Source organism: Macrotis lagotis, chromosome 2 (assembly GCF_037893015.1).
Source record: "Macrotis lagotis isolate mMagLag1 chromosome 2, bilby.v1.9.chrom.fasta, whole genome shotgun sequence".
Classification (NCBI taxonomy): Eukaryota; Metazoa; Chordata; class Mammalia; order Peramelemorphia; family Peramelidae; genus Macrotis; species Macrotis lagotis.
The window spans coordinates 107,711,005-107,783,093 of record NC_133659.1 but is presented as its reverse complement, the minus strand read 5'-3'; the positions used below and the strand labels follow the sequence as shown (position 1 = coordinate 107,783,093).

General features: G+C 38.5%; 3 protein-coding genes across 6 annotated transcripts in view; 1 reads left to right on the top strand and 2 right to left on the bottom strand.

Moving 5' to 3' along the window:
• The window catches only part of C4BPB (complement component 4 binding protein beta), a 15,204-nt gene extending 6,989 nt beyond the window's left edge, over positions 1-8,215 (bottom strand). The window contains exons 1-5 of one of the 2 annotated variants that reach the window (XM_074222554.1): positions 8,166-8,215; positions 7,856-7,952; positions 7,176-7,349; positions 2,754-2,936; positions 573-666 (exon numbers count right to left, since the gene is read on the bottom strand). In XM_074222554.1, coding sequence (XP_074078655.1) covers positions 573-666; positions 2,754-2,936; positions 7,176-7,349; positions 7,856-7,913 — 509 coding nt within the window. In that variant the 5' untranslated portion in view covers positions 7,914-7,952; positions 8,166-8,215. The remainder of the gene's footprint in view (positions 1-572; positions 667-2,753; positions 2,937-7,175; positions 7,350-7,855; positions 7,953-8,165) is intronic. The other variant, XM_074222555.1, reaches the window with a different exon arrangement.
• A 7,519-nt stretch (positions 8,216-15,734) lies between these two features.
• PFKFB2 (6-phosphofructo-2-kinase/fructose-2,6-biphosphatase 2) lies at positions 15,735-51,608 on the bottom strand. Of its 3 annotated transcripts, XM_074222550.1 has the most exons (16): positions 51,523-51,608; positions 50,643-50,760; positions 37,523-37,648; positions 37,023-37,119; positions 36,538-36,604; positions 36,313-36,387; positions 35,940-35,996; positions 34,911-35,035; positions 32,629-32,836; positions 32,118-32,264; positions 30,908-31,012; positions 29,417-29,546; positions 28,362-28,424; positions 28,014-28,078; positions 27,193-27,395; positions 15,735-20,388 (listed from the first exon to the last, which is right to left on the bottom strand). In XM_074222550.1, exons 2-15 carry the CDS (start codon positions 50,725-50,727, stop codon positions 27,195-27,197), a joined length of 1,551 nt encoding a protein of 516 aa, XP_074078651.1. In that variant the 5' UTR covers positions 50,728-50,760; positions 51,523-51,608; the 3' UTR covers positions 15,735-20,388; positions 27,193-27,194. The 3 variants fall into 3 exon arrangements, with proteins under 3 accessions (XP_074078651.1, XP_074078652.1, XP_074078650.1); XM_074222551.1 differs by lacking the exon at positions 27,193-27,395; XM_074222549.1 differs by lacking the exon at positions 15,735-20,388 and having other exon boundaries at positions 20,445-27,395.
• A 4,874-nt stretch (positions 51,609-56,482) lies between these two features.
• On the top strand, positions 56,483-69,649 carry YOD1 (YOD1 deubiquitinase). The gene is made up of 2 exons (XM_074222548.1): positions 56,483-56,861; positions 58,724-69,649. The coding sequence occupies exons 1-2, from the start codon at positions 56,483-56,485 to the stop codon at positions 59,428-59,430; spliced, it is 1,086 nt and encodes a 361-aa protein (XP_074078649.1). The 3' UTR covers positions 59,431-69,649.
• The last annotated feature ends 2,440 nt before the right edge of the window (positions 69,650-72,089 follow it).

Sequence of the window (72,089 nt, the reverse complement as noted above, 5' to 3'; positions counted from 1 at the left end):
TAGAGAGCTATAATGATGCCAATAGACCAGACCAGCTCCAGTGCCAGGAAAAAACAGGGAGATTGACACAGAGTAAGTAGCGGTTCATTGGAATAAAATGAGTCTAGATATGGACTTTATATATCTCCTTGGGCAATCCCTTCACAAGGTCCAGGTGGTTGAATCTTAACAGGACAGATAAATAATGCTTAGGGTGGCTGATGCTCCTATTTCCTGGAAGAAGAAGCATGGAACAGGAGAAAGCAAGTTCCTTTAGGAGGTAAGAGAAAACCTGGATCTCAGTCCTGGCTTTAACACTTAGAGTCATGTGAGAGTCATGGAACATCACTGGGGCTCAGTTTCCTCATTTGTAAAATTGGATTATGTTACCTAATCTACAAGATTATTGTGGCCACTTAACCCTGTTTGCCTTGCCAAAAAAACCTAAAAAAAAAAGATTATTGTGAAGATGGATCTCTGTAAAAGTAAACAAATAAATAAGCAAGCAACAAACTCTTAAGGTGCTACAGAAATGAAAGTTTATTAATACTATCATCAGCCATAGTGGGCTAGGATCCTGGTGTCTGACTTACCCATCTTCACAGTAGAAGGTAACCCTTGACCCTGGATTGAAGTTGCTGGCTTTAAAGTGGACATGGTTTGACCTTTGGGGAGGTTTGCATTGTTCTTGATTTAAAAAAAAAGATGCCAGAGTGAATATTACAACAAGATACAACCAGCAGTTCTGGGCACTGGGCTACCTGGCCTCATTACCCTTAACTTCCCTAAATCTTCATGTGTGAATTTCCCCTTTAATCTAAACCTCAGTTTTTCATGCATCAATGCTTCTTCCCAGAAACTCATTTTAAGAACTTGAAATTATATCCAACCTGGCTCATGTTAGCAGAAGAAAAGCAGAAATCTACTACAGAGGCAATTCATAGTTATTCATTCATTTATTTATGTATTTGCCAAACATTTATTGAACATATATATGCTTCAGAAGTAAACACTTTAGATAGGTGATAATGATAGGTGTAAGACTTTGAAAAAAAAGGAATTTTGGTAAGAACTTGGGGTGAGAGATACCCTAAAATAGGGGAAAGAATGAAAGACTGGGAATCAAGAGACATTGACTAGCTTCTAGGGCTGCCACTTGTTGACTATGTGATTTTCCCCCCTACAAAACAATGGGGTTAAGTGACTTGCCCAAGGTCACACAGCTAGGTAACTATTAAGCTTCTGAGGTTGGATTTGAACTCAGGTCCTCCTGAATTTAGGACTGGTGTTCTTTCTACTGTGCCATCTAGCTGCCCCCTTAACTATATAATTTTGAGAAAGCCTGAACCCTAGTCTCCTCATTTGTAATAGTGAAACTGGTAACAATAGGGAGAGGTGAACTTAAGATATTCAATATATTTCCAGAGTTTTAAAACTTGTGACTCTATATAATGGTCAGGATTGGAAGCTCACCCTTGATTGGAGGATAGATTGGCTAAGCAGATTGTGATTCAGAAATGTATGGATTTTTAGACTCAAAGAATTTGATTTTTTGACTTTAGGGCCATCTGGTCCAACCCATAACATGAAAGAAATCCCAAATGTAATATATACAGTAGATGGTTATCCACTTCTGCTTAAAGGAGGGTGGGATCTATCTCTTCTATTACTCTCATTTGGAAATATTTCTGTACCATAGAAAATGATTAATATAGAAAAGTATTTGAATGTTAAAATATAAAGAAAGAAGAAAGGAAAATAATATGCACAATGGATACAACCATATAAATGAAAATAACAGCAAGCTCAATCCCAAAGAAGAAAGGAAAAAATACATCTGCTTCCCTTCTTGCTTTTTTTTTTTGCAGATGTGAGAGACAGTGGGTAGATAATACTCCATGCAATGCCAGACTTAGTTGGATATATTGATTAGTTTTACTGAGCTGATTTTTTTCTCCTTTTTTCTATTCCTTTTTCTTTTAAACAGGGAGTGGCTTTCTGATTTATTGAGATGAAGGAATATGGATTGAATTAGCAAGATAAAGACATCGAATGTTCAGCTTAGAATCAGATTCTGTTGTTGACCAAGGGGTGCAGTCACTGAAGGAAAAATTTTCTTGGATGCTTTGTCTTTTCTTCAGGAGTACTCCTTTCCTATATGATTAATATGTCCAGGCAGTTTATAGAAACAAACTACTTTTTGCTACAGTGTGAGAGTATCTTCAGGTACAAATAGTAATAATTCCAAGTCCACACAATCCAATTAACTTTTACCAGGCCCAAAGAATTACAACACCTCATTCAAACTCTCAATTCTCCATTCCCTTTTTGGTCAACAACAGAATTTGATTCTAACCTGGATATTCAGGTCATTCAAGATAACTTTTCTTGAAATGATCCAAAACCTGATTTTTTTTGGTAGTAATTTCTTAACTTTTCCTATATTTGGGACTGCACATAACATTCTTAGCTAACTTTATAATCCTTTAAAAAACTTATTGTATGAAAACCTAAAAAAAAACCCTTATTGTACGTTTGATTTTTATATCTTCATTTCCAAATATATTACTTCATCTCAATAAGTCAGAAAGCTATCCCCTGTTTAAAAGAAAAAAGAATAGACAAAAGAGACTACTCTGAGACTGAATGCCTACTTAGTTCCTTACATAATATTGATCACCCTCCCAGATAGAAAAGAGTATCATGACATATCCATGTCCTTAATGAATTCCTATAATTGTGTTAGGACTTCATGTTGATTCTTTTGAACTTACCTCTTATGCAGATGGGAAGGGGAGGTGTCCAGGTATGGTCCTTTTGGCACTGGGTCCAATTACTGCCCTTCAGGATATAATTGGTGTCACATTTAAAGGTGACAATTTCCTCTTCAGAAACAGGCTCCAATTTTGAGGAATTCAGTTGACCATTGATCAACACAGGGTTAGGACAGTGACCCACTACAGGAGGAAACAGGGGCTCTGAAATTGTTACACCAAATGGAGGGAGAAAAACTAAAGTCAAGACATCTAGTGTCATTGGTTTCAAGATCAAAAGCAATAAGAAGGGGTGGCTAGGTGGCACAGTGGATAAAGCACCGGCCCTGGAGTCAGGAGTATCTGGGTTCAAATCTGGTCTCAGACACTTAATAATTACCTAGCTGTGTGGCCTTGGGCAAGCCACTTAACCCCATTTGCCTTGCAAAAACCTAAAAAAAAAAAAGCAATAGGAAATAATAATTATTCTTGTTCAGTGTGAACAAGAGTAAAAGTGTGCTTAGGGTAAAAAAACATAGAGCAAGAAGTAAAAAGAAGAAAAGTCTAGCTCAGCAAAAATGGTGGAGAAAAGGAATTGCTTAGTCTTTGTGAGCCACACAATGAATAAAATTCAGTAATTATAGTTATAATTAAAAGAAATTGAACAAAGTATTTGCTAATCCCACTGACCAAAATAGAACTGGTATATTGTTATGTCTGCATTGACATACTTTTAGAGTCCTGTTGACTGATTATGTTTTTAAAGATGATGATAATAAGAACAATAATATAGTAGTTTATAAAAGTAAAAACATTCTCTTCATAACCTTGTGAAGTTGTATAAATATGTATCTACTATATAGATAAGAAAATAATAATAGCTAAGAGTGAACAATTATATAGTGCCTACTATTTACCAGACAATTATTATTTACAATTATTACTTCATTTGGTCCTCACAACAACCTTGAGAAGTAGATGCTATTATAATTCCCCTTCTTACCAATGAGAAAACTGTGACAAATGCTAGGTGATTTGTCAAGCATTCCATGGCTTGTAGGTATAAATTGAATGTTAAGAAACTTTAGTAACTTATTTCTCTTAACCCTCTAGAATTAAGTGTTCCATGGGCACCTCAAACTCAACATGTCCAAAATAGAACATAACTGGCTCTATATTTTCTTCCACTTTGTCAGCACTCTTTCCCCAAGGCAGTTAGGTGATACAGTAGATAGAGCACAGGCCTTGGATTCAGGAGGATAGGAATTCAAATCTGACTTCAGACACTCAACACATTAGTTGTGTGACCTTGGGCAAGTCACTTAACCCTGATTGCCTCACATCCCAGGGACATCTTCAAAGGTCCCAATTCATATCTGGCCACTAGACCCAGATGGCTCTGGAGGAGAAAGTGAGACTGGTGACTTAGCACAGCTCCCCTCACTCCAATCCAATTCATGTGCTTATCATGGCATCACCTCCTTGATTTCATGGTCTTGTTGAGAATGAAGGGCAAACATTATTATTATTATTATTATTACTCTTTTCCCAATGGTTACTTCCTCTCTGGGTTTCCATTTTGGGGAAGAGCTCAGGCTAGCCATCCTTCTATCCCTCCCCAGCCCTTCTATGTACTCTCTAGACACAGACATGTTATCCTTACACAGGTAACTTCAGTCCCCCCATTTTTCTGCTCTTCTTTGTGTTTTATTTTTCTGTATTATTAGAATGTAAGTTCCTTGAAGGGAGGGACTGTCTTTTTGCTTGTATTTGTATTACCAGTGTTTAGCAAATTACCAAGCACATAGTAAATGCTTCGTAAATACTTGTTGCCTTAACCCAAAACTCTTTACCCCTTCTGTACTTTCCTATTATTGATGACCATACTCCCAGTTACTCAAGCTTACAACCTTAGAGCAATCCTCAATTCCTTGCTTACATTCCATATGTCTTACCTATTGTCAACTTTTATTGCCTCTACTTTCACATCTTGAAAATATCCACTTCCGTCCATAGCCTGGTACTTGTTCTGACCTTTATCACTTTGTGCTTGAATTAGGGCAGTGACTTGCTTCAGGTCTTCCCCTGCCTCAAGTCTTTCTCTACTCCAGGCTATTCTCCACTCTTCAGTCAAAAAGATTTTCCTAAAATGTTGATCTTACCATATCCCTTCTCAGTGAGTTCCAATGGCTCCCTTTTGCCTTCAGAATTAAATACAAAGTCCTCTTTTTGGCATTTAAAAACCTTCATAATGTGGCCTCTTTTGATTTTTTAGTTTTTTTAAAGCTGTACTCCCTTCACTCACTTTATGTTCCAGTATCACTGACATCTGTGCAGTTCCTGCAATACAACACTCTTGTCTCCTATTTGTGTACTTTCACTGACTGCTCACCATACCTAGAATATGTTTCCTCCTAAGTCCATCTTTTGAAAGAGGATTTTTCCAGGACCCTCAGCTGCTAATGCTGATTTTTCTACTCTCTCAATCTGTTATCTTTGTACCTGAACAGACATAAAATCATATGGTAAATAGACAGAGCTGGAGTCAGGAAGAACTAAGTTCCAAGTTGGCCTTTGACATTTAGTAGCTATGAGAACCTAGAGAACCTGATTGGGCTTCTACATTCTGACCTCTCACTCAACACATTCCTTTCTTTTTTGTCTTCTCTTTTGCACTTATAGTAAACAAAAAGATATAATTTAATATTTAAGCATCCTTGCTTGTCATTTACCATGCCCAGTGTGCTCTACCTCCTAAAGCCTACCTTCTGAAAAAGAATTTTTCCAGGGCCTTCAGCTTCTAATGTCTTCTCTTTTTAGATTATCTTTCATCTTCCATGTATATGTCTAACTACAAGTTGTCCTTATCAACAGAATGTAGGCTCTTTGACAGAGGGTAAAGGACTAGGTTTATTTTTTATTTTCCTTTCCATGGCCAGCATTTGGCATAGGGCTTGGAGCAAACTAATTGCTTAATAAAAGCTTTCTGAGTGATCCAAGATAATTCCAAGGGATTCATGATGGAAAATGTCATCCATATGCAGAGAAAGAATCATGGAGTCTGAATGTAGATTGACGCAGACTATTTTCAGTTGTTTTTGGGTTTTTTTGCTTTTTCTTTCTTGTGATTTTTACTTTTTGCTCTGATTCTTTTTTTCCCCAGCATGGAAGTATGCTTAATATAATTGTACACATATAGATTATATCAAAATCTTGCAAAAATAAATGTTAAAAACTATTCTTACATGTAATTAGATTAAAAAAATGCTTGTTGACCCAGCCAGTAACATGTCATGGCTAGGAGTCAAACCCAGAGCTTGTGACTCCATATTCAGTGATTTTGCTGTCCTAAGTCTCCTGCCTCCATACAATGATCAAAGAGATGTTCTTAGATGGAGGTCTGGTCAAGTCAAATACTGGTTCAACAAGATCCAGTGGCTCCTCATAGACTCTAGGATAAAATATGTGGAGGAAGATTTGCCAATGAAGGACCAGTCCTTAATGCATGTGACATATGCTCTGCCTACTTTCTGTCAACCCATATCAGCTTCCAGAAATCTGTAAAGATGTGTAATAAAATGGCCCATTTTCCTACTTAAGAGCACATACCAGTACAATTTGCCATAAAAGTCTTCTGTCTCACATTTAAAACCCATCATAATCTGCCAATAGCCTATCTTTATAAGCTAACTATATGGTACTCCTTCATCCCAGCTACATTCTAGTCAAACTGGCCCACTTTGATGTTTCTTATATACAATTATATATATATATATATATATATATATATATATATATATATATATATATATTCTATCTTTCTTCTCCATACTTTACACACCCTCCCACATAACTGGAATGTGCTCCCACCTCATTTAGAATGTGTTCCCTCCTCACTTTTTTTCCATTTCAAAAGACAATTTAAGGACTCTCTTACATGAGATCATTCTTGATTCCTCTACCTAATAGTCCTTCACCATCAAAATTGCTATTATTCATCTGGTATATACTTTGTATTACTTTACCTGGGAATACTTTGTATCTGTCCCAACCCTCCCATCCTGCACCCAATGGAATGTAAGAGCAGAAGCTATTTTTTTTACTTTGTACCTTTAAAATCCACTATTATTCTCAGCACATAGTATGTGCTTAATTAACTAGTTGGTTGATAGAAAAAGGCCCAGATTAATTTTTTTATCTCTACAATGAACCTCACCTCCCAAATAAAAGAAATGGGCTTAAATTAGAAAAACATTCAATTTTGGTTCACTGATAGTTATTGACTATCTGCTATGTGTCCAGTTACTAATTTTTTACCCCTAGAAATCTTTAAAAATAGAGACCCAGGTATAGCTTGTGTACAGTTTGATATCTTATGGTCTCTTCTAGCTAGATTAGTTTTCCATCTAAGTCCAAGTCTGGAAGCAGGGGAAGCAAACTCACAGAGACAGGTAGGTGCTGGGGAGTCCCACTCCAAGGAGGATTTATTGCAGAAAAGCTCTTTCTTCCCTATGAGGTGGTAACCTCTGATACAGTAGTAAGTTGCCAGAAACCTTTCTTCTGTAACGGTTACTACAAGAATACTAAAGTTGACTGGAGGAGGATTCAGACAAAGATCTGTGAGAGAAAGGGAAGAGTCAGTCTCTCCTGACACCAGGAGTGATGCCCTTGTTGGGCTTTTACAGTCCCCTGGAGCCTCCCTTCCCCTTTGACTGACATTTTAGATGTTGATTCATGCCTGCATCCATTCTATTTCACCCCTTACTCCCTTCTATAAATGGTTTCCGTAGTCAGGACAATCTTCTACTTTTAAGACTATCAAAAGAGTCTCAGGATTTTCACTGCACCCGGTTTCAAGATCCTTCCAACTTGACTGAAATCAATTGATCATTCAGGATCTTGGAATGTAGCTTTTAATTCCACTCCCTCAGTTCCTCCCCATCCTACCTCAGGGGAGGGGAATAAATTATCAGAAATTGCCTCTATATGATATGTACTAAACTTCTACAATGTGTAGAGATTCTAGGTGCTGTGATTTTGCAAGTAGCTTTGGGCAAGTCCTTCTAGAACTAAGTCTGATCTAAGGTGTCTCATCAATGGAACTTGAGAAGAAATCAACTTACCTCCTGAGGCAGGGAATAGCCATGCAGCCAGAATACAGGGCATGAACCAAGACTTCATCTGCTCAGTTCAGAACTGGATTCCCAGCCAAGTCACCTGCTTTCAATAGAATCAGATGTTCAGTTACTAAATGGGACCAGATCAGATCTCTGTTTTCCCCTGGGTTTACTAGAAGGGAAATCTAAGGATCATTTATGCTAAGAAAGTATCCTGTTAGGAAGAAAAATGAGCAATGCAGGAAACAAGATCTGAAGGAAAATATAGTCTTTGAAAATACATGAAAAAATAGAAAAGCAGCCAAGTCCAAATTACCTAGTTTCTGGAAATACCTTGTTTCTGGGAATACTGAACCAATGGTTGACCATCACCTTTGTACCCCAGGCTTAGTTTCATTTCACAGACATAGTCCTTGGCCCATGCTCTTGACCTCTGTCAATATTTGCCATTAGCTATGCTCTACCCCTATCTGATGAAAGGTCAGAATTAAAGAAATTGAAGTTGGCATGAGAGGGAAAAAAGGGGAAGGGTAGAAATGCAAAGTGTGTGCTGTCTCTGACTCTTTCCTGGATGGGACCCTATGTGTATTGCTTCCTGCTCTTTCCCCAGTTATAGGGGAGTTCACTTCTTGAGACCATAAGCATCAGTGCTTTCTGGAAAGACTAGATTCTTGCCCCATCTACTGGAGAGAAAGATAGCCTTTAGCTAGGGGAATGACCCAAGTTTGGTTGGAATCTGCAATCTCCCAGCAAAGGGTCATATCTCTGCATCCTGTTGATTCTTACTGGTTTTATTCCCAAAAGAGGAAGCAGGGAAGTTTAAAAAGAATGAGAGTTCCAAAATCCTACAATGAATTATTGTCCTGATTTTCCAAGATTGAACTCAGATGTATTCTTCAGCAGAACTCTTCTGTGGTCCAGTTACAGATAACAAAACCTCATTGAGAGATGATTGGAGGGAACAGCTCTAGGCTAGTTTTGAAAACATGTGAAAGTTCTGGATAGAAAAGGAAATTCTGCCAAAACTTCAGAAAGCCAGAGTGTTTTGAAAAGAGCTCTCAGTTTCTAGCAAAGTAACAGAGATTATGGGTTTTGTAAAGGGGAAAGTAGAATAAAATCTTTAAATGCAACAACTTTACATCAATAAAGCATTTATGGGCACAGTGGACAGAGCACCAGCCCTAGAGTCAGGAGGACTTAGACACTTAATACAGCCTCAGACATCTAAGGATTACCTAGCTATCTGACCGTGGGCAAGTCACTTAACCCTTGCAAAAATTGCAAAAATTGGGGGGGGGACATTTATTTATTGTCTATTAGGCACAAAGCTCTGTGCTAGAAGATGGGAACCTATGGACAAATACCAAATTAGTCATTGCCATCACAGAGTTTGCATTCTGGGAAGTGGTGATATAATATGTGCATAAGTAAAGAAGTTCAAAATAATTTTATGAGGGAGAAAGTGTCAATAATTGGGAAAATAAAGAAGGGCCTCATGTTAGAACATGGGAGCTGCCCAGAGAAAATCTAAGGATTTTAAGATAGAGATGAAAAGCAAGTATATTCTGAACATGAGGTATTGTTGATGAAACACAAGGAAATAGTAGTTGAAATGTTGTATGGAAATAAGAGCCCAATTTAACTGGAACAAAAAATGTATAAAGGGGAGAAATATAAAATATTCTTAGACATGTAAGTGGGAACTGATAGTTAAGGGTATCTAACAGAACAGAAGATCAAGTCTCTCAGGGGAAATGACATAAAAAAGAGTATCTAAGAAAGGGATCGATCACCACTAAATATCAAGTTATTCTATAAAGTAGTAAATAGCAAAACTATTTGTTACTTGGTTAAAAGAGAGAAAAATTATCAATGAAATATATTAGGTAAATAAGACATAGAAGCAATTGAGCATGGGGTACAATGAATTCAAAGAGTATAAGAAGATTAACAGAAAGACTCATTCTTTGACAACCCTAGAAACCTGAAAAGTAGTCAGACAAAAATTAGGGTTTGATTAACATCTCACACCATATATCACAAATTACTTAAAATAGATACACAACCTAAATATAAGTCAAATTATGAATAAATTAGAGTAGAAAAGAACAAGAGACATCTTTTTAAAACATGAATGGGTAAAAGGTTTTGACCAAATGGAATAAAGAGATAATTATAAATGACAGAATGGATAATTTTCATTACATTAAATTGAAAAGCTATTATACAAGCAAAATCAATGTAATCAGAATTAGAAGTGAAACTTCCTGGAAAAATCTTTACAGGAAATTTCTTTTTACAGAGTCTGATATCAAAAATATATAGATAATATATATATATATGCATCTCTTTGTGAATAAGAACCATTCTACAATAGTTTGAAAAAGATATCAAGGTGGCCACTAGGTGGCGCAGTGGATAGAGCACCAGCCCTGGAGTCAGGAGGACCTGAATTCAAATCCAACCTCAGTCACTTAATTACCTAGCTGTGTAGCCTTGGGCAAGACACTTAACCCCATTGCCTTGTACGAAAGAAAGAAAGAAAGAAAGAAAGAGAGGAAGGAAGAAAGGAAGAAAGAAAGAGAGAAAGAAAGAAAGAAATAGAAGAAAGGAAAGGAAAGGAAAGGAAAGGAAAGGAAAGGAAAGGAAAGGAAAGGAAAGGAAAGGAAAGGAAAGGAAAGGAAAGGAAAGGAAAGGAAAGGAAAGGAAAGGAAAGGAAAGGAAAGGAAAGGAAAGGAAAGGAAGGCGAGGAGGGGAAAGGAGGGAAGGAGGGAAGGAGGGAAGGAGGGGAAGGAGGGAAGGAGGGAAGGAGGGAAGGAAGGAAGGAAGGAAGGAAGGAAGGAAGGAAGGAAGGAAGGAAGGAAGGAAGGAAGGAAGGAAGGAAGGAAGATAAATAGATAGATAGATCGATAGATAGATCGATAGATAGATAGATAAGAAAACGATATCAAGAAATTGTGAGTGATTTAGCCATTCTCAGCAATACAGTGATCCAATATGATCCCAAAAGACTTATGATGGAAAAGGCTATCTGACTCCAAAGAAGGAACTGATGGCATCTGAATTTAGATTAAAGTATACTATTTTCTCCTTCCTTCTTTCCTTCCTTCTTTCTTTAAGATTTCTTCCACAAAATGACTAATATAAAAATATTTTACATGACTATACACATATAATCTATATTAGATTGCTTATTATCTCAGGGAGTGGGGAAGGAGCGAGAAACTCAAAACTTTAAAAAAAACAAGAAATATTAAAAATTATTTTTACATGTATAGGGAAATAAAACTTAAAACTTAAAATATAGAACTTAAAAATGTATTGAGGTAGATGTAAAAAAAAGAAATTTGAGCCAACAACTACCATATAAAAATGTTCCAAATCACTAATAATAAAAAATGCAAATTAAATTAAAACAACTCATGTTAGGATGGGCAAAAAAGAAGAAAAAAAGAAAAATTATAATTGTTGGGAGTACTCTAGGAGAATAGAAATAATAATGCATTGTTGGTGGAGCTGTGAATTTGTCCCAAGAACATATGTTTTAAAACTATTTTTACTAATTTCATGTAAAAGCAATTTTAAACATTTAAAAAAATTTGAGTTACAAATTCTATCCCTGCTCCCTCCCTGAGAGAGTTAGCAATCTGATATGGTTATACATGTGTACTCACATGAAACATTTCCATATTAGTCATTTTGTGCAAGAAGATTTTAGGAGGAAGAAGGAAGGAAGGGAAGGGAAGGTGGGAAGAAAGGAAGGAGGGAAGAAGGGAGGAGGGAGGAGGGAAGGGAGGAAGGAAGAAAAAGTAGCATACTTCAGTCTGTATTTAGATGCAATCAGTTCCTTTTTTTAGAGACAGTATTTTTTACCATGTGTCTTTTGAGATTGTCTTAGAAGATTGTATTTCTGAGAATAGCTAAGTCATTCAGAGGAGAACATTAAAAATTATGATTTTAAAAATTTAACAGTTACTCTAAATGTCAGAATTCCTGTAAATAGGATAAAATTGAATTATTTCTACTGGTCTTAAAATTGGACCTATGCAGAGAGGAGACTATGAGAACTTGCAAGTCCTAATAGAACTCCTTGATCTTTTGCCAAGAAGGGCTCAAAAAAGTAAACAGTTTCTTGGTCTGCCAGTGGACTGCCAGGGAAGCATACCTTATTGAGAAGATGAAGATTAATACTGATTCTTGATTCTCAACCCTATTGGAGAAGGTAAAGAGAAAGCAGGACTTTTAGAAAATATCTGTGTGTGATATTGAGTTCATAATCACTAATAATAATAGTAACAATATATAACAACTAGTAATTTTATCACACGTGTGAATAAAAATGTATTAGATTCTGATATAAATATAAGAGCTAAAGGAAAGCAATGATTTCTTTCAAACTTCAACATGCATATTCTCTTGTTCATTTTTTAAATAGCATTTTAAAAATTAATCAAAATCAAAGATTTTTAGTTATATGGTTCTTTTTATTATGTTCCATAGAGACATTAAGTATCATAAAGAGAATTTACTTTATCTGATCCTGTGTATAGGTTAGGAGTCAATTTGGAATAACCAATCAATCATTTAAAATTCCAGATACACAGGTTCAATGCAAAGGCACAAAGACACAAAGGCAGGATTTGGGCTGCAAAGTTCAGGGAACAAGAAGCAAGATGGCTTCTTCAGTAACTGATATGGTGAGATCTGAATTCTATGAAAATTATTTTAACAGCTATGAGAAGTAGTAGTTCTCAAAGTGCTATCCCTGAGGTAAAAATATTTTGCAAAAATATTTTTGTTATTCACTCATATCTGTTTTTTGTTTTTGTTTTTGTTTTACAAGGCAATGAATGGGGTTAAGTGACTTGTCCAAGATCACACAGCTAGGTAATTTTTAAGTGTCTGAGGCCATATTTTTGAACTCAGTCCTCCTGACTCCAAGGTCATTTCTGTCCACTGCACCGCCTAGCTGCCCCTCTTCTGTGTATTTTTTTAAAATGCTTCAATGTTCTGTCTTTGTTTCCTTTTTAAATAAACTATTGCTAGCTCCTTTCTCTCCTCAAAATAAAAAAAAAGACAATTATTGGAACAAAAGCATAGGCAGATAAAGCAAATCTCTAAATTAGAATTGCCTAAAATGTATCACATTCTGCATCTTGAACCCATCAGTTCTCTGACAATAGTACTTCCTCCTCAGCTCTCTGGTCTTGGTAGGAGTTAGATTTCTTAGGTTATTCAAAACTGATTTCCTTTCCAATGTTAATGATTCCACTCACTTCATTCTACATGACTTCACATAACTCTTCACAGGCTAATTTATAACTATTTCTTTTATCATTTCTTATAATGAATTAATATTCTGTTTTGCTTATATACAATGATTTGTTTAGCCATTCCTCAAGTGATGGACTTCTCTTTAGCTTCTAGTTTTCATTACACTAAAGGAACATTATAAACCCTGCCTTTGTATCTTTGTGCCTTTGCAATGAACCTGTGTATCTGGAATTTTAAATGATTGATTGGTTATTCCAAATTAACTCCTAACCTATACACAGGATCAGATAAAGTAAATTCTCTTTATGATACTTAACGTCTCTATGGAACATAATAAAAAGAACCATATAACTATATAAGCAAAAATCTTTGGTTTTGATTTTTAAATTGCTATTTAAAAAATAGACAAGAGAATATGCATGTTGAAGTTTGAAAGAAATTTTCCCTTTAAAAATATTAACTGATGGTTTGTCTTTTTATCATTTTTTTTACGTTTCTAGCTTTATTTATTCAATAGGAATTTTGATTTCAATTTTGTTGACTTCTTTATATTTTAGAATTTGTACTTTGATGCTTTAGTTTATACTTCTTAATTTGTTAGTTTTATGATTTTAAAAAGCTACACACCCAATTCCACAACTTGTTCTTTTGTTTTTTGTGGAAGAAATTATTTAGGAAATATATTTTCTGTTCAAGATTACATTGGATAAATCCTAAAAATTTTGTCATATTGTCTCAGCATTTTCTTTTATGAATTTTTTTATTCTAAGAGTAATTCTTTGAATCAGCAGTTCTTTATAATTAAGCTATTTAATATACCATTCATTTATAATCTTTTTTCAGATGTCCTTCATAGAACATAATTTTTGCATTGTGGTTGGAACAAATGTTTTTAATACTTCTTTTTTTGTATTTAGTGGGATTTTTAAAGGCTTTAATACTTGATCAATATTTGCCCAGTTTCTGAATATCTATTTTTCTATTCAAATCCAAACTATCAAAATGCATTTTCTGCAATTTCTCCTCAGATTTCTCAATCATTTCTCCGATTCCTTTTTTTAACCTTTAAGAGAGCAGCTGTGAGAGAGCTAGATATTTCTTCCCCCTGACTAGTGAGTAGTCACAGCTGCCAAATTGATTTTCCTGAAGCATAGATCTGAACTTCTATTATGTATTATTTTTGAAAAATGTTTAATAAAGTCAAAACAATAGCAACAGTACTGTCCATATTTCTGTTCCATTTTAAACTTCCTTTTGCTCTTTATGTTTCATTATTAAGGTCTTCCTTTCTTCCTTTTTTTTTGGCATTGTTATCAAGTTTATCCACTCCCTTTCTCTCTCCCTTGCATCCCATTCAACTTTTCCCTTCTGACACCCCCCCCAAAAAAATCCCTTGAAACAAATAAGTACAGTTAAGCAAAATAAATCAGTATAGTTAAGCAAAACAAATCCATGTATTTACTATTTCTAAAAACACATGTCTTGTTCTGTACTTCTATTTAGTATTGTCTTCTTAGAGGTGGCAGTCATAATTCATCATCAATTATTTGGGTAAATGCATTGAATAATTTCCCAAATTCTTTCAAAAATGTTTTCATTTGCATTGTTGTAGTCACTGTATATATTTTCTTAATTATGCTCACTTTACTCTGCATCAGTTCATATAAGTCTTCCCAGCTTTTCCCTGAAACTATCCCTTTTGCCATTTCTTATGATATAATAATATTCTACCATATTCATATATATGATACAATATTCAGTTATTCCTGATTAATATTCACTTTGATTCTAGTTCTCTGTTACCATAAAAAGAGTCACTATATTTTTGTACATAAAAACCCTTTCCTTATGTCATTAAATTTTTTAAGATATAGATAAGATATAGATCCGATAGTGGAATTAAGAATATGTAGTTTTATGACTTTTGGGGTACATTTTCAAATTATATTCCAGGAACTTGGGGCAGCTGAGTGGTAGAGTGGATAAAGCACCAGCCCTGAAGTCAGGAGGACCTGAGTTCAAATCTGATCTTAGACACTAATTACCTAGCTGTGTGACCCTGGGCAAGTCACTTAACTCCATTGCCTTACCAAAAAAAAATAATGTTCTTAATTTTCAAAAGCCATTATGTTGACCAAGAAATTATCCTGAAAGTTCATGTTTTTGCAAGACTCCATTTGATACCTCTAAGCAAAATAGCCTAACTCTTCAAAATTATCCTTTGGTCCTTTGCTAAAAATATCCTTTGTCAAAGACAGCATTGACCTTTGACAGACTTGGAGATCATGGCATTTTGGGGAAAGAAGTTTCTTTAAATAAAAGATGATCTTTAATAAAATCAGTGCAGAAACATAGATAATACATGTAATAACCTGAGAAACTTAAATATGTATCTTGTGAAACTTTTATGCTGTCCTAAACTTTTATTTTGCATATATGTATATCTCAACTACCTAATCATTTGTGAAATTCCTCAATTACAGTTTTAATTTTTTCTCATTCTTATCTGGCATAGTTAGATGGGTTAAGAAGATGCTCAATATTTGCAGAATGAATTCAAGAATTCACCCCCATATGACCACAAAGACATCAAGACAGTAAAGAATTTCTGAAAATGCTTTATTGCAAATAAGCCTCATTGCAATGGCTTGTGTGCAGTACAATCAGAAAGAAGAGATGAGTTTGCTTATATACTCTTTTTAGGTATGAAGACAAATAAGAAAATTCAAACCATTCTCTAAGAATAATATCAAACTTCTCTTGTGTAGTAATTCAAAAGATACCATTCTGCCATCCCCTCTCCACCTCAAAATAAGACATTATCAGACTCTATGACTGAAAGTGCTTTTCCTTCCTCTCTCACTCATTCCCAAATCTCAGACTATTACACAAAGACAGTTCACCTTCCTCCATCACATTCACCATACCATACTCCAGACTGGCTTCAAGGATCTAGAGTCAGTCAGAAATCACTAAGGAAAAAGAAGCAATTAATCAGTGCCATTAGTGATTTCAGGACACACATTTATAAAATAATATTTAACAAATCATAGTCAATAATGCCTTAGGAATGCCCAATTTCCTTTCCTTCTTTTGTGGGGATTTTAAAATGGCAGTGGCAAAGGAAGGGCAGCCTGGGAGGTGAAGCTTCCCTGAGGGAATTTGCTATTCTTTGGAATCTGGAAATAGATTAGATGGAGCTCTTTCAGACCTGGCCAGCACCAGATCTAGACCACTAGTCTCCTGATGGAGAAAATACAGTCTCCTAGAGACTGAACAAAGTTATTAACATCCAGCCAGTCATCTCAAGGTGCTACTTAAGTCTGACCTATGTATTTTCACTCATTACTTGAACCAAAACGAAACATAGATAAAGAAAACAAAATCATATTGCCAATTACTCTTTCATTCTTAATAATATATAAAGTGCTGCAAAGGCTGAAAGAGAAGCATTTCTTATGATTCATCTGGAAAGTGAGGTTAGGGAAGGAAGAAAAAAATCAGTAAAATAGAATGAGGAGAAAAGTTATTTGAACTTTAAAAAAAAAGAAACCTACTGGATGATGAAAACAGGAAGCTCTCTTGTTTGAACTAATATAGTCACCTTTAAAAGACCTGTTCCCTTTCTCCTTCCTTCCCTCATTTTTATCTTCCATATTATCTCCACAACAAAACAGAACATTTTACTATTTAACATTAAAATAAATGCCTCTTCTACTTAAAAAAAAAGCAGAACTCATATCAAGTGGACCACATATAACTTTTTTCCTTCATATTCCAAATAATTACAGTCTATTACCAGTCATTTCCAGCTCTTTGCACCAAAAGGATACTGGGTTAGATGATCTCTAAAAATCTTGTCCAGTTCACTAAAAAAAAAAAATCCTAGCAGAATGAAAAGCAGCACACCTAGACTACCAAATGTTTATGTTGGGAAGGGGGATGTATTTGTTGGCAAGGGCATAAAGTTGAAGACTACTACCATGAGTGAGATTTAGGTCACCCAGGGAGGATATCTGGTGAGAAAGATGCTGATCTCACTCCAAAGTCACTTGTGATCTCTTAGGATAGAATAGCTAAATGATAATGACCTTCAACTAAGACTAAAGAATGCTTTGGACCTCAAGCTTCTAACCCAGATCCTAATAAGGCTATTAGCTGTGGTCAGGAGTGGTGTTTGCAAATACAGTCCTTAAGCATTCACTTTGCAATAGGGTAGAGACTTTTATTGCAGCTCTATCAAGGATATGCTCTGCAACTCTTAGTTGGGTATGACACAGTCCTAAAGGTTTCAGTCATTCAAACTCCATGAATTCAACATTTGAGTGCCTAATTCATGCTAGGGTCTGAAATAAAAAGATAAAAAGGAAAGACACTCTTCTCTCAGAGAATGCTAAAAATTGGGAAGGAGAATGATCCATTTAGTCCTTTCTTCCTTTCTAATGTAAATGTAAAATGTAAATGTAAAAATGTAAATGTAAATGTAAAATGTAAATGTAATGTAAAAAAACTAGTAAACAAGGTGAAATTTTCATAAACTCTCAGATCATCACAATAGTTGTAATCTTGATACTGATGATAAAAACATTTCCCAATGCTTTTATACCCATGCCCCCTACAAAGTAGGAATTCACTTAACCTAACAATTCTCAATTTTATGCATTATTTGCTATATCAGAAATTCCCTTTAACAAGAAGATAAAAGTTAGATCTTTTAATTGTTTCTATTACCACATTCCATTAAAGGGTTCCAGAAACTGTTTAATGCACACAGTGGAAATTAATTTGACCAAATTGATTTTTTTGGTCTGTATCTGTGATGTCTTTGGTATTTTCTTCTACCAAGGCAAAATAGCAGCAGATTAATGTTTAGCAATCAATTTGACAAACTTAGGACCACAGATCATCAATTTGAAACTGAGGAGAATTCTAAGATTATTGGATCATCCAATTAAATCTGAAAAGGCCCTCCAATCATTTAATCCAATTCCTACATTTTAACAAATGAGAAAACAGGCCAGAAGGGTGAATTATTTCAAGATCACACAGATATAAATAACATTTTTGAAGTGCTATGATTCAAGCTAGCAACTTTTTATTAAAGTTGCTCACTATGTATGTGCCCTATTTTAGGTACTGATCCTAAATGAGTTGCTTAGACTGGAAATATAAGTATAGTCTACTAATTCATTCTTTATAAAATAGGCAGCTTTAAATGATTACTCTTTTGAACAGTACTATTAAGTATTTTGTAGCTCATTGTCTTGTCTGGAAGTTTTCATTTTCTCCTGAGGGCAGGATTTAAAGAATTTGTTACATTCTGATGCATTTAATGACATCTGGGAGCTAAAACTTTTTTCCTCAGAAAATGATTTTATAAAAGGAACTCGATGGAAGAAAAAAAAAGATTTCCAATTCAATCCCACTTTACAAAAAAAAAAAATCTTTGCTGGAAAAACTGACCCCCACGGACTATCAAAGTTATTTGGTCCACACCATACCTCAGAGCAAGGTAAAAAATATAACATAAGTGGTTTTCTTGAAGACATCTAATAAGGAGAATTTGTTATTTGGATGGCAAAACAAATCTATGAATCAAAATCAATAACAACACCAGAATGCATGCAAAAAAAAAAAAGGCAGAGAGTCTGAGAGAGTTTCAAAGTACTGGTTTCCAGTAGCCAGGTTTAAAAAAGAAAAAAAGTCACTTCTTCCAGGAAAGATTGAAGGGCTATGTGGATGCAAGGTTATATGTGTAGCCCTGAGCTCAGTTCTTCATATGTTGAGTAATTAAGAACCCTATATCTCTCATGTGATAGTAGAATCACACGGGAAAAGTTCCCTTTTAACACTTTGTCCCTCTTACCCCATGTCCCCTTTTCCCTTACCTCCATTCCCATGCTATGCTCATATCAGTGATTTTTTTCCCCTTAAACTATGAGCAAAGAAAAAAAAATTAAAGCTCATTATCCTTATAAGACCAGCCAGGTTTGCTTTAGAAATGCTGACCACCATGCGGGGCAAACTAAACCCTTTAATTTGGGTACAGTCAAATGTAAAGTCTTAGTGCAAGAGTCCTATAGCCATTAAGGGAAACTAAAGGGAGCCAGCTCCCAAGCCCTGAGTGCATCTGCCCTCCTCTCGCCCCTGGAAGCTTTGACAAAGGAATTGAAGGTACCCTCTGCCCTGGGGAACAGGTCAACTGTGGGAGGGTTGGCAGGCCAAGCTGTTGTCTTGGTGCCTTGGTGACAGCTTCCTTAGTCACAACCTCCTTGGAGACCATAAGCCCTGAGACAGACACTGCCATTGAGAGCCTGATAGTTTGAAATGCTAAGAAATTTCAGGTAAAGTTAATTCCTAAAAAACTATTTTTCATTGCCAAAAGAAAGTACATAGGTTGTTAATCTTCTTCTCAACTGGAGTCTTCTCAGGCTATGAGGCACACAGAATTAGGTAGACAAAAAAATCCAGGATTGGAAAGGGTAATAATTACAAGGGAGAAATCAGGAATAAACTCAGACTTATCTTGGAGGACTTTCAGATAATTCCACCCTTCTGAAGTCTGAAACAAAAACCTAAAATCAAGAAATGGTGGCAGCCATTCCACAAGAGGAATTGAACCTCATTCCCAGACCTCTAACCATTCTGGTTATCAAGAGCAGGGAAGTGTACTGCAAAGATGAAAGTGGGCTTTGGGCTTCAAAGCTGACTGCCTGAAAGGGATGGTGACAAGTAGCCAGGGCTGAGCTCTGATCTTTGTAGAGATCATCTCCTCACCAGGTAATGACTAAATTTAGAGTTGCCTTAGTGCTCAGAGATAAACAGTCAGCTAAAAGTACAGCAGCCACAGGTGAGGCAGGGTGTGGAATATAAAAGCCAGAATAATCCATGCAGGCTAAATCCAGTGGAGAAAGAATTAAAAACAGAGTGAAGTTTCCATTCAGAGAAGTTGGTCCAGGTCATCAAGGAACCTAGGATACACTGAGCCTTGGAGTTCCCCAGCCTGGCTGATATTCACCATATCCGCTGGAGAGAAAATGTGATTATGTTTGCCATTTGTTCTCCAGGCCTCTTCTGAATGATCCCCAAAGCTCAGCTTAGCTTCCTGCTCTAGCCCCTGCAGCGTCGAGGTCCCAAACTTGGCAGTGGGCAGTAAGTCTGGCTGTGTCTCCTGGAGAAGTCTGACCCTGGTGTCTTTATCCAGAGCCAGGTATCTTGAGGGGCTCTGGGGTGGAGTCCCTTCACATGGCCAGCCCCACTTTAGCCTAGGAGAGCCAGAGAGTAAGAGAAAAAAAGTGATTACTACAATGACAGAAGCAGCAAGGAACAAGGAAACCACCCACCTCAGTCTCCTCACACATATACATCTCTCTCTCTCTCTCTCTCTCTCTCTCTCTCTCTCTCTCTCTCTCTCATTTTTTGGAGCCAGATTCAACTCAAAATAGTCTTTTAACAAGGTAAGGGAAAGTATTTAATAAGCCTACTATGCTTAGCCCCATTTCTGATATCCTATTAATTCTCCATTCCTTTATATTGTGACACCTTCCTTAGTTTGTATGGAATGAAGTTTAGGGATCTCAGTAAAAGTGATTGACCATAGCTGTGTGGCCTTGGGCAAGCCACTTAACCCCATTTGCCTTGCAAAAAAGAAAACCTTTAAAAAAAGTGATTTGACCTTGGTAATGGAGAGGAATCCATAATGGTCAGTCAGTCAGATAACCCACTACCCATGAAGTCTGACTCCCTCTAAGACCTTATAGCAAGAATGAGGGTTCTTCTCCCAAGATGTTTTCTCTGGTTCCAGAGAGTTCTTATTACTTGCTTTCAATACATCTGACCAGTCAGCGCAGCAAAATCATCCCCCTGGCACTGCCTGCCCCAGAAGAGGTCAGTGAGACAAAAGTGAAGTCTGATGCTATTGTCCCTTATCTCTTGTGAAAGAGGCCATGTGTTGGAATGACTCCTTCTTTGACTTTACAAATAACGCTCATTATTTATAAAGTCAAAGTGGTACACATGACTACTGAATTTCAAAGTGCAATTTTGCTCAAGATCTTGATTTCCTCTCTATTCTTGTTCAATTCTATTTTGGGGTAGGAGTGTGTGGAGCAGACTGAGCACATGGAAACCCTAGGGACAGATGGGTGTTTCTGTAGAGATCCTCTGGGTGACCTTCTCATCTTCCCCAGGAGGTGGTGTGGGAGAGTTGTGTCTGACATACTGTGGACCCAGTTAAATTAATTCAATCTTGGCAGAGGACAGCAAAGTCAGAACACAAAGAAAACAGGAGCCTTCGGAGAGTTTCAAGGTACTCAATTTTATTTACCTATTCGACAAACAAAAGAACAAAATAAACATGCACATATTTCAAATACAGTTCTAAACACTTTGTGGATCTAAGTACCATATCAAGAAATCATCAGAGGAAACATCATGTTGTTTGAGGTAATGGTCCTTCTTTGCAAGAGGGCCATGCTGAGGATTCTTGAATTTGTGGTCAGACTCCAGAACCTTCCCAAGGCAGACCATTCCTGGATGGGCTTCCAATTAACTGGCCACAAATATCATCCTAACTTCTTCCACCCTCAATAGTAATGAAATCCTCACTTGCTCTGCACACCCTCTGCCCACATTTTTCCCACAGAACACAAAATTAGTGCTAATTTTTCCTAAAATAGATACCAAACAACAGGATTCTGCTAGAAAATCCTTAGAGATTGAGATCTAAGAATAGGGCAAGTGCCCATACACAGCTGCAAAACCAAAGGCACTGGGATAGGTGGCCCAGTTATCAGGTTCAACTAGTAAAATTAACAACTGAAAGTAAGATACAAAATGATTAACAAGTCAGTAACAACTGGAGCCTATGTAGTACTTTGGAAGATTCTACCATTTAAAAAAGTCTACTTGAAAAATGCAAAATCTCCTCCTACATAGGCAATTTTATTCACCAATATGACAAATTCTGAACAAGAGAATTGAATGGTTCACCATAGCTAGTTAAAAATAATGGATGATTTCTTTTTTGTGATTTAGGCTTTGGTGTGAAAATTAGGGTCAGAAATCAGTGCTGACCTGTGGTCCTACCTAAAGATAAGGAATCAGATTAGATGACCTCTTAAGGTCACTTTCTAGCCCTTAAATTTTGTTAACAACTTCAGACCCACAACAAGCAACCCCTAAAGCAAGCCTCAAAATTTCATGGTGTATGTACAAACTATACAATTGATATGTAATCTCATTTTTTAAAATGGAGGGGAATTTAGCTGCTACTGAGACCTTAAAAAAAAATCACCTTCTAGATTGTGTACAACTCTCCTCCTCCACCCCTTCAGGAAAAAAACAGAGTTCTCTGCTCTATTCGATAGGGTACATACAATATGGAAGACACATTACAACCTAGACCAAATAACAATCAGTTCAAGTCACCAGATAAGACAGGGTTGCCAGCTAGGCACAGAGATGTGATTTTTTTTTTAAATAAAGGTTGCTTTGTTGAATAGTTCTCTACTTAGAGAGTTTAGATTACATTCCTCTTGGATAAACAACTGGTGTCTAAATCACTACCCTAGAGTTGGAAGAGGGAGAGGAGAGGAAGACAGTGTAGACACTGTTTATAAGTCATGGTTTTAAGCAACATAGCTCAGTCACGTTTTTTGTTCTGTAAAAAATTTCAAATATTTAAAAATCCAAAAATGTCAAAAGATGCATTGGAAAAGCTGGTGAATTTGCTGCCATCTGGGTAACATATATAGAGGACTTGGCTTGCTACCTTTCTCTTTGTCCTGGCAACACCCCATGGAACCTATGTAACAACATAATCCAGATCTTTCTTTTTTTCTGGGCACTCCTCCCTGGGACTGGGAGACCTTTAGAGAAGGCACATTTATCTGCAAACATCTGGATCACATGACTCTTCAAAATGTCAGCATCTATAAAGTCTAAATAAGGCCAACAAATGGAGGCCCTGGAATCACAGTTAAAGTGCAAATAATTCTACTCTGGAAAGACTTAGGGAGACATTCAATGCCCAGCTCCCATTCCCAATAAAGAGACTTAGGGAATAATATTGCAACAGTAGAATATAAAATCCTACAATGAAATATAAGTTCCTTAAGGGCAGGGAACTGGTTATTTGTTTGTTTTTTGTTTGTTTTACAAAGTAAGAACCTAACACAGTGCCTTGGAAGAAGTAAGTGCTTCATGAATATAGGTTAGATTCCATGGTTTGAATCTGCTGTATGCTCCTGAAAAGTTGTTTACTGTGCTTTCTATTTCCAATAAGAATGGGGTCTAAGAGTTTAAGGCAATGTTTGAGAACTAGTTTCCAATTTGGAGAAAAGGTTAAATAAGGAAGTGCTAAGAGAGGGATATTCAGTACCCAAAAGGGGAGAAAAGGAAATTCTAACAGAACATTTCTCCGTTTTCAGTTAACACTAGATGAGAGATAAAGAAGAGAGGTGAAGATGGAGAGGGAGGGAAGGAGAGAGTGAAAAAAACAGAGAGGAGGGAGAAGTAGGGAGGAAGGGAGAGGGGAGAGAGAGAGAGAGAGAGAGAGAGAGAGAGAGAGAGAGAGAGAGAGAATTTTTTTTTAAATCCTTTCAGGCAGTATCAGCAATCATTTTTTCAGGGAAGGTCCTGTAGGTTCCCCCATCTCATTAATGCTTCTCAAGATTTTAGCACTGGGGGACAGCTAGGTGGTGCAGTGGATGAAGCACTGGCCCTGGAGTCAGGAGTGCCTGGGTTCAGGTCCGGTCTCAAACACTTGGTGATTGCCTATCTGTGTGGCCTTGGGCAGGCCACTTAGCCCCATTTGCCTTGCCAAAAAAATAAATTAGCACTGGAGTCAGAGTATTCAAAAATCTATACAGAAGAAAATGGAGGAAGAGGTAGGAAGGAAAGACTCTCAGATAGCCCTTATGGAAGAGACTGCATTATGAAGGCACTCTGGAAGAATGGAATCAAAAGTCAGCTTAACTTGGGTTCCAAGATCAAGAACTTAGATTTTCAGCTCCCTTGGTTCACTGGGCTTGCCCTTCTCTTTCTAAAAGGTTGACCTCTACAAATACAAGACATGGAACAGTCAAGTCTTGCTGATTCTCTCCTATCAAAAGGTTTATCCTCTTATATTATTAATTAACAGTTAGTTGCTTTATTCTCTTACTCCCAAAGGATTAACAGGATAAATACTTCTCCATACCAAAACTGTCAAAGTGACTAAATCTAAACCATACCTATTTGAATTAAGCCATCACAAATATGCCCCATACCCCCATTTCCCTCTTACATGAGACAAAACCCAGCTCTCCCCAGGGCACTTCTAACAATGTCAGTACCATAGCCAAGGTGGTTATCATATGTGCAGGATATGGCAGGAAAGGTTGTGGGGGGGGGATGATGGAGAGGGGGCATGTAGGATAATTCTGCACATCTTTCCATCCCCCAGAACACATGCCTGGCATTGATACTGTATTCAGATGCCCTTTGTGAGTATACAAAATTTCTTATTAGAATTGTTTAACATACCCTTGAGGAGATGGACAGGAAAAAGAGGACAACCTTCAGCTCACCATAGCACCTGGCAAACACAGCTTTGCCCTCAGCACTCACTGCTAGCTGTCTAAAGGAGCAATGCCAACTTATCTTAACTCTGTCCTGGAATGGAATGTGTTTCAAAAGGGCACAAACAAGTTTGAGTCCAGAAATTGGCTGCCATACCTACCTGGACAATAGCAACAGAGTATAATTTTGGGGAGCCCTTGCTGCCTGCTAAACTTCATCTGCCCCCCCCATTCTCCAGCACTTCTGGCATATACAAGCACCAACTATTTATCCAAGGCATCTAATACTTAAAGTTTCTTTATAATGGAATGATGAGGTCAGTGAAGTCCCTAAGAGCTACTCTGTTTTACTCTAAGTCATAAGGGCTAGAATTGGTACTACAAACCAGGTCTCCTAAATCCACTCTACCCTGCATATTTCCAGCTCTCTTCACACTTTTCTATCCAATCAAAATAACTGACACTCTAAGTCTATAATCAGTCTACCATTTTGACCCAATCAGAACAACATTTGTATATAACTCCTTGGGGGCAGACACTGGATTTTTTCCCCTTTCTTTGCATTCTCAAAATTTAGCACAATGCCTGACAAATAGCAAAAACTTAAAAAATTCAATATGGCAAATGGTCGATTGGTTAATATCTAATGAAAGGGAATCTAGACCTTCAAATGTGGCTGCTTAGGCCAAGCATTCACTGTCTAAGAAGCTGCCCATTATCACCACAGAAAAACTGAATTGACTAGTGATAATTTGCTCTAATAGTCTATTCTTAAACAAATGCCTCCTACAAAGGGAGGGAAGACTGAAGTGCTCCAAAGTTCCTGTGTGAATTTCCCAAAAGGGATCTGAGAGGTGTTGGGACTATCTCCTTACCCATCCCACAGACAGCAGTGACATTTATACAAGTCCCAGACCAAGAGATTTTCCAAATACATGAAGATTGCCTCCTCCTCAGAAAGAAAGAAAATGGAAATGGGGGGGGGGGATAAAATTGGAGTCACAGGGATTCTATATAAATTATAATCTCAGAAACTATGAAGAAAGGAAGCACAAAAGGACACACATTAGGATAAGACCAGAGCAAGCACCAAGTTGAGAAAGCAGATGTAATACAACAGTTAGAGAAGTAGCTTCCTCAGGGCTATGAGAAGTTCCAAACTCAGAAGATACTAAAGACAAAATTTGGAAACATAAAGCCCAGATACCTCTGAGCATCCCATTGGGTCCTGATGGATGTGGTTTTTAACTTGTGGATGGGTCATCCTATCCCAAGGAGAGGTAGTAAAGCCACAAAGCTATTTCAATAGGCCTTTTGTAACTTTGGGAGGAAAAAAAAGGGGTGGGAAGGAAGGAAAGAATTTTCCTAACATGTTAGGTGTATTAAAATATCCATTCCATTTGATGAATATTATTGTCTGTGTATTGTCAGTGCTCAGGATTTACTTTAGGGCAGGGGGAAGAAGTCAGATGTTGTTGTCTCAAAGAGTTGGAACATGCAGCATCCTCAAATAGTCCCAGATTCTAGCTCTGTCCTTCTAATCGGCCCAGAGAGGTCATTGGCTTTGGCAGGGCAGCTGTTGCTGTTGGAAATAAGCCCGGGAGCCAGTGGGAAAGAGAGACCTTTCCCAGTATGTGCTCCCCAGAAGAGCCTTGGGCAGAATACAGACCATCTCCCCACCCCCATTCAACACACTTTAGCAGCCCTTCTAACAACTCTTGAATTCAAAATCAAACCCAAGGAAAGGATAGACCAAAAACACAAAACCCAGCTTCTCTGCCAATGAATAAGATTTAGAGTTCATTTCTTGTGAAGGGATGTATGGGCCCCAGGGCTGGGATTAATTATGTTTCATATACTCCTACAAGAGGGGTAAGGCCAGGAAGATCACCAGGCATGGGTTACATGGAAAGAGTAAGGGAAGGGGAAAAACCCCTTCAGATTTAAGCTCCACTGTGGAGCCACCAGCAAGAAACCAATTTTCCCTCCCTCTATTCCTTCCACAGGTACCACACAATTTCCATGCATCATTATGATCAAAATTGTGATAGTCCATGAAGGGTCTTAAAGGGGAGAGAGAGGAGAGAGAAGAAAGTAGGTAAGTATATTTAGTATAATGGGACTTGGAAGGTGAAGGAAAATGGGGTATTCAGTACATGTGTCTCCCACACACCCACAAACAAAGCATGTTAATAACAGGTTGGGGAAAGAAAGAGAGGTGTTTGGATGCTGAACAGTTCCTTCCAATCTCCTTCTTGGGACTTTGTCTCTTCTCTCCCTTATAACTCATATCCAAATGCCTGTCCTACAAGACCCCAGTAGAATGTGACCAAGGTCAAAACCTTGGCAGGGCAATGTGTCACACCAGATCTGGGAATGACTGAAGTTGGCTGGTTCAAAAACAGTCTCATGCTCTGGGTTAGAATTAATTGGAGATATGGAAGGTTGAGTAAGTCCTAGGTGATTAGTAAAAAGGAAATGTGACTGGGTTTGGGTAAGAACACACACGGTTACACCACGGGAACGCTGACTTGGGTCTTCGGCGGGTCAGCCCCTTCTTGAGCATCCAGAGCACGGAGAGGGCTGAGGGGCTTGAGGGGCCGGCTCCCAACACTGTAATTTCTCGGGCGCTTTATTGTATCCGAACTGGACAGAGGCGTAAAGCTGTTCCTTCTCATCCTTACAGGGGTTTGGTTCTTGGGGAGGTTGTTCTGATTAGAAATGGAGGGACACCATAGGAATGAAAGCCAAGCCAAGAGCTCATTCACAAAGGTTTAACCACTTCCCTGATTTCTGATTTTCTGTCATCCAAAGACCTTACCACAAAACAGCATCTAAACAGTTTCTCTTACCACTGGGCATCTGAAAGGATTGTAGTCATAGCTGATAACTCATCTGGTCCTATAATCTCTTGGGCTCACAGAGGACAGATTTCTCTTAGGTTTCATCAGCTATCAGGAATAGTTCTGGGAATAAAGCTGAAACTTCCCAATTCCTTGCTCTACTGTTCTCTGAAACAACCCTGTCTGTCAAGTGGGGGACCTTCCCAGAAAAAAAGAGCCAATGTTTTCCACCTTTAACTAAAATTTCAGGACCCTATTTTTAAATGTCATGATACTATTATAGAGAATAATAACAATAATTATAATAATAACCCAGTGTCCATTCCCATCACAAAAGAATGCACTAGCCAGAAGACTAGTCTGCAACAGTGATCTTTCCAGGGAGCATCGCAGTGCCCTCCAGCACCCAGTTCTCTTGCAACCCAAGACTCAAGTCTGACAATAGAAAAAAGAAGCCTAGGAGTCCTTCAGCTGGGAAATACTTACAGTAGGCTTGTCTCGGTGAGTGTTCACAGCTTCCACATTGAGCTTTATTGTTTCCACCTTGCATCCTGATGAAGAAGGGAAGAAAGAATAGAAACATTCTTAGATAAAAAGTTAATAGAAGATTCATTGAGATCCAGTGTGGAGAAGAGTCCCAACAAGCTGACCCTCTTTCATCTGACTAAGAGAAGAACCCAAGCATCATTGAACTTGACTTTTTAAAAGTGGGCCTCAGGATCTTTCTTTGACAATGTCTGTTAACCTCTCAGCAAACTGCTAAGGAAACTCTGTACTTGGATTCTCCTCAATTTCCTCCTCACCTCCCAGTTTAGCCCCCAACTTCATAATTACCATAGGCCACAGGTGTGAGTTTGAAGATGGTATGGAGTGGGCACCTCAAGTATGGCAGCTCATCTGAAACCAGAAACATAGAAAGTAAATAGAACTGAATTTTGGCTCTTTCTGTATCCCTCCAGGGCCTAGCAGAGTATCTGACATATAAGAGGAGCTTAATAAATGTTTATTGACTGATTCATTGACTAATATTCCCCCTAGGCAATAAAGGAAAGGAGTCAGATTAGAATGGGGAGAGCTTGGAGGACTTCAGCTTTTTTTTTTTTGATGACCCCTTGCCTGCAGTGTCAGAATACCCCTGCTGCAATTTCCACCAATGGACTCCATTCTGTCCTATTGATACTGAACCCTAAGTTACAAGGTGATCGAGGTAGAAAACAGATTTGTTGCCAACATGAGCTAACTGAAGCCAAGTAAAGGAGATGGAGCTAAAGGAACTGGATGGCAGGATTTAGGTAGACCTTGGAGGAAAAAAGAATTCTATGAAGACCTCTCGTAAACCCCCATGAAGAACGCCTTCTGTGGACTAGAAAATTGTTATCAGTCTGGAAGTTAGGGAAACAAGGAGGCTCAGAGATGATACCCCTTCTTTCCTTACTTCCAACCCACAAACAACCATCCTCCTGCCTCTGCCTCCCCTATTCTTTCTCCCTTAAAAAATAGGGATCTTTCTCCCTGTGTTGTTTCATGCCTCAAACATGCAAGTTCAAAGACTAGAAGATAGCCTTTCTTAAGATGTAGGAGAACAGTAAGAAATCAGAATAATGAATAGGGAGAGGAGGCATCAAGTCTCCCAAAACTGCACACTTGACTAACTCAGTGGCCAATGAGACCTAATAAGTCAGAAAGGTACTGCAGATGAGGGTTTTTGTAGCAGCAGGGTTGGGCATGTCAGGGAGCATGTTCAATAGCCAGCCTGAAATACCTACTCTCAGGATCAGGGATAAAATGCCAAGGGATTCTGGCACCATCAATAGATGAGGCTTTCCTGCCCTCATTTCCACTCCCCCCACCCACCTCCCCTACACATAGACTCTACCCCTCCCTGGCACCTGCACTCTTGTCCAAGAAGTAGGCCAGCAGGCAGCGCATGACAGCCTGGTGGGAGATGACGAGGACGTTGCCCTGGCGCTCTAACTCCATGATGACCGGCTCCAGCCGCTGTACTAAGTCCTGGTATGACTGGAGGAGGAAGCCAGAATCAAGTTGGCAGCTGAGTTTCAGTCAAATGATTCCTCTTTTTCTTCTTCCTTCCCCAGCTGGTTTCACTCCAGCAGGCACAGAGACTCCATGTCGCCAGCTAAGTTCTCTTCTTACCCCCAACCCTGAGCCTCGTGTCTCTTAGGAATGCTCAGACCTTTCAAGAACAAGGTTCAGACTGAGAAACGCCTCAGGTCATTGAGAAAGGACTGGAACTCAATCTGGTTTCTTTTTTGTCCCAGTCAAGACCTATTGGGGCTTTTAAGAAAGCCAGATGCAATAAAAAGAGTGCTGGGCTTGGAGTCAGGAAGACATAAATTCAGATCTGATCTCACACACTTACTAGCTGTGTGATAATGCATAAGTTGCTTAACTACTCTCTACCTCAATTTCCTCATGTTTTGTAGTTCAGTCATTCCAGTTGTGTCCAACTCTTCATGACCCAATTTGGTGTTTTCTTGGCAAAGATACTAGACTGGTTTGCCATTTCCTTCTCCAGCTCACTTGACAGATGAGGAAACTGAGGCAAATGGGGTTAAGTGACTTGCCCAGAGTCACACAATTAGCAAGTGTATGAGGCAAAATTTGACCTCTGGAAGATGAGTCTTCTCTATTCACCATATCACCTAGTGACCCATATGTCAATATGGGACCATATGTCAATAATATAATCATGGCACTTCCCTCTTAGAGCTGTTATGAGTATAAAATGAGATAATTTATAAGTGTTTTAAAAATCTTTAATACTGTGTGTTAGCTATTATAAGCTATTATTTTCTTGTTAGTTAAAAATCAAGATATGATTTCCAATCTATCCTACAAAGGAGCACCTCCTTCCCAGGATTCTAATGAAGAATAAATGAAAGAATATCTGTAAAGTACATTGAAGTTGTTAAGTGCTATTAACCCTCATCTTCCAGTATAATTTGATTCTCTTGGTGTGGGGTATTCAGAAAGCATATGCTAACTTGTTTATAGGAATTCAGTTTAAAAAGACAATAAAGTTACCTTGGGTGAGCAGAAAACACATCAGACCCATTTTATATAGCCAGGGTAGGAGTAGAGGGAGGGATGAGAATAAGACTGTAGAAGTTTATTCTTTATCATTTTATTTTTATTACTAGGATGTATTAGTGCTATGTCTCCTTTCCCAAAGATCAGGACAAATAGCTCTGCACCTTCCCAATCCCCCCAACCTAAAATGCAATAAATTTGATTCAGCCTAAGTAGAAGCAGAAACATGAATCAAATGAACCCTTGAGTATTCTCCTAGACCAGAAGAATCATGATTAACTCCTCCCAAGATCTGACCTCCTCCAGTACATTATTCTACAAAGTCTTACCTCCCCTCCAGGGTAACGATACAGATACTTCTCTTGATCCCGAAGGGCAAATTCTTCTGGATATTGCTTCTCAATCTCCTCATAGGTCATCTCTTCACACACACCCTACAAAAAAGCCAAAATTTGTTGAGCATCCCAGAAGACATGGTAATAAGCCCACCCCATTCATGATTATGAAAAGTTACTTTGCCACTAGGGCAGCTAGGTGGTATAGTGTATAAAGCACCAGGCCTGGAGTCAAGAGTACTTATGTTGAAATTTGGTATCAGACACTTTCAAACCATGTGACCGAACAAGTCACTTAAACTTGGTTGCCTCAGTTTCCTCATCTGTAGAAAGAACTAGAGAAGGAAATTAAAATCTCTCCAGTATCTTTCCCAAGAAAACTCCAAATGGGGTCATGAAGAGAATATCCTTAATGTATGGGGTGAGATGAGACTTTAATTTAAATAAGAACTTTGGGAGTTAAGAGAGAATAGTATGAGGAAGATTAGGAATGAGGGAGAACTGAAGAGGTAAGAAAATATTAATAAGAAATGTTTTAAGAGGGAAAGGGAGGAGAGAGAAGAAAAGAAAAAATGACATTGGATTTCAAGGGGTTAAGAATCTAAGACTGAATAAAAAAAGAGAGTTTGAGGTATAATTAACCAACAAAAGTAGAAACTAAGGCTTCATTTACTTCCTTTTACATGACCAGGAAAAGGACACTCAAATGGAACAAAATAACTTGAGCAGACCTTTTCTAAGGTCTGCTCTAAGCCAAAGCCCAAGAATCACAGTGGTTAGATTTGAAAAAAGAAAAGTTCATAATCTGCTCTTCACAGTGCTGGGGGAGGCAGGAAGAAAGTATCTACTGGGGTTTTACTAGAGACTCCACTGTCCCACTGTTCTCTTTTGCTATAAGTAACTGCCAAAATGATGAACTCTTTGGGGTTCCTGTCCCATAAAATAAGGAAGAGGAGTACTTCTCTGCTATGTACAACTCCTTGTTTGGAATTTGGAGTTTTCTTGGCAAAGCTATTGGAATAGTTTGCCATTTCCTTCTCCAGTTCATTTTACAGATGAGGAAACTGAAGCAAACATGGTGCACTGACTAGCCCAAGGTCACACAGCTAGTAAGGGTCTCAGGTCAAATTTGAAATCAGGAAGATGAGTCTTCCTCACTGCACTGTGTCAACAGCCAACCCACCCTTAACAACTGTCTACTTACAGCATCAATCTCATTCAGGATCTTCCACTGCTCATATGTCACCCCGAGGGACTCTGCAGTCTGGATGGTTCTCTTTAGCTGGCTGGTCCATACTTTGAGGTCTACAATCTCCTGTTCCTCCAGGAACTTCCTAAGTGCTTGAGCAAACTTGGAGGAAACAAAAGAAGGCAATCATTTCAAAGTGAGAATGGCAGAGAAGATAGCCAAGATAGCTATCAACAAGGATCTAAAAAGTCATAACTCCATCCAAGAGGAAATGGACATGTTGAAAAGGGATACAACAGATGACTGACTCCAGACAGGACCAGAACTAATGAAGAAGTGAGACCTGCCCCCATCATCCTTAAATTAGGGCAGGACTATAAGATGACAGGTGAGCACCATTCCTATTCTGCAAACTACTGTAAGCAACACTAAGAATGTAAATGTGGATGCAAGAGAGGCCAGTGGGTGAGCAGGATGACACCAACAATGACCAAGATGCCTCTTGATCCACTGACTGCTTGCTTACCTGTTTTCCTCGGGATGAGAGTCCAGAGTCACCCCCAATCTTGCCCAATAGGTTGAACTCACTCTCTCCATGGCGACAAAGATAGATGGTTCGGGGCTGGATGTGAATGTTCATGAGGTAGTATACAATCTTGCTCTGGATGTAGTCCTGTACACGGTTCACTAGGAACCGCTGCCCCACATTGATCACCTTGATGAAAGACAGATCCCTGGCATAGAAGAGAAAAAAAGAGAAGAATTCCTCCTGAGGTGAGATCTTGTGTAAATAAACTGGGGGGAGAAGACTCAGAATGTGGACCCTCAATATGAATCCCAAGAGCTAGTCTCACCTCACCTCACCCCTGAACTGTATATTCATCCTGATCGGCCCATTAAAAAAAATCATTTTTGTCCAAATAAGATGAAATACAATTTACTTTTACTTGATTAAAAACACAAAGTGCCTATTCTAGGGGATACCCTGGCAGAGACATGGAAGCTGTAGTCCACGTTCTTAAAGAGATCAACTAAGCAGTGAAGTAGCTAGAGTCCAGGGTCTTGATTCAGGAAGAAATGAGCAGTTCAAAACCTCCTTCAAACATTTACTAGTTGTGTGACTCTGGGTACGTCCCTTAAGCTCTGTCTATCTTGATTGGTCAGTAAGTCAAGAAATATGTATTAAATACCTACCACATGGAGTCACATGTACTAAGCCCTAAGGATACAAATATTGGAAATTCATATTCATTCCCTGCCCTCAGAAAGCCTACAATCTAAAGGGAAAAGATAACACAAAAGGAACAGGAAAAGCAGGAGGTGGGGAGACATCCTCATGTAAAAAATGAAAATAATAACATCACTTGATTCCTAGGGTTGCTGTGAAGATGAAATAACTTATGTATAAAGTGCTTTGCAAACCTTAAAGAATTCTATAAATTTTTGTTATAATTATGGATGTTATTATTATTATTATTATTAGACCATCAAGGGGGCAGCTAGGTGGCGCAGTGAATACAGCACCGGCCTTGGAGTCAAGAGTACCTGGGTTCAAATCCAACCTCAGACACTTAATAATTACCTAGCCATGTGGCCTTGGGCAAGCCACTTAACCCCATTGCCTTGAAAAAAATCTAAAAAAAAAAAAGGCCATCAAAAGTGGCAAATTGAGATATGCTGGAGCTAGCTTATAGAAACTTGTGAGATTATTAAATTGGATGGATAGAGCACCAACCCTGGAGGCAAGAGGACATGAGTTCAAATCCAGTCTCAGACACTTAATACTTACTTAGTTGTGTGATCTTGTGCAAGCCACTTAACCCCATTGCTTTGCCAAAACCAAAAAACAAATTTCAACATGAGCATTTACATCTCAGAATTGGCAAATGCTACAAATTAGGGCTTGATTTGTTTTTGTCTTGATTGTCTAGACTTAAGAAAGTGATGGAGAAAAATTACAAGTGCTTTTTTTAAGGTAGGTTAAAGGTAAAAGTGTGTTGTGAGGACACTGATTTTGCTTCCAAAAGCTGGTTGTTAAACATTTACCAGCACATCATATCTCTGAATTTTGTAACCACAGTAATATCAACATGGAACATAAAGGAGCATCCTGGATTTAGAACTTAAAAGGACTGAGTGATCAAAGTCAAATCCAACTCTCTTATTTTACTGATGAGGAAACTGAAGTATAGAACACAAGTTGACTGTTCCAAAGACAGGTACTAGTACTTGTCAGTCAGGATTTGAATTGTACTGTCAAAGAAAGACCCTAGGTGGCACCTTGGTGCATAGAATGCTCTACATACAATCGAGATGACAAGAGTTCAAATTCAAACTCAGATACTATTAGCTGTATTACACTGGGCAAGTTGCCTAACCTCTGTTTGCCTTAACTTCTTCATTTGTATAAAGGGAATAAAATTAGCCTTACTACCTTACAGTGTGTTGTGAGAATTAAGTAACATCTGTAAAACACAATACAGCTTATATACTTTCCATTCTCCCTCTCATCCCCCACTTTCTCACTCTCAAATGGAAGCCATAATGACACAATATCTAGATATGAAGGGTTAGATACCAAAAACCCTTCAATGCTTACACCACATAAGCCTCTGAGTCTCACTATCTCTTTGCCCTTCCAAATGATATAGGTGAGAAATTATGGAATCCCAGGACCATGGGAGGTTCAAATTTGCTAAAAGAATGGAGAAGGGTATAATCCTATGTTCTCCCTACCACAATACCTTGATTCCCCACTCCCAAAACCCCCAAAACAAATTGTGTGACGGTCAAGGACTCAAGTCTCACTTGTCATAGTGGTCAGGGTCAAGAGGCCGATAGGTGACTTTGTAACACTCGATTCTCTTCAGGAAGTCCTCCATCACATTCTCCCTGTTCCTCTCTGGGTAGTCTGGGCTTGAGACCTTCACTTCCTGAAAGATAAGATTAGTTGAGTTTCAGTCATAACACAAGTTTCCTTCTGATACTTTCTCTTTGCTACCTTCCCTTTTCCCCACATGCCTTGGCTAGTGAACCTAAGTCAGTCTATTGAGGTCAATAATTTGCTTCAACTGGAAAAACCTTAATCTCTGCCTCCACCCCCAATCCATCTTCCCTAACTCTGGCAACAGGGATGAAGTGCAATAACTAGGGAGAGTCATATGATTTTCAATAGCCTAGGGGCAGGTTCAACTTTGCTAAATCTCTTCCTGAACCTCAGCAACTTTCACCTTTTCCTGGGAAAACTAAGATATGATAGGAAAAAAAGGGATGGGAGAGCTCCAGGAATTTTTTCTTACTCTTACTAACAATAATACTAATATTATTATTGCTAATGATTACATAACTAATAAATTATGATGACGATGACAATGATGTTTCATATCTATGTGACATTTGGGGGGGGGTGCAAGGCAAACAGGGTTAAGTGGCTTGCCCAAGGCCACACAGCTAGGTAATTATTAAGTGTCTGAGGCTGGATTTGAACTCAGGTACTCCTGACTCCAGGGCCAGTGCTCTATCCGCTTCCAGTCATGATTCATATCTTTGAGCCAGGATTTCAGACTGTGAAGCTGACTTGCTTTGGATTCCCCAGGTCATGTTTCTTTCCAGTTCTATATGTCAGTTTTCTTATCAGTATTTTCCCTTCTATCCAAACTTGTCCCTGATCCCCAGAAGAAGTTAGTAAGGAGGAACAGGATATACCACAAAGATGGAAACTCTTGAACAGTGATTACTTTCAGTATTAAGTTTTGGTTCCTTTCCATCATCAACCAGGAAGGCTCATGTAAGACCTTAAAGGACTGAATGTGGCCATGAGGATGGAGTATTACCCACCAGAATGTTGGCTGCAATCACATCTGGATCATCACAGACAGATTCCACAAAGAATACCTAAGGAGAAGGGAGATGGAGCAGAGTTAAGAATTGTGAAAGGGCTAAATAGCTAACAATACATTTTCTTTCCTATGCATCTCTTGGGGAAAATTAACCTTCAACCTGCCCTTCAAGAACACACACACACACACACACACACACACACACACACATTTATTTAGATGGGCTTTGAGCATATGGGCCAGGAGTCTAATAAAGGATCTGAAAAAAGGTGAGGGATTGGGATCCAACCCAAGGGAAGAGTCTAAACAGCTAATTCCCTCCTCAACTACTCCCCAGCCCCACTACCCTAGCATCATGAGCCAGACCCAACCTTGAAGGCATTTTCCTTGGCAAAGTTCAAGATCAGGTCCCTTCTTTCCCGGGTGGTATTGGTAGCATCAAATACCTGAGGATGAAAGTGCATGGTACAGATTGGAGGGGGACAGGGGATAGTAGGGAATTGGAATACCTGTTATCTGAGTGGAAACTGATGGAGCTGAAAGGAGGAAGCTGAGCAGAGAGGGGAGGAGGGTGGAAGAGGATTGGCAATGCTTACTGCAATCTGACCACATTCATCAGTGAAATATGCCTTTACATCTTCTAGGGCCACCAGGGCACATTGTCTGTAAAAAGAGAGAATGGGTGATGCAGGTGTCCTAGAAGATTATACAGTGATAAAAGGGAAATGGCAAAATTTGATCAGTTAAGACACACATATTTGCTCCCTCTGTTCCCTTACTTTTCCTGGCTGGGCCCTACCTCATATTCTTAGCTTCCCCATGGGACCTTTTGAACCCTCCCCTCTAGCAGCTTTCTTTGGAGTCAGCTATCAAAAAGGCAGGAATGATTAGGTTAGATGTTGGAGGCTTCATTAGCCTCACTCCTTTGTCCTCAGTGCCTCTGGGTGATCAGTTGAATAAATTACCTCAGGAAATCCCCAGGATCTACTGTCTAAAAGGAAAGTCAACACCTGCCCTGCCCATTCATCTCTGTGACCATGGTTTGCCCATGCCTGCCCAGGCCTCATGGAGAGGGACTTACTTTCGGATCTTCATGGCTTCTTCGTTGTCATGCCGGAAGAAGTCATAGGATTTATATGACTTGACTGCTTCACGTCGATATACTCCAAGATTAAAAACTGTGGGGAAAAACTTCTACCCTTTAGCCCCTAAGTGTCATAATAACCCCAGAGTCAATGGGGTGTCCATGGCTTAGAAATTAGTCATTCCCCAGACCTGGCTAATCTATCTGGAAAAAACCAAGACCAGAAATATTGCCCTTGCTGAGCCTGTCCCCATAACCCCCATCACTGATCTCCTTCAGTCTGTTCCAAGCCTGGGAACAGATTTTTCCACCACTACCCGCCCCCACTCATCCCAGTCAACCAATTCAGAAAAGAGCTATAAATTTGCTGAGAGGCATTGACACTGACTCCCCAAGCCCAAGCAACCTCTAAGCCCCTACTCAAAGGTGCCTCAGAGTCTAATTCCTCTCTATCCCCCCCCACAGGGTAATGTCCCTACAAACTAAACTGCACCTACCTTTGGTTGGTACCCCAATCCAGTTGAGGTATCGGGTAAGTTTTTTGGATACATAGGTCTTGCCCCGGGCTGGCAGGCCAATCATTACAATAAGTGTTGGAGAATTTGTCATATAGGAGGCCCATGCTACAAAGAGAAGGGAGGGGAGGCCAAAGGATCATATTAGGGAGGCAAGAAGGCTGAAAATCTGATGAACTTTCTTGGGATAAGGTAGATCAAATTGAGGTTAATTGACATTTTCATATACTTTATGATAATTTCATGTTAATTTATGATCACATTTAGTAAATGTCAGAGACTGGATTTGAACCCAGGTCCCCTGATTCCATAGTCAGTGCTCATTCCCCAAGACTGAGCAAGGCATTTTACATGCATAACCTCACTAGAGCCTCATGGCAACCCTATGAAACAGGGACTATAGATATTATGACCTTCATTTTGCAGATAAGGGAACTGAGATTCAGAGGGGCTAAGCAATCATTTGTCCAAGGACACAGAATCAATTAGATGCCAAAGGCAGGATATGAATACAGATCTTTCCTAACTCTCAATTTAATGTCCTTTGTACTCCACCATACCACTCCATACCCCTAAAGAGTTTGAGATTCTTTCTTTTCAAATATCTGAAGATTACTCAGTGTCAAGATAGACAGATGCAGGAGAAGAGGAAAGAAAAGAAGATGGCCAATGCTGTCTCTGAAATGCTCTGACTAGTAACCAGGATAGTGAATATGACTTCTGGTACCAAAGTGATCCTAAGAGGCAATGACCATTGGCTGCCATTCCCCAGCAATTCCCTTCCCTTCAGAATAGATTCAAATTCTGGAACTGGTCATTATACCCCTAGTTCTTAAAAAAAAATGCCTCTACCCTTTCATGATAACTCAAGGCAGGATTATCCATGCACTTTTGAGTCATAGAATACCAGCCCAAGTTACCACTGAGAACCCTAAAGGAGGCAATATATTGAAACAGGAAAAAGAAATGCTAGATTTAAAGTCTGAAGACATATATCCTAAACCTGGTTCTGCTTGTGGCAAAGTACCTGGAAATGAGAAGACCTGAGTTTAAATCCAAGCTGAAAAACTTGCTAATCATGTAACCCTAGGAAAGTCACCTAAATCTCTGTTTGCCTCAGTTTCCTTATCTGAAAATGGGAATAAAAATAGCACCTACCATCCAGGTTGCTTGCAAGGATTGGATGAAATAAACATTTAAAAAACATTTAGTATAGAGTTATATAAATATTAGCTATTGTCACTATTATTAATTTCTGGTATGGATGAATCTGATTAAATTACTTGACCTTTTAGCTTTAGTTTCCTCATTTGCAAAATTTTAAACTACTTTGTTTTTGTCTTTTTATTACTAGTGCTTAGCAAAGGACCTTATGAAGTAGGTTCAATAAACATTGAACTAAAATGTTTTATTGAGTCTATAAAATAAGAGGGATTGGACTAGATGATATCTATGATCTCTTCTAGCTTTAAAGTCTATGAATTAGCAACTGTAGTCATTAACTCTGAGTTCTCCAGTGATCTATTCTCTGTGGTAGAGTCTCCATTATCTTCTTTCTAGTCCTGAAGATGAAACATGCTATGGATAAAGGTATGATGACACCTGTAGGAACCTTAAAGGGCACTGGGGTACCACTTGGTCGATTTAATGGTTAGGATGAAAACAAACAAGACACTGGAAATAGCAACAAATTTTATCAATCACAAATAATCCCTTCTGATTTTCAAAGTATCTATAGATCTAATCTCTCATTTGTCCTCATCCCAAGACTTGAAATTCATTCATTTTGTCAAGAAATACTGATTAAGTGCCAGGTACCTTTCTAGGTTTTGGGGCAGGGATTTTAACCTGGGGTTAAATCTAAAGAACTTCCATGAATTAAAAAAGTCAATGATAACTATAATTCAATGTAATTGGCATCCTTTGTAATCCTCTATTTTATTTTATACATTTGAAAACATTATCCTAGAGTCAGAACCATAATGACAGAGTAAAGACTCACCTGAGTTTTCCCAAACTTCCCTGCAAAAAAACTTTAAAATAATATCTTAAAACAGATTCTGGAGTGGCAGAACCAACAAAAAAAAAAATGGGGTAAAACAATTTTCCAGTCCAAAACAACTTAAGAAGTTGGCAGAAAAGGTTTGACTTTATTGGGATGAAAGTAAAGCATAGTCCACAGCAAGCCTTAGGGTGACTGAATTGGCAGCAACTTCCAGAGTTCACAGCCCATAGATGGTAAGGAGATCAGACAACTGTTCAAAAGGAGATTACAGGGGTTCCTTTGCTGGCACTGGGTGCAGATCTCTGTTTCATTGACCATACATGATTCTGGATTGCAGTATCAGGGTGAGGAGGAGCACTAGTATATTTGTCATAGGTCCAAGGTGGAAAAGAGTGCTTGTGGTTACTCACAGATCAGAACACAAGCCAGGAGAGCAGTGACCACACCTCTTCCCTCATTCATACAATCTTGAAAGAACTAAAAACTTATAGGCCCCTAGAAATAACTCTGAAAACAGCAGCATGAAGATCCTGAAGCTTAGGGTGGTATCCCCTCTACCCTGGGAGCAGGACTTTTAACATCAAGTTAAAAATCAATAAATAGAATAGAGTTTTGGGAAAAGCCATCCACATCCAGAGAAAAAATTATGGAATATGAAAGCAGAGTAAAACATACTGTGTTTCCCTTTTAAAACTTCTTTTGTTTTTTTCTTTCTCCCTCATAGTCTTCCCCTTAGTTCTATTAGTTTCACTAATAAGTAAATATGATTGTATATGTACAACCTAAATCAGATTGTTCTTTGCCATGGGGAGGAGGGAAGAAAAGGAAAGTGGAATAAAATGTGAAACTCAAAAGTTTGCAAAAGGAAGAGTGTTGAAAAGTGTGGAAGAGTGTTACATGTAACTGGAAAAAATAAAAAGAATTTTTAAAAAAAATAAGCTGGAAAAAAGGACAAAGAACAACAAAAATAGCCTCATCATAGAAAGTTATTATGGTGACAAGAAAGATTAAAATACAAACTCAGAACAAGATAATGAAATCAAAACAACCATATCCAAAGCCTCAAAACAAAAAAAAAATATGAATAAGTCTCAGGCCCCAAAAGAATTGCTAGAAGAGCCCCCAAAGGTTTGTGTTTTTTTTAAATCAAATAAAAGAGGTAGGGCAATAATTGGGCAAAGAAATGAAAGTAAAGCAGGAAAACATGAAAAATGGTTAACATCTTGGTAAAGGAGGCAAAAAAAACTAAAGAAAATAGCAACTAAAGAAAACAGAATATACTAAAGAGTAAAAGAGGCACAAAAATCCACTGAAGGTAAAAACTCCTTAAAAAGCAAAATTTGTTACTTGGAAAAGTTGCTACACAAGCTCACTGAAGAAAATGGTTCCTTAAAAATTAGAATTGGGCAAATGGGAGCTAGTGTCTCCATAAGACATTAAGAAACAATGAAACAAAATCAAAACTATGAAAAAAATGTCAGAAAATGTGAAATATTTCATTGGGAAAAAAAACAACTGACCTGGAAAACAAATCCGAGAGAGATTCTTTAAGAATCATCAGATGGGGGGCAGCTAGGTCTCACAGTGGATAGAGCACCAACCCTGGAGTCAGGAGTACCTAAGTTCAAATCCGGCCTCAGACACTTAATTACCTAGCTATATGACCTTAGGCAAGTCATTTGCCTAAGGAATATGTCTGTGCCAAATGTCTGTGCTTCCAAGTTAAAATGAAAATACCAAGAGCAGACAGAAAGAAACAATTCAAATATGTTGGAGGCATAGTCAGGAAAACACAAAACTTAGCAGTTTATACCTTAAAGGATTGGAGGGCTTAGAATATGCTATTCTGGAGGACAAGGGAGCTAGGATTATCATCTACCCAACAAAACTGAGTATAATCTTTTGGGGAAATATGAATATTTAATGAAAGAGAAGACTCTCAAGCATTTCTGATGAAAAGACCAGAGTTGAAAAGAAAATTTGATTTTCAAATATAAGACTTGAAAAAAGCATAAAAAAAATCAACAAGAAAGAAAAACCATAAGGAATTCCAGTAAGGTTAAATTGTTTACATTCATACATGAGATGTTTTGTCCTTTATCCTGGGAGGTAATGCCATGACATGTGATATGGATTTGAGTGAAGGGGTACTGTGCTAACTTACCAGCCTTACTCTGTCCTTCAGAACCAACTGGGTCCAGTGGCCAGATATGAATCAGGACTACTAGAGATGGCTCTGGATGCCAGCCAATCAGGGTTAAGTGACTTGCAAAAGGTCACACAGCTAGTAAGTGTCCAGTGTCTGAGGATGAATCACCCCCATCCTCCTAACTTCAAGGCCAGTGTTCTATCCACTGTACCATCCAGCTGCCCTATAATACGTGGGAAGGTAATACTTGTAACTCCTAAGACCTTAATCATTATTAGGGGATTATTAGGACATGAGTGTAAGTTGCCTGTATTGGGATGATATCTAAAAGTATAAAATTAAAGGGTAAGAAAGGACACGCCAAGAGAAGCAAGAAGAGAAAAGTAAAATGGAGTAAATTACCTCATATAAAAGAGGTACAAAAGAAGGAATATTTCAGTTGGGTACAGAAATCTATGTTACTCTACAGTTAGGTGGTACAATGGGGAAAAAAATCAGCCCTAAAGCCAGAAGGATCTGAGTTCAAATCTACATGTGTGATACTGGGCAAGTCACATAACTATGAGAACAAAAGAAAAACAGCAACAACCTTACAGGGAAGAAAGAGGGGAAGAGGATAAGGAAAGGGAGCTGATAGAAGTGAGAGAGGATTGGGGAAGATGATGGTCAGAAGTGAAATATTTTTGAGGAGGGGAAGGGTGAAAGGGGAAAGAGAGAAGGATACACAGGGGGAAAATAGGATGGAGAAAAACACACAATAATCATAACTGTGAAAGAATTTTTATAGTATATTTCTCTGATAAAGGCTTCATTTCTCAAATATATAGAGAACTGAGTCATTTATAAGGATATAATGGGCATCTAGGTGGCGCAGTGGATAAAACACCAGCCCTGGAGTCAGGAGTACCTGGGTTCAAATCTAGTCTCAGACACTTAATAATTAACTAGCTGTGTGGCCTTGGGCAAGCCACTTAACCCCATTTGCCTTGGAAAAAAAAAACAAACTAAAAATATAAGGCTATAACATTCCCCAACTGATAAATGGTCAAAGAATATGAACTGGCAGTTTTCAGAAGAAATCAAACTATCTGTACAATAGATCACTTTTGATGAGAGAAATGCACATTAAAACAACTGTGAGATACTATCTCACACCTCTAAGACAGGTTAATAGGACAGAAAATTAAAACGACAATTGTTGGGGGATGTGGAAAAAATTGTGGAATTATGGCCAAAGGGTTATAAAACTGTGCATATTCTCTGATATGTACAATGTACATATGTAATGTGAATATGTACAAAAATGTCTATAGCAGCTCTTTTTTATGGTGGCAAAGAATTGGAAATTGAAATGAAGCCCATCAGTTGAGATATATGATTGTGACAGAATATTATTGAGGTTTTAAAAATTATTTCAAAAAAATCTGGAAAGGCTTATATAAACCAAATGCAGAGAGAAGTGAGCAGAACCAGAAGAACACTATACACCGTAACAGCAGAGTATGATAATCAACTGTGAATGACTTCTCTATTTTCAACAATACAATAATGCAAGACAATTCCAAAAGACTTATGATGAAAAGTACTACCCACCTCTAGACAAACTGATGGAATCTGAATGCAAATCAAAGCATACTTTTTTAAACTGTCTATTTTTCTTGAATTTTTTTAAAAATTTTAGTTTGTGTTTTCTAATATGAAAATACATTGCATGTGACTATACATGCAAAACCTCTCTCAAATTGCTTGCCTTCTTGATGGGGAGGCAGGGAAAGAGAGAGAGAGAATTTGTAACTCAAAAATTTTTTTAATGAATGTTAAACATTTATTTTATATGCTATTGGAAAAAAATTAAACATTTTTCAAAAAGGAAAAATTCATTATCCCAAGAAAGGATAAACTTCACCAGAGTACCAAAGGATCCAATGACACAAAAGAAGGTTAAGAATTTTTGTGCCCAGAATACAGAAACAAAAAACTACCTACCTTCAAGGGGTTTATATTCTACTTTGAGTAGATATCATGTACAAACATAAGAAAAATAAATATACAGAAAATAATGGGGGCAATGGAAGGAGAAAACAATATCTCTTCCCATTGAAATAACATAAAAGGAAGCCCAGAAGATTTTTATTTGTGTGATAATTGTGAACCAAAGATCACAAGGTGAATCAAGAACAGAACCTTGATCCCTCCAGCCTTTGAACAAAGGAAAACCCCTTTGCTGTTTTCACCTAAAGTATCCTCAGTCTAGGGACCTGTGCCTGGACGAAGGTCCAAAGATGGAATCATCTTCCAAAGGCTGATTTTTATAATTTGCCTTGGTGCAGAGCGCCAGGCTAGTGGAGAGGGCAGAAAATGAGTAAGGTGTGGAGTAAGGAGGTGGAGGTAAGGGAAAGTAAGGAAAAGTCCTTAAGTCTGATTCTCAGGAAGATTCCTTTCCAGTAGTTGGGGTGCTGCCTTCCCACCTGCAATTGTGCTTTTCCTAAGAATGTTTATTATTTCTCTAATCTATGTGTTTGTGGTGAGCTTAGAGAAAATAAAATGAAAATAGTTTATAAAAAAGAGTTGCTGTTTTAAATAATCAAACAAGAGGCAGCTAGGTGGCACAGTGGATAGAGCACCGGCCCTGGAGTCAGGAGTACCTGAGTTCAAATCCGACCTCAGACACAATAACTCCCTAGCCCTGTGGCCTTGGGCAGGCCACTTAACCCCATTTGTCTTGCAACAACCAATAAATAAATAAAATAAGCAAACAAGAGTCTTTTTTTTCTTAAAAAAACCCACACACACACACACACACACACACACACACAATAGACAGTAAATCAGTAAATAATATGAAACAAAGAGAATAAAAATGATGGAATTAAGACCTGGGCTCAAAATTCAGAGCCTATTGCTTAGTAGGTATATAGTCTTAGGTAAAGCATTGCCTTCCTTGGACTTTAGCATCTTGCTCTGTAAAATGAGCAGTTTTTATACTCCATGATCTCTTGGGTCCCTTCTGGCTCTAAAATTCTTCCCTCCCAAAGATTAGGGGAAACTGATACAGTACAGCTGCAAACATTAGAATGGCAATATTTTTTTCTGGGGGTGAAAAAATGAAAAGGTAAGGAATGAAGCAGATGGAACTTCAAGTGAAATGAGAAGGATAGATCTTGTACAAGTGAAAGGCATGAAATCTAATAGAAAGTCAGATCCCTGGAGTTTCTTGAATAAAAGTTAAATGACTTGCCAAGCTAGTAAGTGCCAGAAGTAGGATTTAGACCCCAGTCTTTCTGATGTTCAAGCTCAGCACTGTAGCACCACTCTACCTTGTTACCACTATTTCTCAACTAAAGCAAAAGAAAATTCACTCCCTTATCCCCAAACAATGAAAGCAGAATAAAGGTGAAATAAGAGGCATTTTGAAGGAGACATGATTTTATTTCCTACCTCCTATTTCTCCCCTAAGTCCCCAGCTCCTAACTTCTTTTGTCTAAGTGCTATTTGTGATCTCTGAGCTACGGTAAGTTAAGTGTCTTTCTGTTCTCAGTGGAGTAAGGCTAGTTCTCTGATCAATGGCCCCAAACAGATGGCTGTTCTCAGATTTAAGTAGCTAAACCCCTGAGTCCTCACTTTCTCTAGCTAAGAGGTAGTGCAAATTCCCCAGGTCTTCACTGCTTGACTCATTACCCAGGCTATTTCTTTCTTCAGACCAGCTTCACCCTCACTTCACAGCCCATTAGACACTTCCCCCAAGGGTCCTGTTCCCCTCTCCAGGGGAACAAAGCTTGGGGGTTGTTCTGAAACTCCTGGGAACACAGCTGCTCAGTGTTTACCAAACCAAGTTGAGTCTGCTAATGGCCGATGAAAACAGCACTTGCTCCCACCTAAAATTTGTCACTCAGGACTGACAAGCTGCAGAAACAAACTCTGCTTCCTTCCTCATTCATTCTTACAGACAGCCATAGTTACCAACTTAGAACACTTTGTCCTATCTCTAACACATTAAATTCCAAGGGCCTGGGGGCATCACATCAAATGCATCAAATGACTCCAGTTCCCTTTCCCCTGACTTGTTCCTTAACTAAATCTTCTAAAAATTGTAGAATTCCTGCAAAACTCTTCCCCTTTCTTCCCACCTCCCCATCAGAGATTTCTTTTTCTATTCTCAATAAAGCTGCTTTCTCAATCACAAAGTCATTTTCTCATAACTTTCCTGATGGGAAATGGGGGGGGGGGGGAGTAGGGCAACTTCTGTTTTATAGATGGGAAAAATAAGTCCCAGAGATATTCTATCAGGGAGAGAGCTCTGACTAGAATCCAAGTCTTGTGACTCCATTCAACTCTAGTCACTAAAACACCCAACCTCTTATTAGAACTCCCTCCAAAACCCTATGGAGATTTTCCCCAAGAAAGGGTCTAGATAATAAATGGTACCTTGTTCTTGTTTGGATCAACCTGAGCTATGTGAGGGAGTTCTAGGAAAAAATTCAAGAAACTCCTATCCTGAGCCCTGAGCAAGAGTTCTGAGGATACAGGTTCTAAGAGTCCATCTTGCTACCCTCAGGCCATCTCTCTCCTCCCTTCCCTGTCACCTTTCCAGAATCCAAGTTGACCTACAAGGGGGTAATCAGGTAGCTAGGGGATAATAGCTGAGCTATTAATAAACTGGCTGAGGGTGTGAACAAGAAAGAACCATAGAACCCTTTTATAATATGCAGGGAGGAAGCAAGGAAATAATAGGAGCCTGTAAATATTCTCTCAGTTGAATTTTCCTCTTTGACAGTGGTTGACTTAGATGTCAATCCTGGGAGATAGGAAACTGAAGACAGGTAGTGCTTGTTGGGGAGGAGGGGAAATGAAAAGGGGAAAAGCAAAAGTCAAGAAGGGAGAAGTGAAGGCAGATCCAAGGAGAAGGAAGGACAGGGTCTTTCTGTTCCCATTTGGACTGAAAACTGAGAGGGGAAATTCCCCAGGGACACAAAGAACCAAACCTCTAAACACAGAAGAAGGACAGAGGAAAGGAAACATCTGAGTGGGAAAATTAGCATAAAGAGCATGAGACTAACAAAAAGGTAGTCTTCCTGGGATAGCTAGAAGTGTGTCATGGTATGGGGGGGGGTCAGAGAACCCCAACAAAACCTCAATTTCTTTAGGAGTGTAAGTGCATAACTCAACACACACATTAATTATCAGACTTTAGCCATTTTATTCTTCAAACTGACCTAAGAAAATAACTGGTCCAACTTCCCCATTTGACAGAAGAGGGAACTGAGCCCCATAGAAGTGAAATCAGTAGCAACCTAAAGTCACACAGAAAATTCTTTCCATGATACACCTTCAGGTCTTCACTCCCAAATTCACTTATTTGTATATGTTGTCTCCCTTTATAAAATATAAAGCTCTATTTGAAGCCAGAAACTGTTTCATTTTTATCTTGCACAGTGATTGGCCCCTAGTAGATGCTGAATAAATACCTATTGATTGACTTCCATATACCAGCTAGTGGCCAGAAAACAAACATATCAAGAGGGTGATTTCTAAGGCTACACAAAACTCTCACTTTAAGGCAATTGCAACATATTTACAAAAATTCATTTTAAACATACAGCCTTTAAGAAAGGTTCTACCTAAGCAGAGACTGGATAGTATATTTTCCATGGGGACATTTTATGGTAAATGACTAGCTTACTGTCTTGGCAGAAAGAGGGCAGCCCTGAAGATAGCAGTCAACCTCAGCTGCCCCTTTGTCATACAACTCTAGAGAGTTTCATAAGAGCTCAGGGATGTGAGATTATCATCATTAATCATGAGACCATCAAGGGTTTGACATCAAGGTTGAGGCTCCAGGAACAACTTTGAACATCAAACATCCCTTCCTCCCCCATGTCTGTCTCCTGCTTTTATCTGCTATTAATAACCAGAGCAGTGAGAATGCAATGAGCTGGCATACTTCTGAGAGTAAGGGGAGGAGTAATTCACAGGTAGGTTTGTCTGAGCTCCCTGGGAAGTGAGGTTCCAGTTAAACACCAGCACTTTCAGAAGTGCCAGGAAACAAAGAGTAGACAGGGGCTTGAGGGATCAGCTATGAAAATCTTGAGGCTAATTAACAGAAGTTAGCAGGGAGAGCATGGGATGGAAGGAAGAAATGGAAATGCTGCTGTGTTGTTTCCTCATCCTCTGCATCAATCATCTGCATATTCAACTTTTCAGATAAGCAGAAAATGTTTGATTCAGCAGCCCCTGCTGAAAGCCAAGAGGTTAAATTTACAGCCAGGTGAAGCAGGGAAGCACCTTCATAGGATCATGGACTTAAGAGTTTTAGGGGACCTTTAAGGTCATCAAGTTCAACCTGTTCATTTTAGAAATAAGAGCACTGATGCACCAAGAGGTTGAGTGACTTGTCCATGATCACATAGCTAAGTGTCTGACATGGGACTTAAACCCACATCCAAGTCCAGTGTCCCACTCATATACACAGAGCTGAGACGGGCTAAGAGTCAAAGTTCATAGCTTTGAGATGTGGTTTTCAGTAAGGCCAACTACTCATTACAATGTTTCCAAAGGAAAGTAGGTATTGTAACAAAGAACTCTGCCTCTAGCCCATCCTGTCTTGTCCCTGTTCTCCTTAATGGGAACATAACGTTATTTGCTCAGATATAATACTTCAGAGAGATCACTTGCTGAGCAGGAAGTGAAAATAGTGATAAGTATTTCTTCCCCTTGAACCTATACCAGAAGAAGGGGGGAAGGACTGCAAAACATAAGAAGATCTAGAAGATCTGGCTTCAAATAGTGGTTTTGAAACTTGAGTATCACTAGACAAGGGAAACCTCTCTGTGTGTCAGTCATTGTAAAGTGAGGGTATTCACTTAAATGATCTCCAGAGGTCCTTCCAGGGCAGCAAGGTCAAACAGTAGTGGTGGGTCTGGAGTCAGAAAGACCTGATTTCAAATCTGGCCTCAGACATTTACTAGCTATTTGACCCTGGGCAAGTTACTTAACCTTGGCTGCCTCAGTTTCCTCAACTGTAAAATGAGCTAGGGAAGGAAAAGACAAACCACTCCATTATCTTTGCTAAGAAAACCCCAAATGGAGTCATAAGAGAAAATGACAACAAAAACAATCTTTTCAGCTCTCTGAATCTCTTTTTCTTTTGGACCAGAGCTCTGATTTCACTTTAGAATTCCCCATGTAGAAACATGTGACTGGCACACAATAGCTGTGTTTATTGATTGGATGAATAACTGCAACTTTCTACAAAGACACAGATCAGGGTTCTGTAACTTCTATTTAAGTGAAGTGACTTGTCCAGGATCACACAGCTAGTATCAGTGAGAGGCAAACCCTGAAACCAGCCCTTTGTTCACTATAGCACACTGCCTCGTCTGGATAAGAATAATAAGGATCCCTGATATTTATATAGCATTTTAAAAGTTTGCAAAGACTTTACATACACTATCTCATTTAAGTCTCATAATAATATTGTGAGTTTAAATACTACAGGTATCATCCCATTTGACAGATAAGGAAACTGACTCAAAGACAATAAGACACACATCCATGGTCATCTAGTCAGTTGATCCTATGAGTCTATGACCTACCTTAGCAGGCAGACCCCAAGGATAAATATTCTCCTCGTTTCATAAACAGAAAATTCACTCATATAAACTGGGAGAAATGGAATGCTTTATTTTAAGTCAGACAAGTTGTATGTGCCTAATATATATGCCAAAAATGTCCTATTAGAGATGCAAAGAAAAGCAAATTTATTTTAAATTCCTGACTTTAAGCTCACATTCTAATGAGTAAGACAATGGATAGATAACTAGGCATATTTAAGAAATATGTAGAATAAACAGAAGATGGTTTCAGGGGAGAAAGCACTAGCCTCTGAGAAGGAGGAAGGAGCAGGAAAGGGCTCTTGGAGAAGCTGGGATGTGACTTGAGTCTTGATGGAAGCAAAAAACTAAGAGACAAAGGTCAGGAGGGGAAGTTTCTAGGCAAGAGAGATAGCTAGTATATAGATTTGAAGATAGGAAATGGTGTATTTAATGGCAAGTTGGTCAGGTTTGGCTAGCTCATAGAGTATATGCAAGAGAACAAAGTGTAAGATGGTGGGAAAAGTAGGAGGAGGTCAGTTTGCAAAGAACTTTAATGCCAGAGGACTTAATTTGATCCTAGGCATATTAGACTTCCTCTGGAGTTATTGAGTTGGAGAGTGACAAGAGCACAAAGAGATCATATTTGAGATTAGAAGATTTAGATTTTAGGGGCTTAGGGAAGATTGGCTGGAATGAAAAACTTGAGGCCAAGAAGCCAGTTAAATGGCTATTGCAATAGCTCAAAGACAGGAGGATAATGAGAGCTTCACCTGGAGTAGAGACAATATAAGTGAAAAGAAAGGGAAATACGCATCTGAAAAATGTTAAGAAGGTTGAAATAGCTAGAATTGGCAACTGAATAGAGTGAGAAGATGAGGAGAACACTGAGGTTGCAATCCTAGGTGATGCCCTTGATGTTTGGAAGAGGGAAGGAGGAAATAACTTCTATTTTTGATACTGTATGCAAAGCAGGGAAGGGACTCCCACTTTGATCACAAAAAGTTCAACAGCATCTGTGCTCTCAGGTTGCATACTGACAAGATCATCACTGACATTTGTAAATCACTTTAAGGTTTGAAAAGGATTTTAAATGCATTATTTTACACACATGTATCTTTATATACATTATACAAACATTTCTCTCCCATATTGAGTGGCAAGCCCCTCTGGAAAGACCACTGCACTTCAACTCAGGAGACCTAGCTGAGCCCCAGCCTTGATATTTATTACCTATGACTGATTCTTAATGGATCTGATTCTCAGTTTCCTGAAAAGGAGAACATGCTACCTGTCTCACAGGGGTGTTTGTAAGGAAGAAAGGCTGAAAACTGGAATAGCCTTATCCCCAGTACTCACAGCATTTCTTCTCTGATTGCCTAAGATTTGTAGCCTTGTTTTCATGACTGTTCTGCTCTGAGGTTGGCACCGGATTTCCAGACATGGCAGTTCAGTGACTCGAGGCCCAGGGGAGCTTCTAGAAGAGACAAGAGAGGAGGAAAGTGAAGCTAGAAAAGAAGCAAGATACACACTCCTATGCACCACCACCCCCACAACCCATCGTCATAAGGAGAAAACAAGAGACCCGGGCAACTAACAAGTCAGAAATCCAAAGCATCAAATACTCACTCACTGGGCCCTCTCGAAAGAAATGCTAGGTGCGAAAGTCTGTGAGCAGGAAGGCGGTGTGTAAAAAGGGTAACTAGCAGGAAGCCAAGACAGCTTCAACACGCTACACTTTCCCCTCGGTTCCTAAAACCGCTTCCAACCTGGGTCCTCTTACACATTCATCCACCAATGCTCCTGGGCTAAGGAGGAATTGCTAGATTCTAAGGGTAAACTGAGGCCCGCGGAGATTAAGTGACTTTTCCAATATGATACTGCAGGACAAAGGTTGATTCTTCACCAGAAACCGGGTGCTGACTCCTCCCGTTTCTAGACTCCTCCCCACCCCCCGCCCGCAACCAAACAGCCAGGAGGAAGGGGTCGGATAAGCAGGCGTTTGCTTATTTAAGATGCTTTCACAGACCCCGCCGGGCCTTCAAGGGTCCCTTTCTCCCCGCCCCCCCTGCAACCTCCAGGTTGTCAGCATCGCAGTATTCTCCGCAGCCTGCAGTGCACCGGCACCAGGGCTCCCTCGTTTATCATTCTCCAGGTTCTTACCCTAAAGCATCGACCGGCCCCCTCCCGCCCGGCCCCAGGCCCCATCCATCCTCGGCCCTGCGCAGCAACTTCTCACCTTGTGATCCCGGCCGAGGACCAGCCGAGTCCCCTGGGAACCCAACGGCACCGCGGACGGGGGCCGGGCATGCAAATCACATTCAAATCAGCTACCCGTTTGGCCCCGCCCACCCGGCGACCCCACCCCCTGCGCGCGCCTTCACCTGGAGCCCGCAATCAGCCAATCGGAGCCCGTAGAGTCTCAAGGGGCTGGGCTCTTGCTGGAAATGATGACGCCAGCGCCGGGCAGGAGGGGGGATGCGCAGAGGACCCAGCCTGTGCCCTCAGGTTACCTAGCAGGGAGGAGGACTGGCTACCTCGTTGCCGGGCAACCCGGGCGCCGGAGCTACGGAAAAGGCAGGCGTTTCTTTTAGAATCTCGCGAGAACGGCCCGCGGGCCACTTCTCAATGAACTAAATTAAACAGCTGTCCTCTGAGGGTGTGGTCTTCCATTAACTCTTTTATTTCGGTGTTCCGGTGGAACTTAGTAAAAAAAAAAAAAGATTGATCCCACATGTTGAACTGTGGTTGGGGAAAGGGCTTTGCTAAGACGAGATGCACATGAGCATGGGATGGTATTCATTTTCCTAAGATGAAATATTCCCCTTTCGGACTTGAGTCTCCCATGTTCATGACCAATGCCGCCCTCCCCCGGCATTACAGAATCAAAGACCCCATGTGTCTCCCAGGGTATTCAGTTTCCTACTTGACTTTTCTTCCACCTTCTTCACTGACTTTTTGTCAGGGTCAGGCTTGCACAATAGACTGACAAACAATTGTACCTCAGAAGCCTTATCTTTCAGTTTAGTATCAAGCTTTGGAAATTGGATATAGTATTTCATCCAAGGAGGGATGAAGATCTCTGGAGTTGAGGACAGTGTAGAAGTGCTATCCATGATGCTAGGAAATGGGCAGACCATCTTACCAAGAGTTGTTTGTGAGTCCCGAGGAAAAAAGCTTATTGCTAAATGTAGATGTCATATTTTTCAGATATAGTCACTCTTTATAATTCATGGGTGTATACCCTGTGTCAAATAGTAGTCATGACACACCCATCTTTAAATCAAAGACTTGCTGTTGTGAGTTCTCTCTAGGATTTAGGTCCAAGGGAAGAGTTGTGGAATTCATCTAAAAGGAATTCGCTTTAGGACTAATATGAGTCTCTCCTTTACCCTCATGACATTTCCTCCTGGGTCTCTCCTCTTCCTCCCCTTTGTGTACCTTTCCATCTTGGATCTTAATATCAATGAGAGTAGGGCCTACGTAATTTTTTATATACTTAGTACCTTATATCTACACATTTTAAAAACTATTTTGATTGAAAGTTCACATGCAGTAGCTGTAAGAAGGTAATAGACTTTGGCATCAGAAGACCCTAGTGAGACTCCTGGGTCTTCAATTTGCTATTTGTTAACCACCATCTGCTATTCTTTACAGGTTTTTTTTTTTTGTCACTATGCCTTTGCATTCTGTCTCAAGTCTGGAACACTCAGATCTTTCACCCCCCTCCCCTTCAATCTTTAGTTTCCTTCAAATCACAGTTTAAGGGCTACATCCCACCTGCCTTTTCTCATTACTCCAACTGCTAGTGTCACCCATCTATGTATTTATTCTGTACAGACACTATTTCTTTGTCTGCATGATGTGATCTCAACCCAATAGAATATAAAGTCATTGTCAGACTGTTTCCCTGTTGATTTTATATTTCTACTGTCTAATACAGGTTTTATATGGCAGGAGTTTAAAACATATTTGATACCCGATTAAAGTACAAAGTATATAATTATTAGTAAATAGCACCATGAACTTGAAGTTGGGAAGATTGATTTTAAGTTTTGCCTCTGATACTTAGTAACTGTGTGACTATAGACAAGTTACTTTATTTTTATAACCCTAGTTTTCTAATATGAAATGGGATAATATTAGCTAGTATTTGCATAGCACTTTAAAGTCTGGAAAGCTTTTTATATATGTAATCCCATTCTAATCCCAAAACAACTCTGGGAGAGAGGTAGTATTTTTAGCTTATTTTTATATTTATATTTAGCTTATTTTTAATCCCCATTTTATAGATGAAGAAGCAAAGCAGTGCGAAGTGACTTGCTGAGAGTCACAAAAATTATGAGTCTGAACTCAGGTCTTCCTGATTCCAAGTCCAGTGCTCTATATACTATGTTATCTAGCTGCATAATGATAATAATAACATTATTAACAGCATATTATGTAATAAATAATATTATCAAATATTATAGATTATGTCTATTTATAACACAATATAAATGCATTAAAATGTTATTATATAATATGCTATTATTATATAGTATATAAAAATATATATTTATGTATTATATAAATATATACATTATATAATAGGCAATATACAAATCATACAGTGTATATAACAACGAACTGACATTTATTATATAACATAGATATGGTATTCAATAACTGTATAATATTTATATGATAATTTATGGTATTATCACAGGATCATGATGTAGCTAGGTAAGTAGCATGGTGGAGAGTGCACTGGATACAGAAAAATCCAAGTTCAAATTAAATAAATTATTCTATATTAATATGTCTGTAATATATAATGTAATGTTAGTGTTCTAAGAAAATATAATAATAGTAACTTACCATTATTCTATTGCCTTGTTCCAGGCAGTACTTAAGTTGCAAAACAGTGTGATTAATAGACACACACACACACACACACACACACACACACACATTTTAGAGCTATTATTATAATGTGTGAAAACCACTTTTTAAAAATTGTATATAATACATGTATATATACATGCATATAATGCATACATATAACATATATATGTTATATATACTACATGTACTCATGCGTTTTAGAGCTATTATTATATGTGAAACCACTTAAAATCATATATAATGCATGTATGTGTGCATTTGTGTGTGCATGCATATATACATGTAATGCATGCATGTAACAGATGTTATGTAGAGTGCATATGCTCATGCACATTTTAGAGCTATTATGTGTGACAACCACTTTTAAAAACGTACATAATGCATACATATATACATATACATATAACGCACACATGCAACATATATGTTATATAGACCACATATACTCGCATTTATTTTAGAGCTATTATATGTGAAAACCACTTTAAAAATCATATAGAACACATACACATATAAAACATAAACTTATGTGTGTACATATATAATGCATACATATAACATATGTTATATAGACCACATACACTCGCATTTTAGAGCTGCCATGTGCGAAAATCACTGTTTGAAACACTGCACGCAGTCATACATGCACATACTAATACAAATAGATGTGTGTGCATGAGCACACATATGTAGACATATATAACACATGTGTGTTATATAGGCTACTTGTGTTCACACACATTTTAGAGCTCATATGAAAATCACTTTTTAAAAATCATATATAATGCATACATATATAAATATGCATGTACGTGTGTATGTGTAACATGTTATATAGACTACATGTGCTCACACACATTTTAGAGCTATCATTATGTGTGAAAACCACTTTTAAAGTTGTACATATATCACATATATAATGCATGCATATAACATATGTGTTCTATAGACTACATATACTCACACATTTTAGAGCTATATGTGAAGATCACTTTTTAAAATCACATATATAACGCATGCACATATAAAAACATACATGTGTACGTGCATATATACATATATAATGCATGCATGTAACGTTTTATGCAGACTACATATACTCACATTTTAGAGTTATGTGTGAAAACCACTTTTTAAAACATTGCATACATAACACATACATAAATATACAAATATATAAATATACATATATAACACACATAATATATGTTACATAGGCTACTTATGTTCACACACATTTTAGAGCTCATATGAAAACCACTTTTTAAAAAATCATATATATAATGCATACATATGTATGTAACATGTTATATAGACTACATATGCTCACACATTTTAGAGCTATCATTATGTGTGAAAACCACTTTTAAAAATCGTGTATATATCGCATACATATATGTGTATATGTGCATGTGTGATGCATATACATGGCATGTGTATATCATATAGACTACATGTACACACACATTTTAGAGCTATCATTATGTGTGAAAACCACTTTTTTAAAAATCGTACATATATATCACATACATATGCATGTATATGTGCATGTGTGATGTATATGCATGACATGTGCGTATCATATAGACTACATGTACTCCCACACATTTTAGAGCTATCATTATACTGTGTGAAAACCATTTTTGAAAAATCGTGTCCTTGGGGCAGGCAGGTGGTCCCTGGAGTCAGGAGGACCTGAGTTCCAATCCGGCCTCAGACACTTAATAATGGCCTAGCTGTGTGGCCTTGGGCGAGTCACTTAACCCCACTGCCTTGCAAAAGCGCCCCTAGACCCCAAAAACAAGAGTCTGGGTCCTTGGCACCAAGGGCCCCCTGCGCGGTCCGCAGGCGCGCGGTTGCTTTCGTGCCCGCGCTCGGCCCGCCTCCCGGCTGCGCCTCACCTGCGCGGGCTCCCTCGGGGTGGCCCGGCCGGCGCTGCCCCCGCGGTGCGTCAGTGCGGGCGGCCCGCGCCGGCCCCGCGCCCGGCCCCGCGCCGCCTCCCTGGGTGCTCCGCCCGCGGATTCCTCTCCTTCCCGCCCGCGCCGCTGCGGGGAGGGTCCGTTTCCGGCCTCTTCGCCCGAGGCCGCAGCGCGTGGGGGCCGCGGACCGGGCCACGTTCCCGGAGCCCGCAGTCACCGGCCTGTGGCGCATCGCGGGGCTGGCGAGGGCCGGGCGGCGGGAGCGGGGGCGGGAAAGGGGCTCTGGTCCCTTTAAGACTCCGCCGGCTTCCCCGGAGGTTGTGCCGGGCCCGGCGGAAGTCTCGCGAGGCCGGGCCCCCGGAGGGCGGGGAGGGGGCGTGGCCGCGTCTCGCGATGTTTCCCCCGGCCGGGGGCGACCATTTTAGTTCCCATCCGCCGGCCGGTTGCCCCGGCGGCGGCGTCTCCCTCCGTGCGGCGGCGGCGGCGGCGGGGGCGGCGGCGGCGGCGGCGGCGGCGGCGGCGTGGCGGGCGGGCGGGCGGGCCCGGGAGGGTCCGGCGGGCGCGATGTGGCGGCTCCGCTGCAAGGCCAAGAACGGCACCCACGTCCTGCAGGGCCTCTCGAGCCGCTCCCGCGTGCGCGAGCTCGAGGGCCAGATCGCCGCCGTCACCGGGATCGCCCCCGGCGGGCAGCGGGTCCTGGTCGGCTTCCCGCCGGAGTGCCTGGACCTCAGCAACGGGGAGACCGTGCTGGGGGACCTGCCCATCCAGTCGGGTAAGGGCGCCGGGCCTGGGCGGGCCGGGCCTGGGCGGGCGCGCTCCCGCGGGGCCGGGCCGAACTGACGGCCCTCGGCTCGGAACGTTGGGGCCGCCGCCCCCTGGCCTTGGCGCCTGCCCCTCCGGCTCCCGCTCCTCGGAAAGGAGGCGGCGGCGGCGGCGGCGGCGGGCGCGGGAGGGAGCGGGGAGGAGGCGCCGGCGGGCCCGAGCGTCCGGCCCGCCCCGCGCCCCCGGCGGCCGCTGCTGCCCGCGCCCGCGGCGCCCACCGGCTCTGCCGCCCGGGAGCGGCGGAGCGACTGGCGGGCCCCGCGCCCCGCGCCGCCCGGGCTGTCAGAAACTCCGGACGGAAACCCCCGAGTCGCTCGCTGCCCCGCACCCCCTAGTGGCCCGGATCGAGCACGTTTTCCCTTTTTCTGGTTTTGTTTTCTGTATTTTCCTAAGTTGTACCACAGCAACTTGGAGTTAGAAGCGACCTTAGAGGCTTTCCTCTCCGATGACCCGGGGTCTTCAAAAGAGCGGCTGGAAAAGGGCAACTTCGGACACTTTTTTCCTTTTTTTTTTTTGGTTTTTTTTGGTTTTGGGGGTTAAGTGGCTTGCCCAAGACCACACAGCTAGGTGATGATTAAGTGTCTGAGGCCGGATTTAGCAGCCCCAACTTCTGACTTTTAATAGGTTGAAAAGATTTTGAATTTTCCCCCAGGAACAAACTAACTGGCCAGAGTTGTAAAGACCCTCCCCCCCCTTTTTTTTTTTTTTTGGTTTTTGCAAGGCAATGGGGTTAAGTGGCTTGCCCAAGACCCCACAGCTAGGTGATGATTAAATGTCTGTGACTCCAGGGCCTGGGCTCTAGCAACCCCAATTTCTGACACTTTTAATAGGTTGAAAAGATTTTGAATTTTCTCCCAGGAATAGACTAACTAACTGGCCACAGTTGTAAAGACCCCCCCCTTTTTTTTTTTTAGTTTTGCAAGGCAAATGGGGTTAAGTGGCTTGCCCAAGGCCACACAGCTGGGTAATTATTAAGTGTCTGAGGCTGGATTTGAACACGGCTGGACCCTCCTAACTAAATCTAAAGGTTGGCTTCAGATTGACAGATTTTTTTTTTTGGTTGCATCCATGGAGTAAAACCTACAACAAAGATAAGAACAGGAATGATAATGGCTAACATTAGATGTCAGTTATTGTGCTAACTGCTTGACCGATGATTATCTCATTTGAGCTTCACAACAGTCCTGGGAGGTAGAGTACTATTGCTATCCCCATTTTACAGATGAAGAAACTGAGGCAAACAGGGGTTTGCTTCACCCAACTAGTAAGTATCTTGAGTCTAGATTTGAAGTTAGGTTTTCTTGACACTCTGCCAGATGCTCTAGCAGTTTTGGTACTTAGTTGTCTCTCACATTAATGAAGTTGTAGATCTTGTTAGAAATGTATGCTTTTAATCCTTTCTCATATTAGCCATGAATGACGTGGAGGTGTAGCCAGATTGCCCTGGCTAAATTGGGAAGGCAGCATGAATCAAAGCAGAACAAACAACAATTGCCTAAGGAAGATTATAGAAAGGAATGAATGCTTATTAGTCTTTTGGTGAGGCGGGGTTGCAAGGCAATGGGGTTAGGTGACTTACTCAATATCACACAGGTAGGTAAGTATTAAGTGTCTGAGGCCAGATTTTGAACTCGGGTCCTCCTGACTCCAGGACTGGTGCCCTATTCACTTCTCTACCTAGCTACCCCTTATTAGTCATTTTTATAAAACCATCTTATAAATAACATGCCTTTTGTAATTTACAACTGGTTAATAGGCCATATTTCATCTAAACATTCCTCTGCAGTTTTGGATATGCTTTATTTTTAACAGGTGATACCCTGATCATCGAAGAGGACAAAACCAAGCATAAGACTTCATCTTCTGCAGTTACAAAACATGGTGCTCATACTTCATTCAGGGAAGTTTTGCCTGTGCTTACCAGAACTGTGGTCCCAGCAGATAACTCCTGCCTTTTCACCAGTGTATACTATGTAGTAGAAGGGGGGGTTTTGGATCCAGCTTGCGCCCCTGAGATGCGAAATCTAATAGCAGAGATAGTAGCAAGTGATCCAGAATTCTATTGTGAGGCATTATTGGGGAAAACAAATCAAGAGTACTGTGACTGGATTAGAAGGGATGACACTTGGGGAGGAGCTATTGAGATATCCATTTTGTCAAAGTTTTATCAGTGTGAAATTTGTGTAGTGGACACACAGACAGTCAGAATTGACCGCTTTGGGGAAGATGCTGGTTACCCCAAAAGGGTACTACTAATTTATGATGGCATCCACTATGATCCACTTCAGCGAAACTTCCCTGACCCAGACAGCCCTCCTTTGACCATCTTTTCCTCCAATGATGATATTGTTCTTGCACAAGCATTGGAATTGGCAGATGAAGCTAGAAGAAAGAGGCAGTTTACAGATGTAAACCGATTCACCCTGAGATGCATGGTGTGCCAAAAGGGGTTAACTGGACAGGCAGAAGCAAGGGAACATGCCAAGGAGACTGGCCATACCAACTTTGGAGAGGTGTGATCTATTCAGGAGGAGGCATTGTCTACTACCTCAGTCATCCAGAAGGCTCTGGGTTTTCCAATAAGCTCTCTAAACCTAAAAGACAAAAAGACATAATGCTTGAAACACCCTTTTACTTAAGACAATGAAGACACTAGGATTCCTTGTTAAGATTAAAATTAGTGTGCAAGTTTACAGATCTGTGTCTACAGTGGTGATACATGCTCTCTTCCTGCCAGGTGTGACAGTGAGTGGTGCCCTTATTCCTACAAGCAGCATTAACTGATGGAAGAATACACCTGGCACATCTGGGGGTCATGTGGAAGGCTTCATGTGACACCACTGCATATACACACAACAGTGTCTCGAGCAGCTTAGACCTTTGAATAACACGGAGTTTGAAAACTTAAAACTGGTTTCTAAATTATGACTCCAGTTAAGGAGCAATTCCTTAAATGACGTGCTGAGTGGTCAACCTGATTTTATGCTGAAAGTTGGTAGATTTTTCATGCAAGTACTTTGTACAGTATAAGTACATTACACGAGCAGTTTCTCCAGGAATGATAACTATAACTGTGTTATCTCAAAAACTGAATCTGACAGTGCCCTGTTTTAAGATTATAGGATATAAAAGTAGAATGTAGAGGATAAGGTGCCTAAATACATAACTATGGTGAAGGAGCTGCCTGAAGCTTTAAAAGACCAGTATCCTTGTTTTAACTTAATTTTTATTAGCTAATATCTTATTGGATAAGATTTTAAATTAAGCATAGCTTTAAAAAAATTTTAATTGAAGTTCCTTGGAATTTGAGTACTCAAACTTTGCAAAAGATGTTTGGTTTGTTTTTATCTTGTGTGTGTTTAATTTCTTCTGCTTTTTATTCTATATTTTGAATTTTTCTTTTAAGCTGAGGTGACCTGGTAAAGTTTGAATCCTTATTATAATGACTTCCTCACTTAAGTAATATTTGTTTTCATGTTAAACACACAGGCTTACATATCTTGAATTGTTGTTAGCCCTATTGTCACCACTAAAAAAACAATGCCTGTAAGTCGTCTAATTTCTACAGACTAGCATTTTGAAATTTCCATCTTATTTCTCATTTTTCCCTTTGCACAATTTTGAGGTTCTGAGTGACAGTGACTACGTTGTTTTGGAAGAAAAAAAGTTGACTGTTGTCTCTGAAATATAGGAACATTACCAAATCCTTGTCTTTTTGAACTATCTCAGAATTGTCCTTTTCTCCACATTAGTTGTGTACCCCTTTGCTTGTTGGGCTAAATCAGCTAGTCACCCTCTCAGAAACTGAGCTTCAATATAAGCTCTCCCAGGTCAAGTTGTCTACTACCTCTTTCACACTTCTACTTATGATCAGGGATGTTAAATCAAAACTAATAGAACATTGTACAACCATAAGAATCTTGATCTGTTTGGGTGCAGTTAAGAGTCTGGCAAACAAATTGCATGTTTTAATTGAAATCACTTAAATGTCTCCTTAAGCGCATTTTGGGGGTTTGATCTTTTGAATTAGAGAAATGCTTTTTCTGAGTTCTTAGGGTGAAAATTTACATTTAACATTGTGAACATTTCCACAATTATTAAGCAATCTGGTATGTGCAAGACACTGTCTTAGGGCAACCTTGTCCCAACATTGCTTACATTTTAGGGGAAATTTAGGAAAATTTATATTTAAGGAATAATGAACAAAGTGTGTTTGAATACTTTTAAAAATTGAGTACCTTTTATTTCTATAGCTCTTTTCAAGGTATAAGTTGCTCTTAAGATTAGTAAAAGTCTTAAAAAGTGTTGTTTTTTTTTCCATTTTACTGAGCCTTAACAACAAAAACAGCACTTGTGAATTATTGTAGTGTTTGTAAGTCGTAGTCCATATAACTGAAAATGGTGTGAAACCTACATCTTTTTTGTCTTCTGTCCTTTGTTACTGATTATTTCTTAATTTCTTTTTAGTTTTCTAAGAAACGTGATTAGAGTAATAAATGTTGTTATAACCAAGGAATTTAGAATTGCATCATCACCCTTCATTCTTTAGATTGAGGTTTCTTAATACAACTGTGCATCACTTTTCTGTCAGAAAACTTTTTAGTTTTTGGTTCATATCAGACCTAATGCACTTGCCTCAAGATTTAGATTTAGATTGCCTCTTTTAGATTTAGACTGAGACAGATTGATGCTCTGCCTTAGTATAAATTTAGTCACTCTAAATTTTGAACCTCTTGTATGGACAGTAGATTATTTTGATAAAATGGAAAGCAGAACAACTCTATGCTGTTATTGCACAGAAATTAAATTCAGGTGATTTTGTTTACATGTTAAGTTATTACTTTTTTCATACCAAGTGTCAAATATTTATTCAGGGAGCTTTGTTTTCATATTTTAAACTTTTGAATCCTCTGTTTAGTCTATCTCATCATAGAAATTGGGAACAGATACTCAGAATTGTTAGGGTTTTCACTGTCCATCATTTGCCAAAATATAACTGAAGTGTCTTCATATACCTAGTAAACTTATGATGGACTAGTCCTACTTCATTCCGTTTTTATTCATATAATTTAAGTCCCTACATTTTTGTTCTAAAGTCAAGCTTGTAAGATATTCTAAATTGCTGATACTTGACTCAGTTGACCTCTTAGTCTGAATAAACTTGAGTGTTGTCAAACCTTGAAAATCTTCTGATTTAGCTACTTAAAAGGAATTTAGTTCCGATATGTTTGCACTTGAACTCAACAGGGATTGTCCCATTCACTCAATTGCCAGATTGAATTAGAAGACCTTTGACCTTAGAAGTAGGTGGGGAATAACTATCTTCATTTACTTTGCTTTTGCATTCAGTGATTAACTACATGCTGCCCAGATGGAATAACTAACCACCGGTATTAATCATACATCATCACAGTTTTGTGGTGATTCATTTAAAGATAACAAGTAGTAATCATATTCCTGTTAGGATACTAGTTGATTCCTTAGGAACCTGATTTCCAGCTTTAGCTTTTGATTTGAATTTTCTTCCTCACTGAAAAGTTGGAGTTACTGAAAGGATAATATTGAAATTTCAATTAATGCTGCCTTTATTTAGATTTTTTTTTTCAGTGCTTTCAGTTTGACAGCTCTGGTGAAACTCAGTATAGTTGTGTATTTCTTTATCTCATGGAGTCCCAAAACCCCAGCAACAACCAGTCACTCTTGCCTTTTTCTAGGGAGTAAGTGATATTTCTTTCTCTCAAAGGATTATAGAGTTCATAGAATTTAATCTTCAAAGGGAACCTTAGAGATTATTTAGTCCAACTCCAACATTTTACAGATGAGAGTTAAAGGAGGGTTGTTTTTTTTCCCCAAAGTCACACAGGTATCAAATGATAGAGACTTAATTCAAATCCAGATCATAATTCCAAATTTAGTGTTCTGTTCACTACAACCTAGCTGTTTCACTTTGTATGCCTTCGATATGTCCATGTATACCTCACTGTGCTAACTGTCCTCCATGTTTTTTAGTGCCTAGAATGTGGGTATTTGACAAGTTCACTTGGCTAGCATGTTTATTTCAAGGTTTTCCTTAAATTTATTGCATGTCTGCACTAAACCTTTTTAAAAAATTCTTCTAATTATAATAGGATTGGAACTAGTTGAAGTGATGCGAAATTTTTAATAACTAATCATGTGGCCTTCATGGACAGTTTTCATATATTGAGAATCACACCTGGTAATTATTTGCAGCACTTTAAAACTTGTAAAACAAAGTTTACATGTTTTATATATAGCACTCTCCAAGATCCTTACTAAAACCAATATATGTATGTCTTGAACTGCCAATACTCAGCTCTTTTCTTCAACCAATATGTATTGTATTTCAGTAAGACAGCATTCTTTTATTGTGTTAACCATTCCACATCAGTAGCTATTAGAAGCATGCTGTGCCCCAACATCCAAAATGTATTCAGAATGCACTAGCATAATGTAATTTTTTTTCATGTATCTTTTTACAGTTCAGTATTCAAGTTTATTCTTGCAGGGCAGACAACTGAAGTGACTGTTCTGAAAAGAATAGACTTTTAAAATCTTTATTCTTTTTTAAAGCTAAGTAAAGAGGTCTTTTGTGGGAGGGGGTGCTGGGAGGGCTTTGGGTATTAGTGGACTTGAAAGTTTCATTTTGTTTATAGACATTATGTCTTTTTACCTATAAAAATGAAACATAATCATCTTAATAAGCTATGAAATCCTAAGATTTTTGAATAAATATAGAAATTGATGTTAATTTAAAGATATGGGACATGATACTCTGAATTATCTATTTAATTGCTGCAAATAATACTTTGGCAATAATTTTTAAGTATTCAGTTTACAAAGTATGCAAAACTCTTAATTGTAAAGCAGGATCTGGGGATTTTTAGTTGTCAAGATTACTTTTTTGTCTAGAGACCTTTAATTTCATTATTGTAAGGAATTGCCTTTCTCTACCAATGAATCTATAATTTATACTCAAAGCATTACCTGAGAGCACTTAAGAAGTTTAATGACTTGTCCAAGGTTACACAGTCAGTATATATCAGGAAAGGATTAAACTTCAGTCCTTCTAACTCAGAGTATTTTTCTCTATCCCTAACACACCAGTTATAGTATGTTTCAAAATAATATGTTTATTCAAAAGGGTTTTCTCCCTCTTAATAAGTAAGGTCACATTGTTTTTGTTTGCCAAATCATCAACATTTAATTTGAGAAATATCACATCGATTGTAGTTTTATGTGGGTGCTAATTAAGGTCTTCAGCTATGTGAATTTAAAGGGTAGCTTAGTCTAGCAACTTTTTTAAAAAGGGTCAATGAAGAAAGAGAAGGATAATTGCTACCAAAACAAAAGGAAGTCTGGTCTGGAATGGATAAAAATCCTAGTACTCATTGAATAATACTTTTCAGAAAGATGAATATTTCAGACCATCAGGAAAGCAATAACTTATGTGTTATACTACCCATCTCTTTCAGTGGTTGGTGTCTGAGTAAAGGAAGTATGTATGTGGAAAATTTTTCACTTAAAGCCTAAAGTTATGTTTAAGTGTTTATTATGATGCCTTTTTATATTTCTGCCCTTTTTCAAAAGGCAAAAATCATACCAAGTAAAAGTTAAGGGGTGGTGAAGACATATAGTTGAGTGATAGGAATGATTGACAATAGCTTCCAATACTAAGTTAAATTTAAAGAAATCTTAGGACATAGGATTCCTATTAACATTATTTGAAAACTTTATAATGGGGACATTGTATGTATTTTGTTTTGTATCTCATGAACTCCATAGAGGTCCAGGTAGCTTAATTCTTGATCATTTTCCAGTTTACCTCTGTGCCATGTATTACAGGAAATTTCATATACTTAACAAAAGTGTAATGATGGCTTTGAAGGGAGGAGTAAGGTAATTTTTCTAGTTACTTAATTTAACCTTGACTCCTATTAGGAAATATACTTAGGGAAGGTATTTACCAAAAAAGGAATTGTGGTCAAGTATGTAAATTTCCTGTCATAGAGTTTTCAAATTAGAGCAAGGGGAAGTGGAGACTTAGGAAATAAAATGAATGAAATTGGGTAGGAAAGATAGCCAAATGTCACCATTTTAGAATATGACTTAAAAAAGAGCAGTAGAAAAATTTAAACTAGGAGTCAATTTTGTATTCTTTAATTTTCTTAGATTAAAATTACTTTCCTTTGGAAGAGTGATAATTTTGCCTCTTCTTTTGACTTGGCTAATTCAGGGTTTTTTTTTTTTCCACAAAGAACTTTAATATGCTGCTACCAGGAAAATTTCTTGTATCATCATATAATCTTTATGTAACTTTGATGTTGCCAAGATGCTTTGATTTTATTTATAAAGTTGTATGATTTTAAATAACTGAAAATTGTATGTATGTAGTGACTTGTTATGAAAGAATAAATTAAGCAATCTGAATTTGTGTGTTTGTCATTTTAAAAATATTTTGGTTTTTTGGCTATCAGTGAACTGTAGCACCAGACCAACAATCTAGGTTTGGAGTTTTGGTGAGTTATGTATATATGTATTATGGTGTTTTTTTGTTTGTTTTATCATTCAATAGATCACAGCTTTGACCTATGAACTGTATTCTACCAAAATGTACTTGCCATGGGGAATCTTAACAACTGTTTTCCTCAGCTCTTTCTCTTTTATTTAGCAGTAGATGGCATTTGATACTTCCAGTACTCTTAATTGTCATCTTCAGAAAGTGACCTTACAGGGATCATCTGCTCATAAGAAGCACATAAAGATCTGGATTATCATGAAAGCAGAGGGACATGAAACAGTCTGAAGATGAAAATATTTGATTGTTGCAGGGGATGATGGACATTTAGTTTTATACTGGATCTGAATATTAGACATGAAATTGGACATAATTGCCAGCTTGGGGGATGCTGTTTATTTGAAATAAAACTTACTCATCAGGAACTGACCCACTTTAGTGACTTGGAGATGATAGATTAACCCATCTCTCCCTAACCTGGTGGTAATAAAATTGTCATTGGGATAGAGGATAGGATAAAGACCTGTGATTCCCAAAGCAATGTAGAGTCTTAAGAAAAAGTGAACATTCAGTCTTTGGAATTTGTGATAGTGAAGGAAAGGAAAGCCTCAAGATATGAAATAGCCCAGATTTCGGAATTCTGTGCTTCAAGAGCAGTTTTAGTTAGGACTCCAGGTGCTAAAATTCTCTAGGTGAATCCAACCCAGGAGGAATAAGAAGCTCTCAAGAATGAAATTCTGAAGACACGAAGTGAAACAATTTTGATAAAAATGAATAATGGTGACTGCCCAGTAGATGCACATATAAACTCTTATATTCAAAGAGAATAGCTTTTATTTTGAAAAGATATGTATAAATAATATAAGCAAAGGCAGCCAACAGGATGTTTACAGAAGAATGGCACAGTAAGTATATCAAGGATGCCATGGCTCTAAGTGAATCTAGGTTAGTAAATGAAAAAAAACCCGATGTGATTTTAAGCTGTTTAATAAGAGTTCTGGCAACCAAAACTAGGAATGTAATAGTCTTACCCTACCCCGATCAGACTATATCTAAAGTATTGTATTTTATTTGGGGCCACATTTGTAAAACTGGAAAGAATTCAAAAGACAAACTTTGATGACTAAGGCATTAAGGATTTTTTTTTCCCCAAGCAACAGGAAATATAAAACCTGGAAAAGAAAGGAAGTCAGTGCAATATTTTATGTATCTATAAGCATTTAAATGTCCATCATGTAGGGTTTTTTTGTTACTAAACTTTTTTAGATTTGTTTTACTAGATCCCAGAGAGCAGAGTTAAAAGTAACTAGTGTGCATTGAAAAGAAGCAGATTATGGCTTGATATAAGGAAAATTTCTTTACAGTTAGAGCTGTCTGAATATTGAATGAAATTCCTGTCTCAGAAGTTAGTGAGTTTCCTTTTACTACACTAAGAAGACTAGATATCATGTTGTAGAGGGGATTCTCATTCAAATTCAGGTTATCTCAAATGGCCTCTGAGGTCTGAACCTTGAGATTGCTATTCCATAATGACTTTTCCCTAACCTACCCCTTTTGCTTTTTTTTTTTTTGCAAGGCAATGGGGTTAAATGGCTTGCCCAAGGCCACACAGGTAATTATTAAGTGTCTGAGGTCAGATGTGAACTCAGGTACTCCTGACTAGAGCCAGTGCTCTTGTCCACTGTGCCACCTAGCTGCCCCCCCCCACTTTGCTTCTTCCAGGAGATGACCTGACTTGTCGCTAACCTGTGAGATCCTGGATAAGTGATCTTGCTTTTCTGAAGCTAATTTTTTTTTGTAAATGAAAGTATTGGGCTAAATGATATTTGAAGTGCCTTCTGGCTCTTTCACCATTCATAATTGCTTTGTCCAGTAGAATGTGGGAGAAGAGACATTGAATTTGTTCCTTAAGAAAACAGAAGATGAATGAATGGACACTTTATCCAAATCTTAAGAAAGGTTGAGACATTTCATAAACATTTACTGAGACCTAGGTATTTTTTTGAATCTCATTTGAGTAAAAGAAGCACTAAGAATTTCTAAAATTTCTTATCAAATGGACTACAGCAATTTATCCAACAAATCATTCCTTATGACTAATTTGATTTACTCAAGGATGAATGCTAAACATGAAAACAACAATTGTCTTAACAAAAGCATTTAAATTCATGATTATCCTTGCATAAACTATTTGGGAGTTAGTCAACCAAAGTTTATTCAATAATTACATCGATCCAATTGCAAAATAATCCTTAAAGAATAATTTGTTGTTCAGTCGGTTTTGACTCTTCATGCCCTATTTGGGATATTCTTTGTAAAGATACTAAAGTAGTTTCCTGTTACCTTCTCCAACTCAATTTATAGATGAAGAACTGAGTTAAGTGCCTTGCCCAGGGTCTCACAACTAGTCTGAGACTGGATTTGAACTCAAGAAGATGGAAGTTTTCCTGATTCCAGGCTCTGTACTCTATCCACTGAGTAACTCAATTTCCTCTAAAGAAACAAAGACCTATTTAAAAGGAGGAATATTCAATGCCCACATCAGGGCTCTGCCAATATAATAAAATTGACCATTAAGTGTTACTATCAATAGGAATATTTTTAAGAACTCAAAATCATAACAGTTTTGAAAAACAAAAGATTTACAATAGCAAGACAAATATTTTCTTAAGGTAGCAATGCAAGGGGAGCAGCATTTCCAGGTCACAAATCATAAGGCACCAATCATCAGAATCACTTGGTATTGGTTAAAAATTAGAAAAGCTGATAAGTAATAGAAGAGACTATTAGATAATGAGAAATATTGGAATACAATAACCTAGTATTCAAGAAAGTTGAAAACAAATTATTTAGGAAGGCACTCTATTTGATAAGAATTTCTGGGAGAAAATTTAATCTGGAGGAAATTAAGTTTAGGCCAACACAAACCATATCCCATAATTCAAAATGAATACTTAAAAAATCATATCCAAAAAAATCAGGAGAGAGAAAAAGATTATATTCCTTTTTCAGCTACAAGTAGAAAATATTTTTTAAAATTTTTTAATATTTTCAATTATGCATTTTTTCTTTTCAATAAATAAACCAAGGACAAAATCCTTGTAATAAATACACATAGACAAAGTAGATTATCATATTGGCCATGTCCAAATATGTGAATCTCCTCCTAAATTTTGAATCTATCTCTCTTCTGTCAGGAGATAGGTAACATTTTTCATCCTCCAGATGGTCCTCTGAAATCATAAGTGATTTTTGCACTGATCAGAATTCTTAAGTCTTCCAAAGTTGTTTGTTGTAATAATATGACAGAATAGAACATTCTCCTAGTTGTGCTAATTTCATACTATTTAAACTTCATACAAATCTTCAGGATTTTCTGGAATCATATCCTTCATTATTTCTCATACTCAATAGTTCATTACATTCATCTACCATAATTCATTGTCATTTTCCAAACAGTTGGCACCCCTCGGTTTCTAGTGCTTTGCTATGACCAAAAAACAAACAAAAAAGCTGCTATAAATGCTTTATGAACACATAGGGTCTTTCCTCATTCTTTGATCACTTTAAAGACCTAGTGTGGTGGTTTTCCTGGATGAAAGAGAATGATTTAATAACTTTCGGAGCATGGTTCCAAATCACTTTCCAGAATTGCTTAGACCAATTGGACTGCTCCACCCACAGTACATTCACATTTCTGTTTAACTTCAGTTTTTCCAGCATTTGGTATTTTTCCCTTTGTCAATTTTGGAGTGTAGGGTGTAGGAGATAAGTTTTTTTAACCAGACAATGAATTGAGGAGTTACAAAAGATATAATAATTTTGATGGCATGAAATTGAAAGGCATTTGCACAAACCAAATTAATACACACAGGACAAAAGAGGGAGGTGGTCAATTGAGAAAAATAATCTTTGTATAATATCTCTCAGATAAAAGATTTGGTATCCAAAATATTTTAGCAGAAATATACTAGGCAAGGAGCAGCTAGATGGTACAGTGGTTAGAGCACCAGCCCTGGAGTCAGGAGGATCTGAGTTCAAATGTGCCCCCAGACACTTAATAATTGCCTAGCTGTGTGACCTTGGGCAAGTTACTTAACCCCATTGCCTTAAATAAATTAAAAAATTCTTTAAAGAAAGAAATATATTAGGCCAAAAGTCATTTCCCAGTAAATTGGAGGTTGAAGCATGTGAGCTTATGGTTCTTGGTTATTATTAATGATGATATTTTTCATTTTATTTATAATTTTAAATTATAAATTTTATTTCTATAAATTATAAATTTTATTTCTATAATTTCTATAAATTATAAATTTTATTTATAATTTTAATAAATGATTTAAATAGATAATAATAAATTTTGAATGTCCAGTTTTGCCTATAGTGGACTGCACAGAGATTATGGAAGATCCAGCCTTATAAAGCAAAACAAAACAAAACTGAATTTTACCTAAAATAACCAGTTGGCTTTACCTTACATTACAAAAGCATGCTTTTGTTTTTCTAAAATGCTTTAGATTTGACTTGAAATAGATAGATGATAGATTGAGAGTGATTCTTACAAGAAACTTTCTCATTATGAAGTAATTGACCTTAAACTTTTTTTTGGTACTATTGGGGAAGTGGTCCTGGAATCTCCAAGCCTTTTACCACCTCCAGGAACTACTTGACTAATTAACCAGTTCAGAAGTCCTTTGCTGAGCAAGTAATTTAATAGAATCATAAATCACAAGATTAAAGATAAAGCATTAGACGGAATTGGAAGATGACGCTAAACCACTACTTTCATTTTGCAAATGTGGAAACTGAAATTCTAGTGCCATTAAGAGATTTATCCAAGGTCACACTGGTTGTAAACAGCAAAAAGATTTGAACCTAGTTCCATACATATATAATGTGTCTATATATATATATATATATATACATATATTATATATGTATATATATGTACATATAAACACTTGCATATATCTAATTTTCAAAGGGCACAAATTTAATGTGTCCCTTCCCATATTGAAAGCAGCATAGCCATGAGAACTATTATGTGGGCTGTAATGGTTAAATGAATAAAAGGATGCTAAAAGGCAAATTTCAGCTGAACAAAGAACTTTCTAATAAATGAATTAGTCTCTCTTGTGAGATAGGGAGTTACCCATGACTGTAAGGATTCAAGCAAAGGCTCAATAACAGCATGTTATGAATATTCCAGAACAGATTGCTGCTTTAGGGAGAAGAAAGACTAGTTCTCTAAGCTATTTCCTAATAGGATTTAATTATTTGAAATTGAAAAGGCACAATTTATTATTTTCTAACTAGTTGAACAAGCTTCTATACTTGGCAGACAAATATGTGCCTCACCTTTATGAGCCTTCTATGTAAGGATGTGCTTAAAATTATATATTAATGCAGCTTCAACTATACTGGCATTACAAGGCACATAAAAATATTGTCACATATTTAGAACTAGGAGGAACTTGATTTTACAGATGTAGAAGCTAACTCCAAATCTAGTGCTGTTTCTATCACACCATGCTTCTTTCGTATTACTGAAGATGAGGGATTAATTGCTAAACAAAGATTATTCATTTTGATGCTTATCTTATATCACTATAGCTTCCTATTCCACGGATACTGTACCACTATTACCAGGTGAAAAATGGACTCTAAATTTATTCAATGAGGAAGGTACATTTTTTAGAAAGGGAAATACCTTGCCCATGAAATTGGAAGTGTCAAAATAATTTGAGACTGTGAAATGTTAGCTGGATTGCTGAAATGTTTCTATTTATAAAATAAAAGATATAAATAAAGGCAACTTTTACAACTTTTCTGGCCAAAGTCAGTGATTTCTTTGCTTATTGGACCATTTATGAGATTTCTGAATTCTCTGATAAACCACAAGGATCTATGGGATGTCAATTGGATGTATGAGATTCTGAGTTTGAGTAAGGGAGGGATATCTCCGTGGTGTTTTTGAGGGAACATATGGGTCACTTTGGTTCAAATATTGGATATAATCAGAGTTTAACAATTTGATGTCTTAGTAGAGGAGGGGAGGAACTTAGGAGCATTAGTCTCAAGTCAACATGTCAATGTTAATTAGACACTTACCATATGCAAGACATTGTGCAAAGTCTTGGAGATACAATGAAAGGCGAAATCAAAACAAAAACCTGCTCTAAAACTCAAATCTAGTAAAGTTAGAAATAATCTCAAAGGAAGAGGCTTCTTGTAGATAAGATTTTAGCTGAGACCTGAAGAAAGTCAGGGAAATTAGGAGCCAGAGATGTGGAGGAAAAGAGATCCAGTCATGGGGTTAACCAGTGAGAAGCCAAGCCCTCAATTGAGAAATGAAACATTGCATGTACTCCAAGAGAAACTAAAACTCTCAGTTGTGCCAGCCAATGATAACTCACCAAAAGGTTAATGGGGATTATAGAGCCAGCTTTTTAAGTACTCCAAGGAGAATATGGTCCAAAATATGGACTATATTTTCTGAAGTAGTTTGTGATCATAGATTTAGAGAGATCTAAATCTCTAGATTTTTTAAGGGAGATCTTGGAGTATATGTCAATATACCAATATGTAAGACTGGGGGCAGCTGGGTGGTGCAGTGGATAGAGCATAGACCCTGGAGTCAGG

Bases quoted from the DNA above. Each gene is read 5' to 3' on its own strand.
- PFKFB2 (XM_074222550.1), bottom strand. From the start codon at position 50,727: ATGTCTGGAAATCCGGTGCCAACCTCAGAGCAGAACAGTCATGAAAAC. The intron at 37,120-37,522 runs GTAGGTGCAGTT...TTTTCCCCACAG, and splicing joins GATTGGGGTACCAACCAAAG to TTTTTAATCTTGGAGTATAT. The intron at 28,425-29,416 runs GTGCCAGGGAGG...TTCTGGTTTCAG, and splicing joins CTTCTTGGACAAGAGTGCAG to ATGAGCTGCCATACTTGAGG.
- YOD1 (XM_074222548.1), top strand. From the start codon at position 56,483: ATGTTTCCCCCGGCCGGGGGCGACCATTTTAGTTCCCATCCGCCGGCC. The intron at 56,862-58,723 runs GTAAGGGCGCCG...TATTTTTAACAG, and splicing joins GGACCTGCCCATCCAGTCGG to GTGATACCCTGATCATCGAA.